The sequence below is a fragment of the Antedon bifida genome, chromosome 2 (assembly GCF_963402885.1).
Source record: "Antedon bifida chromosome 2, ecAntBifi1.1, whole genome shotgun sequence".
Classification (NCBI taxonomy): Eukaryota; Metazoa; Echinodermata; class Crinoidea; order Comatulida; family Antedonidae; genus Antedon; species Antedon bifida.
The window spans coordinates 24,097,073-24,169,161 of record NC_136227.1 but is presented as its reverse complement, the minus strand read 5'-3'; the positions used below and the strand labels follow the sequence as shown (position 1 = coordinate 24,169,161).

The 72,089-nt window shown below is 35.2% G+C and overlaps 6 protein-coding genes and 2 long non-coding RNA genes across 9 annotated transcripts; 4 read left to right on the top strand and 4 right to left on the bottom strand.

Annotated features, from left to right (window-relative positions):
* Window positions 1-4,931: 4,931 nt before the first annotated feature.
* Window positions 4,932-5,411, bottom strand: LOC144835530 (uncharacterized). Its single transcript, XM_078690611.1, has one exon. It carries the CDS (start codon window positions 5,409-5,411, stop codon window positions 4,932-4,934), a length of 480 nt encoding a protein of 159 aa, XP_078546737.1.
* Window positions 5,412-15,099: 9,688 nt separating this feature from the next.
* LOC144835529 (uncharacterized) lies at window positions 15,100-15,807 on the top strand. The gene has a single exon (XM_078690610.1). The coding sequence runs from the start codon at window positions 15,100-15,102 to the stop codon at window positions 15,805-15,807; it is 708 nt and encodes a 235-aa protein (XP_078546736.1).
* Window positions 15,808-21,238: 5,431 nt separating this feature from the next.
* Window positions 21,239-23,525, top strand: LOC144834527 (uncharacterized). Its single transcript, XM_078689363.1, has 3 exons — window positions 21,239-21,293; window positions 22,198-22,554; window positions 22,873-23,525. The coding sequence occupies exons 1-3, from the start codon at window positions 21,239-21,241 to the stop codon at window positions 23,373-23,375; spliced, it is 915 nt and encodes a 304-aa protein (XP_078545489.1). The 3' UTR covers window positions 23,376-23,525.
* A 1,886-nt stretch (window positions 23,526-25,411) lies between these two features.
* Window positions 25,412-39,143, bottom strand: LOC144858800 (uncharacterized). Its single transcript, XR_013616664.1, has 3 exons — window positions 39,020-39,143; window positions 38,797-38,905; window positions 25,412-25,456 (listed from the first exon to the last, which is right to left on the bottom strand). It is a non-coding gene; the product is annotated as an uncharacterized LOC144858800 (long non-coding RNA).
* LOC144858799 (uncharacterized) lies at window positions 27,714-29,207 on the bottom strand. Its single transcript, XR_013616663.1, has 2 exons — window positions 28,858-29,207; window positions 27,714-27,971 (listed from the first exon to the last, which is right to left on the bottom strand). It is a non-coding gene; the product is annotated as an uncharacterized LOC144858799 (long non-coding RNA).
* On the top strand, window positions 29,244-33,048 carry LOC144834524 (uncharacterized). Its single transcript, XM_078689360.1, has 9 exons — window positions 29,244-29,760; window positions 30,045-30,108; window positions 30,525-30,687; window positions 30,852-31,107; window positions 31,388-31,543; window positions 31,777-32,082; window positions 32,254-32,386; window positions 32,599-32,735; window positions 32,977-33,048. The coding sequence occupies exons 1-9, from the start codon at window positions 29,482-29,484 to the stop codon at window positions 33,046-33,048; spliced, it is 1,566 nt and encodes a 521-aa protein (XP_078545486.1). The 5' UTR covers window positions 29,244-29,481.
* LOC144858796 (uncharacterized) lies at window positions 33,050-34,497 on the top strand. Its single transcript, XM_078714916.1, has 2 exons — window positions 33,050-33,162; window positions 33,734-34,497. The coding sequence occupies exons 1-2, from the start codon at window positions 33,054-33,056 to the stop codon at window positions 33,991-33,993; spliced, it is 369 nt and encodes a 122-aa protein (XP_078571042.1). The 5' UTR covers window positions 33,050-33,053; the 3' UTR covers window positions 33,994-34,497.
* Window positions 33,858-37,809, bottom strand: LOC144858783 (uncharacterized). Of its 2 annotated transcripts, XM_078714897.1 has the most exons (6): window positions 37,265-37,719; window positions 36,445-36,612; window positions 35,991-36,183; window positions 35,285-35,824; window positions 34,792-35,001; window positions 33,858-33,995 (listed from the first exon to the last, which is right to left on the bottom strand). In XM_078714897.1, exons 1-4 carry the CDS (start codon window positions 37,584-37,586, stop codon window positions 35,656-35,658), a joined length of 852 nt encoding a protein of 283 aa, XP_078571023.1. In that variant the 5' UTR covers window positions 37,587-37,719; the 3' UTR covers window positions 33,858-33,995; window positions 34,792-35,001; window positions 35,285-35,655. The 2 variants fall into 2 exon arrangements, with proteins under 2 accessions (XP_078571023.1, XP_078571022.1); XM_078714896.1 differs by lacking the exon at window positions 33,858-33,995 and having other exon boundaries at window positions 34,403-35,001; window positions 37,265-37,809.
* Window positions 39,144-72,089: the final 32,946 nt, after the last annotated feature.

Genomic DNA, 72,089 nt, shown 5'->3' with positions numbered 1-72,089 from the left:
TACCGATGATGTTGAAAAAAAGTTAACTATAGAGCCGACTAAACGTGATGAACAGCATTACTCGCACATATGCTCGCCCTGAATTTTAAAATAATGTCAATATAATGTAACGTATAATAATGGTGGCATGACAATTCAAAATAATAATGTAGCCCTGTTTCATAAGTCACATCATTTAAAAAGCACAATTGTGTCATTCATTGTTTCATACTTAAACAATGGTTGTGTTTTTTAAAATAATTGTAAATATTATACTGTAACTGGTAAATTAATACCAATATTATTGTGGTTGATTCAATTCAAAATGTATGTAGCATAAGCAGCTTCAATACCGTACTATAGTACTAAATCATGCAAAATACAATATTCCACTTGAAACTGTGAAATGTAATATTTTATTGCATAGTTTAGTATCTCCAAAATAAATGAATTTAATGCATCATGTCGTATATCATTAATGATTACATTTTTTTACAGTTTTATTTAAATCTAAAACAATATGTCAACGTAAGTTACAATCAGCATAATGGAATGTTAATATTACAAGTTCACAGTTCAAATCAAGAAATTATTCGTTTTAAAATAAATTATGTTATGTACAAACTTGGTCTTAAAAATAAAGACTGATTTTGAATAAAACATTTGCGTTTCTTTGGATATTTGAATACCCGGACAGACATTGTTGTTTTATGCATTTGTTTTGAATGTCGATGGTCGTTTATAAAACATCATTTGTGTCGTCAGTAAATTCATTTTAGCATATTAAAAGTGACAGTCACAAATACAAGGTAGTTCCGGGAGACCTATCTCGTTTACTAACATTTTAATTAATAACATTAACAGAACGTTTTTTTACATTATAGATTAATATAACAAAGATGAATGTACAGTACATTAAACATTCTGTAGGAATGATGTTCAAACACATGTTTGGTAAAATAAGTTAAGACCAAATTAATAATGTCAGAATTACAAATGCGTTGATGGTATTCATTTTAACAACAATATTATTTCATCATAATTAGATAACCCACTTCCATCAGTATTTACTCTGCATTTTGTCAAATGTTTTTAAAAATGATTAATATTATTATTATAATAATTGACTGTTTTCATTATTCGATATTAGCCACAACCTTAATAATATTGCCATTATCATCATCATCATCGTCGACGACGACAACATCGACAGCAAAAACAACGCATTTATGTATATCATTGCTAACTGACTGCATGTCAAATACTGTATTATTAAAATCATCGACAGTCATTCCGTTGTTATAATCACCATTATCGAGTATTGCTGTACATGCAGTAAACATTTTAGATTATCCACAAAGATGACGTAGATCCACCGTACATCATAAAGAGATGTTTATACTTATTCTGGAAACCAATATCCCATTAATCGCCAAGAATGGAGTATTCTTTCTTAGATATGGTGTTTAATAGACACTTAACAAAGACTGTGGTAATAACGGTAAACGCCTGCGGTAATATATGACTTTTACCACGCTTCATCATTACGATAACTGCTTGTTATCCTTAAAAAAAAATTCTTTTAACGGTTTCTTCTATCGTTTAACCATTGTTCCGACTCAAAATATTTCTCCTTTATTAAGATAATTTATAACAAAAATGCGTTGCATGTTTTTAAACATTAAAATGAGGTTAGAGTGGAGTTGCTATCATTATTCTATATAATTACTCTATCTGGAACAAATTCCCCAAATGTTAAAAAAAACATTAATTGTATTTTAGGCTCCATTGGTCTCTTACCGAACTGAATAGAGCAAATGTTTTATAAAATCTATAAACCGTAATCGAGAGCTTGAAACTAAAGATGACATGTTAAACATGTTCAATCCTTAAGATTAATAATTGATTTTACTACTATAATATTTATTGACATACACCTTATTTACATCACTGACACCTAATACCAAGAAAGGTGCGTTTAAACATGAGGATATTAGCATGATACAAATAATACATTTCTACCAATGTGTACAATATTTTTTTTTAACAGTTCTCTTTCATTAAAGGCGCAGGCAAAACATTTCTTAAATACCCAATTAGACCTACTGACAAATCTGACCAATTCACGTTTTATCCGGGGTGATTTCTGTTGCACATTTTTAATTGTAGGCTACATTATAAAGGCTACAAAATAATATTTTGCAAACTTTATGTCTGAGCTTGAAGTAGTATGGGGTGTGTTTGCTTGATTTTTAGTCGTGGAAACGTATGGCTCGGTGTACCGTTGGATATTTACGCCTGCTACACCTGTTTAGTAAATTGAAATGCACTTTAGCTAACATTTCTATTTTACATTTATTTATTCATGAATTACTGTATCGCCGAATTCAGCCGATGCAAATCAAACAAATAAAATACATCTAATATGCAAAGGCTTATATGAAAATAAACCACATAACTTCGAGGACAAAAATATCAGGGCAACAAAACTAACAGACGAATTATAGGTGGCAACGCGCACATTTTTAATTTATTCACATTAAAACATTATGTAAACGAATGTTTCCTTTATACAACCGCAAGCAACATCTGAGACCGAACGTTACTTACACATAAAGCCTATTACTTAATGATCATGGATGATGGGCAGATCAAACTATTACCAATGAGAAATAGTACAGTGAAATATATTATCTCCAATTATACGAAAAACCTGTTTTAAATCATGTTCGTGTTCATCGGTGCGGAAAAAAACATCTTCATAGATAGCTTGTTTATATTCCAAGAGCATACTGCATAAATTCAAAAGCTAATTTACTGATGTTTATGCATCCTAAACAACCCATACTCAGTTTGTGAATAAAATTCGATAAACATTTAGTATGAGAGATAGTTTACAAACGTAAGCGTTTCTACAAATTTGTAGAAATGAACAGTCTGAACTTTTGGTAGTTCTGAAAGGTGACAAAAGTGCTGTTCGTCCGATCTGATTCATTTGCGCTATAAAAGAGATCGTGCGAACTAAAAGAAAAATGGCACATTTGTTTCCCATGAGAAAGCACGCATGTCAAAAACACTTAACAGAACTCACTTTAACATTTATATTGTTCATTCTTTGCACATGGATGACCGTATAAGATGTATTAGTATTTATACATGGTGTGCACAAGAAACAATATGCTAACATAATGTTTATATCACGAACTTGTGTAAAAACAATCAATTTGATTGAACGAGTTGTGCTGTATACACCGGTCTCGTGAATAAATAAAGTTTATATGTATAAATAATACAATAGACACTCGAACTTAAAAATGTGCGTATTGCCTTCATCTACGAAGTTATGTTTGTATATTTGTTTAATAGTGAATATCCCAGAGACGACACTTTTTATAAGAATCTTGTCAAACTTTGCCATCTATGGTAGTTGAATTTTGAAGAGACAAGGTCAAAAGTAAAAACGAATTATTTTAGAAAAAAAAGTTACATTCACTTGTTATACAGTTAAGCCTAATCTAAACCTACAAAGCATTAAAAACATTTTCCGGGAGAGTATTGTGTAGGAAATGTAATCAAACCGTAGGTGGAGTTATGCACTATCAGAGTGTCCTCTATTATTAGATGTACGGTATTCATTTGTATGTGTTGGTTTATTCGGTTGAACGACCAGAGGACAATACTTGTGATTGACTTTCACGAACATTTATTTATAAAATAAGTTAACGCACACGTAATAACCATTGAAGGACTTCCGATGCGAAAATCGAATCATAAATTAATAGTATCTGTCTTAGATACCCCACGTTTAACAGAATGAATAAGTGTTGTCACAAAGACAATCATTATTTTAGACACATCGATAATCGGCTAGTGCGGCCTCCCTCGTTTTCAAGTAGCCTTTGACAATGGATGATGGAAGTGGTGGACTAAAATATTAAATATATTAATGGAATATTCAATCTTTCAACTTTCAACTATTATCCATTTATGAAATTTAGTATTTTATATTTATTTGTATAATGATATTGTATACATTGGTGCCTTAAATCCTGACATAAAATCGTAAAGAACGATATACACGGCACAACCCTAATTGATGAAATCAAATAAAACGTAGTACATACGGCGTGTTTAGGAAGATTGTATGAGTAATGTTCAAATGACATTTTGAATATAACCCATAACAATGGATTAGTATTCATGCGCGAGTTCATTCGTAGAAATTACGTAGGCCTTTTTCAAATAACCCATGTTATATTATGTACTTAAGTTACATTAATCTTAAATATTGGTTGTGAGTATATTCAAAATATTACATCGAAAAGACGTAAATGATGGAATCACAGATAGAGTCATGGACACGATTCATAGGCGTATATGAAATGTGTTAGATAATAACATCGACCTTTTCATATAGAAAAAAAAGGCCTAAATGTGTTTTTAAAAATAATATAAACTAATTCTGTCAAAAACATTTATAATTCTTACCAAAGGCACATACTTGAATAAGAACAGTTGTTTTAGTATTGTATTGGAGCGTCATTAAGTCATGGCAGAGTGAAAAATGTTATACCTAAAAAAAGAGAAACATCATCCAAATACTGTACTATAATACAAACCACGAGATAGATATATACAAGGAACATACACAATGTCACAAAAAATAATTACGTGATTGTTATATGGAGATTCGAGAACTCTATCGGAAAAGTTACAATAATAAGGGTTAATAATAAAATAATAATAATAATATATGTTATTCTCAATCTCAGATCAAATTAAAAAAGTATACATACAAATTAAAGAACTATAATTAATATAAATGTAGGCCTATACAGTGGACATAACATTGGTGAAAACATTGTGAATAGCACTAAGCAGTAAGTTTAGTTTAGTTTAGTTTAGTTATAATGGGAAAGTTTAGGCGATGTTCCTTTTTAATCCCATATCAACTACATTGTGTCGATGCGATTCTTGAAGGTGTTAGTGATCTCAGAATTGACAACGTCGGCTGGTAAACTGTTCCAATGGTTTATTACTCGTTGCGATAAGGCATGTCTTCTACAGTTCAATCCTTTATGGAAAATAGGCTTGAAAAATCTCAGGTGATGTCCTCGAGTAATTCTGCTAATGTTACTTCTCATTTGGAAAAAGTCATCCTTGGCTACACCCTCGAAATCTTTAACAATTTTATATGCTTCAATCAGGTCACCTCGAATTCTTCTGTCATACAAGGTTGTTAGGCCAAGAAGCTTTAAACGATCTTCATATGAATATGAACGGATACATGGAACTAATTTAGTCGCATGACGTTGTACTCTTTCAATTACATTTATGTCCTTTTGAAGATACGGATTCCATACTTGAACACAAAATTCGAGATGTGGGCGTACATAATGCTTGTAGATGACGTTAAAATAATCCTTATCCATATATACGAAAGTCCTTCTGATGCTTCTTAAGCAAGAGATTCAGACGCAAAACCCCTTTAAATAATAATTAAAAAAATTAAATATAAATAAATGAATAATACAATTTTTCATTATTCTAATAACAATAAGGTTAAATGCAACTCATTGTACGGAAAAATAACCTATATTTCGTAATTAGCTGAAATTAATTTGAAAAACTTATTTCAATTCCAAATTCATCAATTGTCAGCGTAATTTCATGGATATTGAAGTAAAGCGGTTTACATTTTATTCATAACTTATATTAGTATTTGGGTTAACATTCCAAATCCTTGTGTTTTTCCGTTATTCGTGTTTGTGTAATAACAGTAAACTTTTGGCAAAACTGTCAGCTGGACTCGAGTACTGTGTTATTAGTTTTTAGTTATAATATTAATTATAATTGTGCGGACCCCATTGCTCATATTTTCAAAGCAGATTGACTGTGGTACTTCTCAATAATGAATTCAATAAAGCGTATTATTTTTAATATCTATTCACGATGTAAACATAATTTGTATCAAAATATACATGGAAGTGCATTACAGTTATCTGTAAATCTGTCTGCAAGAGCAAATAATGAACGATGATGGTGGTAACGAACAAGACTAATACCATATTAAAGTGCGGATTCCTCAATTGGTATTCATAGAATTGGTCGCAATCACTCCCCAAACACAGTCTATAATCTTCTTGTTGTTAGCTGATGGCTATATAAGATTATTCTTTTATTCTCGAGTGGGAGAATATAACACTTAAAACCTGATTAGAAATGAGCATAACGACAATAAATTCCATGCGTTGTAATGCATTTTTTTAATTACACGCGCATGCTCTGTCTATTACACACACTAAGCTCAGTATTGAAATATTTTTTATTTTTTGTAATGAAGTTTATTAACATACAGACTGTAAAACTCTAAAACATCGTGTATATTGTAGGATGAATTTAATCAATCAATTGTTCATGATACTGTAATCAAAATGCAACTTATTCTAATTTTAGTTCAAATTAATCTAGTCTTAAGCATTCTCATTTTATATAATGTATTTGCATATCAGGTATCATACAAAAAAATGTACGTTGACGAAATTAAATTGGTTCATGCTATGAAACACATTGCAGAAGAAAATACTCTGAATATTATTTATAATACAATGCTTATTGACTTCAACAAAGAGGCCTCGGGTCATCTAACAAGTAAAACATAATTACACATTTTGGGAGTGTTTCCAAATGTCTATAATTATAATACATGTTATATACTTCCATCTAAAAGATAAATTATATTAGAATTAAAATCTTTGGATGATAAACGAAATTGAAAAAAAAATTGAAACATAATTTAGTATTATTTAAATTTCCATGTTGATACAGGTGCACTTTTAACTTGTTATGCAAACAGAATGTTATGTTGGCGTAACAGACCGAGCACAAAAATAGGCTAGGTTAGTAGGAATGTATTACAATGCTATTAAGTATTGTGTAGGCCACGTATGCCAAAATAAGGCATAAAAGTACGATGTTAATTGTTAATGAAGTCTATGTTACGTGTCACCCCAAACAACAACTGAATATGTCCGGATTCATGTTATTAACGGTTTTTCTTTCAGTTGTTTTGCTTACTTGAAAACATAGTGCTGTTTGAATATCCAAATTTAATTAAACCTCATTTCAAAAGCTAAGAGGAATAGAAATATGCTTTAGCATCACATTTACTGCACACTTATTGCCATTGTTGAAACGGTTTAGGCTTAATAAGTGCAAAGTAAACATTCAAGGTGCCATCTTATATTAAGAAAACATATTAGGTTATCCATATTTGTTTTTGGAACTGCGTATTATTATCCTAATTTGACGCATGTCTTTGTATCGAATACAATGTCAACATTGCTTCGTGAAGGAATACTCTTTAGGCATATAGTATGATTTATGTCATTATTAAACGGGCATTGAAGGTAACCTTTTCTAATAACTACAGTATTCCGTTACACCTACACGATACAAAACAAATCTGTTTATTTTGTAGTTTTGTTTGCTTATTTTTGGCAAAGCCACATTGTTTATACAATATATTATGGAAAAATAATTATTTTTCGAATTTTATTTCCCCTGTATCAATCGGTTGGCTGGTACATATGGCTATCCTGACACTTTTTCAGACGGAACTTACGGCGCCGTTCACTCATTTATTAGATTTCCATTAAGCTTCCATTTAATCGTGATTCCCTCTAGAGACGCAACGAAAGGACGTAGACGCAACGCAGGCGATTTGACCAATGGCAATCGACAGTTCCAAAATCAACTCCCTTGTGATTGGTCAAATTACTTACGTTGCGCTAATACGTCAATGCGTTGTGTAATAAAACGGCGACATTTCCGTTCCTTGAAACGGAACAGGCGTGAACGTATCTGAACGTGGGCTTTTTAAATGTAAACTGGCGAGTCTGATTCCACAATGTTGCTTTCACTTGTATCAACACAACTCGCGTCAAAATTCCTTTAGAATATTTGGTCATTTCGCTTATATGCTTGTAATCATTCTCGGTACTGTATCCAGATTACTCCAGTACGGAATATTTGATAATAGAGTATCGTATCACATGTGTTTCACATGTATCGCCTGTATCATAGACCAGCACATAACCGTTAGATAATACAGACACCACCGTGAGGATACAAATGAGATACTGTATTATTACTAAATATTGCTTTATCAATACATTTAGCAAGGTATACCGGGCAATGAACTGCCTTATGATAAAGTTTCTTTCACTTGTGTTTTTAGTTGATTGTCAACCTTTTCCTCAAGTAACTCCTAGCATGATTAACTTTGTTATCACTGTTTAATTGTACTACTAATGATGATCGACTATACATTAATCGAGTTACTCGCTAAAGTTGTGAATAGGATGACGGACTCTGATTATTGCCGGGTTTTGTTCACAATGAAAACAATAAGCAAAATAATAATAAAAAAAGAACGTATAATAAAAGGAAAAACACATATTTGCTATCACATTTCAAAACGCTTTTGACGTGATATGTACGTGGCCGGCGCCGTTGTAATAGTATTCACTCTTTTCTAACAAACCATGAGCTGTCTTTTACAATACTAGTTATTGTTGCAAATAATTGGCAGCGCTACCATTTATTTATTTTCCATATAAAGACCAAATAACAAAAAATGTTTTGCCTATAATTAATTATAATAACTGATTAATTCCGAGAGACAAAAACATAAGAAGTATTGTGTTAGAGGTATTGAGTTAGGCATGTTTACAGAAAACAAGAGGAGAAAGACAGAGATGTTTTGTTTAACAATTAAAGCTGAATGAAGAAGAGCTGTTTTTGGGGTTTGTTTGTAGATGCTTTGGAATTCCACCAAAAGAATTTGATGATCTTTTGAGTTCGATTGCTCCTCCATACGAATCAAGAAGAGCCCACTAAAGGAAAATCCAGCGGTGAAGACTAAGAGTTTGCTTTGTCACAATCGCAAAAACAGTCAATCATCCATCCATCGATAAAAGATGAGTGAAATGGTTATGTAAAAAGAATCATGGTGCTGGGGCTATATACAGACAGCACATAGTCACAGCACGAACCTAATAATTCTGGCTCAAGCCATCATGATTAATATTACTAGAAAATGTGGAAAACAGGTTTAAGGCCAATTTACACAGAAGAGGGGTAACGGTAAGCGGTATATGTAAGCGGAAACCGCGCATCTTGTCCCATTTGCACAGCGCGTGGAATTCTCGAGCGGTGTGGTGGAAAGTGGGTTATTGCAGGCTTCGAGGCTACTGCATGTTGCAAGAACTGCTGGCCTGAACTAGACTGACTGTCAGTAGGCCTACCACACACAGGCCTAGGTTTTAGACGGACTTGTTGCCTAATAAATTTATATATTCTTTACACTATCCTTAATCAGGGACACGTCGTAGTTGTTTGTATTTCTGAATAATAAGAAGTTCCAAAACTAGGATAGGCCTACTACAGAACTCGTTTTTATTGTCTCACGCAACAAAGTGGGTAATAGATGACGTCAAGTCAATCATGTCGTTGACTGGCCAGAATATACAATTACCGCGCGGTATTTTCACAAAATCGAATTATTAGGCCTATATGTTTCTATACTGAGCGGATTTCAGCTCAACCGCTCCGCGTACCATTACCGCTCGTCTGTGTAAATTGGCCTATAAGAAGAACAATTTATGAAAATGTATCCTCTATTTTATGGTGTCGCCATGTATGACAATCATACACTGGTTAAATAAGGTACATTACTTTCCTTCTTCCAGCACATACAAGGTGTCCCTTTTCTGTAGATCACATTTTTACTTTCACGGAACGGCATACACATCAAGTAGGCCTAAAAGTCATAACTGCGTTAAAAGTATTATATATGATAAGTATTATGTTATAACTGCTTTTGCAGTAACACACGGGGAGTGAGTTGAGATACAGAAATACATTTTCTTAATCCAATAATACACTTAAATAAAGAGATGGAAAATGGATGTATCAATGTATGTATTACTTGGGGAAACTTACGTAGCAATATTTTGAAAAATTCAAAAAGATTATGACACTTATCACTATTTTCGTACTTTCGTTTTATTTATACTCAAAATTAAGATTATCGTAATTTCTTGTGAACTTGTAACTTTGTAGTTACATTTTGTTTTATTTATTACCTTCTATAAAAGCTTCTCTGTTACATTATTTTATGATATTAGCATATTACTAAGCGGATTAGATATGTTGGCTTTGCATTATAATTGTCTTCCAAGATGCAATAATTTTTAGTACTGTACAACGAGAGAACTTATTCTTCTCATGTTTCTACAACCCGTCTGTCACTTTCCAAGATAAATTTCACAAAGTACTTATGAGTTAATATCCCAAGGCATTGGAGTTATAACATAATACCCACATGTCATAACGTCATACTAAGTGCTCTAGGCTTTATTTGACATCTCACAAAATATTGCTATTATCTTGGGGAAACAAGCGGAAAAATAACCCATGTATCTTGTTTAGGTAATTATTGCCTTCTACTCAATGGCTAGGCTTGCCAATTTTATACGTTTTTATGTGCTTTTAAAATGTGTAGTAGATATTTTGTCCTTTTGCATTCACTATGTTTAATATATTTTTTCTCACAGAAATGTGTTGAGAGTTGGAGCAGTTTGGAGTTATTGCTAATGGAATATTTTAAGTTTTTGTATTTAATCTTTAATAATTCTCACATCATTTTATATGAATTACGGTACTAGGGTATAATAATATAGGCCTACATAAATTATCTTTTTCTTCTTCCATTTGGGAGCAAACCTCATTGTTGAAGGTTACTGCTCCACTGGTTCTTGCCTTACAATTCCCATGCATGTGAGTGTGTGGTGAATACACAGTTTCATAATATTGTCAACTAGTATTATTATTTGTAATAAAAACAATAATAATAGAAACGGAGCCTCTGAGTGAAAAAAAAAACAACGGAAAACCATTTCGCCTATTTTCTGAGAAATCCTCTTCCGCATCCATCAGATCCTGAACAACTTACCCCCCCCCCCCCCCCACCCCCACTTTATTCCCGTTAAGGCATTACCTCATTCATTACTTACTCGCGCATAACTAAGTGTAACTAGGGCCATCACAAATTGATTAGAGTATTATTACGGACGCCTTGCATTGTATCTAACCTTAATCAGGATTGAAATGCACATGATCCTGTGTAAAACTGTTATTTTATTTTAACATTTTAACGATTCTATCTAGTGAAATGAATATGTTTTATATTTATATCTTAACATAAGTATCATTTTATTTTATTGGGACAGGGTCAAGGAAATAATAAAAAGCTTAATTGCATTTTCGTTTTAAAATTGATCAAAACTATCAGACAATGTAGGCGCAAGTATTTACAGAGATATAAGCTTTTCTCCCCATTGCCCTGGGTACACATATTGTCTCGACTCGTATTTCTGATTATATTCCAGATCCACATACAGTCGCAAATTGATAGCTTGCGTCAACAGAAGATTCGATTTGCTTTCTTTAATCCGGGATTCAAAAAGATATTTTCATAATTGAACGAACGAACGGCCAATCTCTATAATTGTATGATTACCCGAATGATAGAATTAATGATGTCTAAAATCCTGGCAAAGTATTAACGACCAATCAGCTTAAAAGCATAGCAAGTGACCGGGTACAAGTGGGCTTAAAGATTATTGTAACATAAGATTTATTTATATCAGGCAAAAATAATTATTTCTAAATAATAATATTCATCCCATACTATCCATATTACGGTATCTTACAGAAACATTGACTGTATTACGGTATTTATTATTATAGGCATAGCACCCAATTCCCTGTGCTGCTGTATCTGCATACGACAATATTTACCCAGTGTTATAGGAAAGTTTAATAATAAAGCATCTCAAGTGCATCACGTGTGGTGCATGCATCATCATACTAGATGTACATGTGATGCAAGTATTACGGAATTTGTCTATGATACTGGATGCATCTAGATAGAGTAGGTACCGAAAACCGCATGCTGTATACAACAAAATAAATAATAAATACAAAATTAAAACTAGTGTAAAAAGTAGTGCATTGTGCATGCGGTATCTGAATTATATTCCGTACCGTATCGATATATTAAAACACAAAGTGGTCTTCAGATCTATATGTTGAAATCTGTCTACACTATCAAACTTTATTATGACAAAAATATAAAATGTGATGTGCCCCAATATGGCCATGATAACGTCATATCACTACCATATTTGGGCACATCTCACTTTTTTTCGTCAAACTAGTTTGATACCGTACGTCTATACAGAGTCTTATATTGTAAATAAAATTAACTTCTTGATTTTTTTAAGCAAATGTATGATCAAGTGAATGTAATAATGCTATATTATGTCTGCTCAGCAACCCAGTAAAACAGTAGACATTGATTGTTGGTGACACCGTTGTGGTGCCGCCGACTTCATATGCAATAATATAACAACAAAAAGTAATCATTGACTTTTGCTATGACGTGAAGTTTCATTACGATGCCGACATAATGGCTGGTTATTATCGACTCGGATAGAACCATTGCTATTGTTTGTTTATTAATAATAATGTTCTTGTTACGGTATGTGCCTTTACATTACTTGGCACAACTAATACACGCTCATATTACTTTTGGGTACAGTGTGTGCGTATTGTGTCATGTTTAATAGTACATAGCATTATTCGTAGAGGGCGCAGAGCAGAATCCCCATTACATGATATTCTATACAATATCCGGGAAAATCCAGCGTTGGAAGAACTGGCAGTCTGAGATAGACTGCTTCCTTTATTGGCTGGCATCCGTAGGGTGCTTCAATACTCTCCAAATAGGCGCGGTGCATGTCTCGTTGACTATGTGGCTATGTGGTTCTCTAAAGTTACCATTGACATCAGATGTAGAACCCTTTATTGGAGGAAAATAGTATTTCAGTTTATAAAAAATATCATGCTGTAACAATTAAACATTTTAGATGATCAAGACAAAACATAATATACAACAATCTGAGCAAGTTAGCGTTTAAACCAAGTCACCAACACCAGTAAATACTATTCAATACCAGACCATCTGCCACAACATGCAGCCAATCTAAAACCAAGAAAAAACATTACGTAGGTATGTATTATATATATCTTGTCATTACGTGTTGATTAAACCCATCAAGGTACATATCATTCATTTTTTTAAAGCAAAACAGAACCTTTTTTTTTAAAATAAATGTTAACTTTTTTGTTAAATCAGTTGTCAAGTACTTACTTCTACGTTTCGGCTATTTTCAGTAGCCTTGGTCACGCAAATGACGTTGACATGATGTTCTGTCATTCGTCATGGTTCGGTGAATTGCGCCATCTCTCGTCATCCCAACCAAGATTCATCATATGAACAATGACGGCTGCCACCTGCGTATTATGTCTCAACCTTCGCTGAAAAAGTCGACGAGCATAAACCGCACGTCATTCTTGCAACAGAAACATGGTTGACTCCTGATATCAACAACAGTGAATGCATTCCACCAAAAAAAAACCACCTTTAGGAAAGACCGTGAACAAACCAACCGCAATAAAAACCCACGAGGAGGAGTTTTTATATCTGTGCGAAATGATTTGATAGCGACACATGCTTCAGAACTGAACAGTGACACAGAATTGTTATGGATCAACATTCAGATGGTAAAAGCCAAGCAATTTTCGTAGGTGTTTTCTACCGCCAGCCCAAACTTGGTGCGGAACCACTCAAGAAACTCCACGAATCGCTATCCATGATTGACATTACTAAGAACCCAACTATTTGGCTAGGAGGGGATTTTAACGTTCCTGATGTGGATTGGTCTGTTCCCACCAGGAAACCCCCCAGTGCTTGCGTCTACAGTCCAGAAGTTACATCAAATTTGCTTGACCTCATCGGTGATTTTTCCTTGCATCAGCTGGCTAAAGAAAAAAATCATGTCCATGAAACCAGAGTCCATTCAGTTGCAAATATATTGCAACTAATCCTGGTTACCAATACCGGAGACTGAGGAAGGGTGCACAGAAACAACTAAGGAAAGCTGAAAACGATTACCTTTCTTCTACAGTTTTTGATTCACTCTGCTCAGACTCTAAGAAATTCTGGTCTTTTATTAAACAAAGACGACGAGACTCATCGGGTATTGCTACTTTATGGAATGGCCACAAATGTGTGAATTCAGCTCCAGATAAAGCAGAAGCCCTAAACAAACAGTACAAATCCGTCTTCACTAGAGAAGGACGTGGTCGACTACCTAACTGCAGCGGAAAAAACTTACTCAAGTCCCTGATTTAGAAGTACAGTGTGAAGGAGTAGCTAAACTCCTGCATAACCTATCCCCACATAAAGCTCCGGGACCGGATGGAATCCACCCATTTGTCCTGAAGGAATGTGCCAGTTCTTACCAACATTTACAACCAAAGCATAAATGAAGGTATCTTACCTACAGCATGGACTAAAGCTAATATCACTGCAATCTACAAGAAAGGAACTCGTACGGATCCCGCTAACTACCGACCTGTATCGCTGACCGCTATATGTTGTAAAATAATTGAACACATCATTTATACTGTAGTCACGTTATGAAACATCTTGATCATCACCATGCCCTTAGTGACTCCCAACATGGTTTCAGAGCCAGACGATCATGTGAAACACAGTTGCTAACAACCGTCCACAATATATGGAAAGCCAACGAGACAACTAAACAAGTGGATGCTATCGTTTTGGATTTCGCTAAGGCGTTTGACACAGTACAACACAATAGACTCCTGCATAAACTTAATCACTTCGGCATCAATGGATGCCTCCACTCATGGATCCAATCATTCCTCGTTGGTAGACAACAAGTCGTCAACATTCAAGGTGAATCATCCAAGCCAGTCACAGTTTTATCAGGAGTGCCCCAGGGCACCGTCCTCGGACCGCTGTTGTTCCTGATATATATCAATGACCTTCCAGATGGTATCAAGTCTAAAGTTTGCTTGTTCGCCGACGACTGTGTCATCTATAACCCTATTACATCCCTGTCCGACTGCGAAACAATCCAGAATGACTTGAATCATCTCGAGACGTAGGAAAAGAAGTGGCTTATGTCTTTTAAGCCTGATAAATGTAGTATATTACGTTTTAGCACACGGAAAAATGTCTTGGAATACTCCTACCGGTTATCTGGGCACACTCTACAGGCTCTTCATCAACATAAACATCTAGGAGTTACCTTATCTACTGACATGAAGTGGAACCCTCATGTAGACAGGGCAGTTAACAAAGCCAATGCTATGCTGGGCTTTGTCCGTCGAAATCTGGACAATGCCCCACGGAATGTCAAGATCCAAGCATACAAAAGCCTTGTCCGTCCTTATGTTGAATATTGTAGCTCAGTGTGGGACCCTCACACAAATTGCAACATCAAAAAAGTCGAAGCTGTCCAAAGACGTGCAGCCAGATTTATCACAAACAATTACAGTAGAGAATCTTCTGTTTCTGCTATGCTAAACGAAATCAACCTTCAACCACTTCAGCGCAGACGACAAGTAAATAGACTTATGATGCTGCACAAAATTGTCCATCAAAAGATTGACCTGAAGCTTGAAGATCATATAGAATACAGTAAACGACCAAACTCAGCAAGATGTACAAGGAACCACAATCCACTTACAATTAAAGTTCCTGTGGCTAAGACCAACCGATTCCAGAGCTCTTTCTTCCCTAACACAGTTAGAGACTGGAATGCTCTCCCATTCTCTACAACTTCGACCACTATCACTAAAACCTTCTCCAAACTAATTCATGACTAGCTTTCCCCTCCTCAACCTCTACTCACACATTGAGTGATACTCCAGTTGGAGTTTATCAATTATTTAATCAAGATCAAGATAGATTATCGGGTAGCCTAGTAGAGTGGCGCCTGCGGCCTAGCTGTGTATTTTTCAGTAACATACCGCTACTTTTTAAAATAATGTTTGTTTACAAGTTAATTTTGTTAATGTTTGTAATCGATGTTAGTGATGATTACATAGGCCTAAGGTTGAAATTAAACTAGGCACAGTTTGTTATGGGTTTAGTTAGTTGCTAGATTTATATTGAAATTATATTGTTAAAGATGATGATACATGTGTGCGAGTTGATAGTCGCCGGTGGTCGTTCCGCTTGAGCGAGTTTGGGTATATAGACGATGCGTTCCATTTACGTACACGGAAATAGTCTGTGATGTTATGGTGTTGTGTTAACAAACACGGTGAACGGTATATTAAGTTAATTATGGATGTTATTTTGTTCTTATGTGACAGGGATACAGTATATCTGATATTCTATCTCGAGATTAAGATGTCTATGAGTTCTGTGAGGGCAGATGTCCACTAGTCTGTAAGTTGGCTGTCTGCTGAGGAATATTGTTACTTTATTGTATGATTTATCAGACTTAAAATTATAATGCCTTGGATTATTTATGCACTGAAATGTATGACGTCATATTGATAATATGCATTGAGTTTGATATGATTGATGTTAATGAAGTATAATAGTTGTTTTTTCTCTTGTTATGATTTGCAGTTTCACTCGTTGGTATGGTAATTGGAATAATAAATTGCTGTAGACGTATAGTTCGTTTGTTGTCCATTTGTTTGCCTGCCACGAGTTTACCTAACTGGATAGAGGGCGCCGTTTGTACCCTTGAGACCAGTACAGCACTCATCAGAAAACAGGCTTCCGCCGCAACAAAACGGGCAAATAAAAGACTAAGAGTACATCCCCGCATGAATAAGAAAACGGAAAAGTGGTGAACATAACGGCAGATACTTTGTCTAATAAAAAAACCGTGAACAAGTCTCTTTTCCAAAAAGAAAACCCCCTTAACAAATATTATATAATTTTAACGCAGGAAAACAGAATTGAACAACTACTGGAAAACTATGGACTTTCCGTACGCCTTAATCAGACGGGAGATGGTAATTGCCAGTTTAGTGCCGTATCTGATCAATTGATAAAAATGGGAATCTATCGATCCCATATTACTCTAAGACAGGAAGTTGTTCATTACCTAGAAAACAACTCACACCTTGCGAACGAGAGGGAATGGTTGGTATTTATTACAGAAATGCCAGAAGATTATCTTAACCGCATTTCAATAAATGGAACAAATAACCCTACAGGCAATTGCCGATATTTTTCACATTCAGATATTGGTCATAGGTTCTTTAAGTGGAGGAACAACGTTGATTTCACCGGATGATTTTTCACGTTCAATTTGCCATATATTGTGCTAGGACATCTACCAGAAGTAGAATACCTTTTGCACATTTAACGTCAAAACTGATCGTTTTTACATTTAACGGCGTGATGTTTGCACATTAGTGGGTTATGAATTTTGACAGATTAGCACATTTGAAGGCATATGCCTAATGTTTGCACAAATGTGGTTGTTTGCACATTTGAAGGCATAATGTTTGCACAAATGTGGTTGTTTGCACAAATGTGACTTTTTGCACATTTCACGGCTCAACAGACCTCCAACTCTATTTTTCTAAATTTTCTTAACTCCATCCCAACCACTGTTTTCTGGTTCTGTAGACTTGTAATTTCGTTTCATAGTATCAATTTTATGTATAATTGCAACTTCCGTGGACCTAGCAGCTCTATTTTTCACAATTTTCTTACAGATCAGCCGAAGGCGCGCATTTACAATTTTTGCAACCCCCAGACAGCAACCAGCCTACGCCTCTGCGATAAACAATATACCTCTTGGCCTGTGGGTACATTTTACGTTCGCACATATTTGCTGCAACACAATGCTACAATTTACCCGATATAGGCATATTTTGAACTTTAAAGGTCACTTCATTTGAAAAAATTGAAACAAAAATGGATTGAAACAGTCATCGCGCATCGTTATATTTTGCTCGCATAGCCACCTCGTCGGGGAATGAAGCCCCCGCGTCGGAAAGATCCTGGCGCCACCGCTGGTCGTACAACCGCGCCGTTTGTAGGCGAACCACCATCACCGTTTTAGGGTGATAGGCCTCTGGCTTAGGCTAGGTCGTACAGTAAGAATAACAAATATGTCATCAAAAATGCCCAAGATGGATTGGGATGCAAGAGACCTGGCAGAGCGTCTCCGTGCGTTTAAAGCACGCATGAATTTATATTTTGAAGACCACAATTTAACACGGATAAAAAAAATGCAACGAAGATTAAACTTGCTTTTGGTGATGAAGGTATGTGGAGCCGTGAAATGTGCAAAAAGTCACATTTGTGCAAACAACCACATTTGTGCAAACATTTTACCTTCAAATGTGCAAACAACCACATTTGTGCAAACATTTTACCTTCAAATCTGCAAATCTGTAAAAATTCATTACCCGCAAATGTGCAAACATCTCGCCGTTAAATGTAAAAACAGTCAGTTTTGACGTTAAATGTGCAAAAGGTATTCTACAAATGTGCAAATCATTTTTTCAGTCAAATTCCTATTACATTTTATATTTTTGGTTCGTAGGTCTTTCAGAGTAGAAATAACAATAGGAAAAAGAGTCTAATAAATCTAAAATGTTCAATATCATAATAACTAATTATACTGTTGTATTTTATTATGATCAAAGGCTTTAACCCGTCTCAGCCAAATTCAAGTCGACCCCAAGTCAACTCGCCCCCAAGTCAACTCGCCCTGAAGTCAACTCGGCCTCACGTCAACTATGCCACGTTAAAGTATGAAACGTAAAAAGTGCAAATAAATGGGACAAAATAAGTCTAATGAACAGAAGAAAAATAATAAAAACGAAGTACGCATGTTATAGGGATGAGTATTAGAATGAATGTGAATGTTAGTTGACCGATACGTTTTTGGCCGAGTTGACGTGAGGCCGAGTTGACGTGAGGCCGAGTTGACTTGAGGCCGAGTTGACTTCAGGGTGAGTTGACTTGGGGCCAACTTGAATTTAGACGAGGCGGTTTAGAGCCTTTGATCATAATAAAATACAACAGTATAATTAGTTTTTATAATATTGAACTTTTTAAATTTATTATACTCTTTTTCCTATTGTTATTTCTACTCTGAAAGACCTACGAACCAAAAATATAAAATGGAATAGGAGTTTGATTGAAGAAATGCTTTGCACATTTGTAGAATACCTTTTGCACATTTAACGTCAAAACTGATCGTTTTTACATTTAACGGCGTGATGTTTGCACATTTGCGGGTAATGAATTTTTACAGATTTGCACATTTGAAGGTAAAATGTTTGCACAAATGTGGTTGTTTGCACATTTGAAGGTAAAATGTTTGCACAAATGTGGTTGTTTGCACAAATGTGACTTTTTGCACATTTCACGGCTCCACAAGGTATGAAAAGAATGTTATCATCTGCAAACCAAAATGTACCCAAAGAAATATGGACCTTGTTCGAGCAGCAACTAGACGCGTCTGTCAAGATAAACTTTATAGTTCATAGGTTAGAGTTTTCAACCTATAGGCAAACGACAGATGAGCCCATCAGTGAATATGTTCCGCGTCTACGTGAAAAAGCATTTTAAAAAGGATGAACTAAATGAGCGATTGATCGAAATGGTAGTGTTGTCCACACCATTTGAAGATGTTCGTAAGGAACTGCTTACAAAACCGGAGAAATATTCTGTTTCGCAAGTTATTGAGCGTGGTCGTGAATATGTCAGTGCATCTAATTGTACTAAATAATAAATAATAATAATAAAGAGGATGCAGGATCAACAACAACCATCGACAGTAATTGCTCATGCAGTGAAAAAAGACGTATGAACGAAAATGTCGAAACTGCGACCGAAGTCATGAACCACGAAAATGTCCGGCGTGGGGAGACACTTGTAGAAATTGTGGAAAAATGAATCATTGGAAAGTATGCTGTAAATCGCAATCCACATTTAAATCGCAACAATCCACAGATAAATTTCATAATCGTTCTCGACACAACAACTTTCAAAATCAAAAACGAAAGTTTTGCATGAAGTTTTTACAAACGTGCACGTACATCATGATGACATACTTTCACAGGGACTGATACACTTAAAAGTCGACAGTGAAGCCAGTGGAAATACATTACCACTGAGAATATTTAAGAAAATGTTTCAAGAACAATCAAAAACGAAAGATGCATGCTGTAGATCAACATGAACATCATGATGTAGGCAGTTTAACATTATACGATAGTGTTTTTCTCGACGCTCAAATACAAAAAAAAAAAAAAGTTTTTACAAACGTGCACGTACATCATGATGACATACTTTCACAGGGACTGATACACTTAAAAGTCGACAGTGAAGCCAGTGGAAATACATTACCACTGAGAATATTTAAGAAAATGTTTCAAGAACAATCAGTTGACATTAGGCAAGATTATACTGATCTGTATTCATACAGTAGACATAAAATTAGGTATCTTGGTTCGATAAATCTGGGACTACAACGAACAGATAGCGAAGGTTTGGCGGTATTGAAACAAATGTATTGTTTCTTATTTTCATGAATATGCATTTGTTCAAAATTTGCGAGACCAGAACAACCACGACATCGGATAACTCAAACTTAATTATATGACTGCATAGCGGCTTGGTGCTGTATGCCATAAGGTCTGGATGATTGGTATCGGTAACGTTGATTGTTGAGCCCTGTCGTTGATATTTTTGAATGATGCAATGTGTTGATGACGATGTTGTGATGAACAGTAGAATTTTACCCGGAAATTCAAAGTTGGCGACATCCTTAAATATCACACAACTATTGGCTCTCGTTTTGCTCCTTTCATTGTCTCTGCACGTATAGATGATATTGCCTTTCTGGTATCGGTAGCACTTCCCTTTAGAGCTTGTATGCCGTGATTTTCTATTTCATTTCTGGTCAGGGGAAATACTTTCCTGACTACTTTCGCTTTGTCTTGCTCGTTTTCTCTACAATTAAATTAACAATGTATTTAATAAAGCTACATTGTAATGAATGTTCCATGCGTAGTAAAGGAATCGAACTTACCGCATGTATGTCACTGTTAGTTTATTGAACAGTTGCTCCAATTTCTGTGGCGAGTGCACCCTTATTCTTTGAATTAACGCAGGCAAGGCCTTTGTCATTCCGACAGCAAATGTGATCTTTAAAAACATAAAAACATGCTGATTGAATTCATGATAAAACGAACGCTTATGAGAAAGTTATCAATAATAAGTAATATAAGACGTACCTGCTCATTGACGAAACTCGAGCCATGAACCATGTTCTTAACAAAAGAATTCATGGACTCGAAACCAAAACATGAAAATGCGAAAAGTGGGCCGAAGAGCCTACACGCACTGACCAAGTGTCTGAGTTGGTGGATGTTAATCGTCTGTTTTCTGTGACCTTAACAAAAGTACAGCGTAATTATTTTATTTTTATTAGCCTACGTTTGAATCCTGACTCCAGGATAATAAAGATACATCTCTATTAAAGTATATCTTTGATTGATCTTTGCTCTAAATAAACATATTTTAAAAGTAAGCTTACCATAAATTGTCGGAAAAATCCTACAAAAATCAGTTAATAAATGGTCAGCATACTCCAGGTCTGCTCGAGTAATTTCTTCTTTTGCAAGGAGACTAATTGCTGAAACTAATAGGCAGTAGTGTACATATGCTTCTTGGTTTAAAATACCACTCAGGACAGGCACCGAAAAATGAATGGGCCATTCACGGCATTCCGAAGCTTTAATTAACAAGGACAAACAAATATTATATTACTGAAATTACTGAAAAAATGACAATGCTGTGGGTATCAGTGGCTGGATCTCAATGGAGATACAAAAAAAGCGAAAAGCTAAAAAAATCGTTAAGCCTATTTTCCACTAGGCGAATTTTTTCGCGCGAATCGAAAGCGTCATGCTATGCGCATGCGTATTCGAGTTTCTGTCTGTCATACTCCCTTCTTCGACGAATTCTAGTTCCTTTGATTTTTCGCTTCAGCGAAATTTACTAGTTCGAATTGTTTCTACTTTTTGCGAAGCGAAAACTTCTCAACCAATCACAGAGCTGCTCGAGAAATGAGTTGTCAAATCGTCCGGCGGCCCGGATTTCTCAAATTGTTCATACGACCTCGCGCTTTTTTTTTTATTACAGTATACTATCCGATCCGATTCAAGTGATAGGCCTATTTTTTGAGTCATATTAATATGGAGTGTAGCGAAATTCAATTGAAGATGGTGCTGTGAAAGATCTAGAAGAGACAGAATTAGGCCTAGGAGGCCAAATACTAATAGGCCAAGGCTATTACGAGTGTGATGAGCAGCAGACTAGGCCTAGACCTACCGGCACTGGAGTAACAGAAGCAGGCGTCGTAGTCGTCGCGACAGGACCCCAGCCACAGGAGGCATGCAGTCCACCACCAGCAGAGGAGGAAAGCTTAGGCCTAAGCCTAGGTCTGTTTAACAAAGAACTCTTCATAGAAGAAGTCAGAAAACACAAATGTATGTGGGATGTTAACTCTGAAAAGTATAAAAACCGTGCAATTAAAGTTAACGCCTGGAAAACAATAGGAGAAATTTTCAATAGAGAAGGTAAAAACAAACTCTAAAGTAAGCCTAGGCCTAGGCCTACTAGCTAGGCTATAGGACTAGGTTAGACTAGGCCTACTACTTGCTAGGCTAGCTAGGCCTCTATATCTTAATATTAAATTAGTAGGCCTAGCCTCTAGGAGGAGGTCTAATCTACTAGCTAGGCCTAGGTTACACTACCTAGCAAGCCTACTGGCAGGCAGGCCTATTCGAACAGTCCATTTTCAATTTTGGATAAATTACTCGCGTGTAGGCCTAGGCTAGGCCTACAAAAATTAAAGTTAAAGTATTAATTTGGTATAATTTGTTATATTTTTTTAGTTGAATTCCTTCAGCGACAACTCAAAAATTTGAAAGACACACTAAAGAAGTGCCTAAACAAGAGAAATTCAATGATACGGTCTGGGGCAGCCGCTACGTCTTTACCGCAATGCAAGTATTTTGAACAGATGAGATTTCTGCATGAAAAAACAGCCAACAAGCCAACTGTCAGCAACTGTCAAGCTACAAGTAGTGGTATTACTACTACAAGGCATGCTTCTAATGAAGAGAATATTGATCCCTGTGTGTCGACGATTATACCACAAGTACCGATAAAACGGAAAAAGCAACATGACGAACTTGATACAATGATAATAAACCAACTGGAAACGACATCGGAAGCCATTAATTCTTTGATATCGGGTTCGAATCAACAGGAAGATGAAGTCGCTCTATATTTCAGGAGCCTTATTCCAATTGTTTCAGCATTTGACCGCCGAAGACAACGACTCGCTATGGTTAAAATAAGCCAATTGCTTTTTGATATAGAATTCGAGGAGTAAAACAGACATATTTAACATAAGAACTGTTAATGTTACCATTTACTAATAACATTTAATGCGTCTTTGCAAATAATTATATACTGTATATATATATAAGAAAACTGTTATTTACATTTCAATTGAATCGGATCGGATAGTATACTGTAATTAAAACAAATAATTATTTTTTTTAGTGTTATTTATATAGTACAAATAAGTACTATGCTGTAATACGTCTACAAAACCGTTAATTATATTTCAATTAAATGAGATTGGATAGTATACTGTAATTAAAACAAATAATTATTTTTTTAGTGTTATTTATAGAGTGCAAATAAGTATTATACTGTATACGTCTACAAAAACCGTTATTTACATTTTAATTAGGCTAAATCGGATCGGATAGTATACTGTAATTAAAACAAATAATTATTTGTTTAGTGTTATTTATAGGCCCCTTAGTGCAAATAAGTATTATACTGTATACGTCTACAAAAACCGTTATTTACATTTTAATTAAATCGGATTGATGTAACAGTATTGATTTCCTTCATATTAAATATTTTCATTTACTTATTTTTAAATTTCGTTATACTGTAAACCGACTGTATTTCTTTAAGTTCGGTTAACTAATCCCCATTGCCATTGTACAGCGCCTTCATTGTAAAAATAATCTTTATAACCATTTCTGACGGCAGCAGCATCCTTGGAATAGTTGTTCGAACCTATCCGACGTATCGATTGTAGACCACCGTGCAAATTAATATCGGTATCTTGCCTCCATTCACCTGGCGTTACCCCTGTTGGCCCATCATTGTCAACAAATTGTAATGGGCAATATTTAATACCATTTGATGCATTTTGTTTCATTAGGAAATTGTGAAGAACGACAATAGACTGCGTTATGAGCACAACCTTCCGTACTTTGGCAATAATTGGCCTCCTCAGAATGCGAAATCTGCTTGCAGCTATACCAAAGGTGTTTTCGATGACTCTTCGTGCTCTCGACAGCCTATAGTTAAACACTCGTTGATCAGTTTCTAAATGTGAAGAAGGATAGGGTTTCATCATATGCTTCTTTAATCCAAAAGCATCGTCTCCAACAAACACATAGGGCAATGTTTTGTCTGAATTTGGGAGCATCTCTCGAGCTGGAATGTTGAGCAAGTTATTCTCTATAGCATGTCCCAAATAACTACATCCATATACACTACCATCACTCTGACGTCCACTGTCTCCAATGTCTACTAATGTAAATTTATAGTTCGCATCACAAACCGCCATAAGTACAATACTAAAGGTTTTCTTGTAATTAAAATATGATGAGCCTGAATTATTAGGTGCTTGCATCACTACATGCTTCCCGTCTATAGACCCAACACAGTTGGGAAAATTCCATGACTCGAAAAATTCATTAGAAATACCTTTCCACTCTTCCTCTGTTGATGGATGTTTGATGAAGCCTTTCTCTTTTAGGACTGTCCATATAGCACCACACGTCTCATCAATTATTCTTCCAACTACCGATGGGCTCATACGGTAGCTTGCAGCAATTGTGACTTGTGCATCGCCTGTTACTAAGTATCTTAAGCAAACACTTAATCTCTCACTGGGACCGATGGATTTCCTTAATTTAGTATCTTGTTTCGTTATAAATGGTGCAATCAAACTCAAAAGTTCCTCAAACGTTGTTGGTGACATTCGAAAGCATCTAAAAAAGTACTCTGCATACAGCTTCAATTCTTTAACTAACAGGTGGTATTCTCCTTTTTGTTCTCTTTCACTGTAAATCGGTCTAACCCAAAACCTCTTTCTGTATTTTATTCTTCGTTGTTTCTGTCTTCGAATTAATAAAAGCCTTAACAACTTAATTTTGATTAAAAGAAGGTTTCTTAAATTAACAGCCGGCATCGTGTAATGTTAATCACCATAGGCCTACAGTCAAAATCGCAAAGTCATTCGCTCTCGCGTGGAAAATAAGTAAAAGGTAGCGCGAATTTTTTCGCCGCGAAAATATATTATTCGCGCGAACAAATTCGCCTAGTGGAAAATAGGCTTAAAGTAAAAAAAAAAATAAAAATATATATATTGAATCCTTTGACCTACTATGGAAAGCCAAACCCGCCAAAAATACATAATACATACCATCCACCAATAATTAATTCGTACAAAATTCAAACCATCCAATATTATCTCATGCAGTTCAATGAAAACTTAAACCATTCACCTTGTATCTACACCATCCAATACAATGTGTGACCATCTACCACTAGCCCAAACGACAATACGCCGAAGCAACAGGCAGCAATAATTGAATTAATCTAACGTTAATACAAGTATATATTAGCCAACTCATTTATCAACATTTCATGTAGTTCATGAACATTTCAAACAAAGCATCTTAATTTTAGTTCATCGAATTATAATTCTAATTCATTGCCTGTTTTATACACCGTTCGTCTGTTCAACAGTTGAAACAACTGTTTTGCACACGATACGCCCGTTCGTGAGTTCAAACCATGATATTTGAAGCATCGACTTTCCAAACAGCGATTTTTCGCACCGAACGTATTTTCTTGAGTTAAAGTGGTTGCATTTCAATCACTTACTTTTGATTGGCCAGTATTACACACCGTTCGCTTGTTCGTGATTTCAAACCATGATATTTGAAGCATCGACTTTCCAAACAGCGATTTTTCGCACCGAACTTATTTTCTTGAGTTAAAGTGGTTGCATTTCAATCACTTACTTTTGATTGGCCAGTATTACACACCGTTCGCTTGTTCGTGATTTCAAACCATGATATTTGAAGCATCGACTTTCCAAATGGCGATTTTTCGCACCGAACGTATTTACTTGAGTTAAAGTGGTTGCATTTCAATCACCTACTTTCGATTGGCCAGTATTACACACCGTTCGCTTGTTCGTGATTTCATGTGGTAACATTTCATTCGACAACTTTTCAAACGTTAGTTTTTGACTCTGCTTACGTAGGCCTATATGTCAGTTGATATACTATTTTTTAATTTTCATACTTTCCATCCTAGTCAGTTTTGTACATCATTCGCATTTACGCATGTAAAGTGTAGATATTCCACTCGACAAGTTTTAAACGGTAGTTGTTCGCACATTTATTGTTTTATTGTTAAATTGTAACTGTTGGCGCCGATTTAATATTGAGGGGCGGGGGGTGAATGTCAACTTTACGACTGTATGACACTTACTTAGGCCTAGGCCTACGTTACACACACAGGGAGATGTAAACTAATTTATAAATTTATTTTACATCTCCCTGGTTACACACATTATCACAAACTTACATAATGAAAAAAAAACCAGAATGAAATAATATAATTTAGCTTGTGGGCCTGTTACAATTTTACGCCCCACAACTAGGCCCGGGGTAACACCCACCTCACCCGCCGGTGGGGGAGAGACAGGGGTGGGGGAGGGGGGGGGGGAGAGCTGGTATCGTGCTTCTCTCTCCCCCTGTGCGGCGGCTGCTAGATGAGGCCGGCCTAGAGCCATTTTCTGCTCTGTGTTCTCTATGATGCATAAATTAACTGTTGTTGAGACGCTTCCATTTGTTTACGGGGTAGGCCTATTTATTTGAAATAATGACATTCATTATGTTTTATAGACTTTAGTGGAGACGTAATTAATAAATATCCGAATAAACATATTTTACGAATATTTATCATGGATTAAATAAAAACATGTGTATTGTTATTAAATCATAATTATTTTGTTATTCATCATGCATTAAATAACCCAACGCTGTTATGGGGGCTATTCAACTGCGTAGTTCGTCATTTTTCACACATTGATGCTGATTGAATTGATTCAGCTCAGGAAGACCAAAAAAGGTACGTACCGTACGTATACTGATGATAGGTAGATAAATAAATATAATAATGTTTAATAGTGTTTTCCTGTTTTATTATTATTATTATTATTATTTTAAATTCTGTGTTTTATCGATTTTGTAGGTGAAATTGATGATGGTTTAAGTTATTGTTATACTTTTCTGTATAGTATAGGCCTAGGACTATGGACTTAATTTACACTACAAATATTACTACTAGTAGCTTTAGTAGCCTAGGCCCTAATAATTATTAATATTGGAATTATTATCATTATTTTATAAAAAGCTACAATTAGTGCCATGAGTGGTGACCAGGATTGGAACCTGGATTTTGTAGCTGAAATTACTAATTATAGGAATTATCCAGCTATAATATAATATTATTACACATCATAGGGCCTAGGCCTAGCCTAGGCCTACATTTGTAACCCGAGTTTCTAGCAAGAAACTAAAATTTCCAAGAAGTATTAAATAATCAAATCAAGGAAAACGCCTTATAAATTAAAAATGTAGATTTATTCCTTTGACATCAACTTGTCGGAATTTACATAAAACCAATATTATTTGTTCTCAAGATAAAACATTAAAGTGTCCACAAAACTAAAAGTTTATATTAAAATTGAGTCTTCAGTTGAAACAATTCCGACTTGAAAGGTTCCACAGTAGAGTAAATGTTATCAACGAAATGTTCCGACCAATGGTGTAATAATTTCAATAATGATTCGTAAATTTCAAAAGTAGTGTTTTCTCATCTAAGAAAAGAGAAAATATATACATATACTATATAACTATAAAACAATTTAAATCAAATATCATTTGGTACATAATTACAATACCACAATGTTTGCAAAATAACCTAGGCTATGATAGACAATTAAACAAAATAAAATATAATCCGTCAATACCATCAGGTTCGATTAACACTGATTGGTATATGATTATTCACACTACTCATTAAAACAATAGTTACATTATATAGTTAGAGGTACTTCGTTTGGTAAGTATGCTAATACTTGATACCAATATAACTACATTGCAACGCAATGGATAATAGCAATAGCTATTCAACAAACGTGTGTCTATCAACATATTAACCTGACTATTATAAACTCAGGATGGTTAATGCATCCATTCAATAAACTAAATTATAAACTAAAAGGTAATTAAATGTATAAAAATAAATGTCGCATATAAAGCGGAAATCAAAAAATAAGTGTATAATACAATAGTATCAATTCTACAATCACACTCCAATTGTCTCTAGGTCAATCAATACCAAGAGTGTACTGCCATCTAGTAAATGACCCACATTTACCAGAATCGTCCTGATACACTCATAAAATTAAAAGTATTAGCAAAAGCAAGTTAATCACTTCAAGACCCTTTAACTTAAAACGGGAGAGAACAATGTGTGATTGCAGAACCTTACTTTACAGTAACATAAATTACCAAGCGCAATTGCAAATGGTATCACAAAAGTTATAAAATATAATCAAAGTTAAGTATCACATAACTAATCTAAAGCATTGAGCCAATGCAAACATAATGCATAAACCTAATCTTCATAAGCTTAAATCTCAAATTAAGTTATATTAACACATTTGTTAAACATAAAATAATATAATTGATAGTTCTTACCTAAGAAAAGAGCCAAAATATGAAAAAGTGACTTCCTTTAAAGTTGTTAAAAATGTATAGATGTTTCTTGTGAGCAGGCACAAGTGGAAGTGATGTATAATCATCAGAAATGAGGTATAATCACCTTAGTTGCCTAGCAACTTGGCAAAACACATTCCTTACTTCCCAAACAGTGGTCACTTTGACCCACTTGGGGTAACCTTTGTTGCAATTAAGCTGCATTCTTTTCTACTGACCTATAAACTATATTTATATACATTGTAAAAACAGATACATTCAAATGAATAAAATCAAACAGAAAGATATAAGAAAGATATAAATGGTAAAATATATTCATAAAAATCATAGGGTTACACTTATATTAAATTATATATAAACCTCCGATTGTGCGTAGACCGATATTTTAATCAATGGTTGTATTTATTAATAATAAATAGTACAGAAGCCTACCACTGAACAATTATTTTTTATTTTGCCAAATAGCTCTAAACCATATAGGCCTAGGCTCTAGGAATAATATTGATTTTCTAGTATATAAACTTAAAATGTGATAAATTAACGTGAAATTGTGAAAAAGTGTAAATACAAGTTGTATGGACTCATTCGTTTCAGGTATCATCCAGTATGTCAGATGATTTACGTAGTGTTTTGCAGGTGCTGCAGGGGTTAGCAAATTCTATCACAAACACTCCTTCGCCTGCTACCATTTCCAATAGTAGTAGTGAGCTTAGTACTACTAGTAGCACTACTACAACCACTAGTCATGCTGCTAGTACTAGTAGGCCTAGTAGTAGCAGAAGTAGTAGTAGATCTACGTTGAGTTCCAGTGCTAGCACCAGCAGTACGCCTAGCATAGACCAAAGTATTGCGAGTGAACACAGACGACTGTTCAATCGAAATTATGTAAGTTGCATCATGTTACTAAACCCCCTTCTTCTTGGCACCCGAATCGTTTACTATTGTACCGATAGATAGCTTATTAAGTGGCTCCAAGCCTGTACCAATCCAGTTTAAATAATTTTCAATACAATGGTGCCACATTTTAACATGTTGTCCATCACATTTTTATTAATTTTGTTGGAGACTTACCTGGCCGTTCAGTAAAACATCATATATTTTTTGTATTACAAGTAAAATTAACATTTTGAACGAGTTTTTATCACTGTGTACATATAATATTATTTCAGAGACAAACCCCATATAACAGGGGTCATAGCAACAACAGTACCAGTAGTAAAGCATCTGGAAAAGGTACGATGGTAATTGTTTTATCGCATCAATTTTAATTGTATTTTCACAATGAGAGTTTAGAAGCTGTCGTGTGTAATGTATTTAGGTCGGTACAGTTATTACGTCATGTTATAGTTGAGTTCGGATAATACTGCCAATCAGGTTTATTGGTGTATATTTTTTTATATAAAGTTGAAATGTTAACAGTTTTATTAAACATATAATAAAAAGAATAACGATGTTATGTAATTCCTAACATATCTGTATATTTGATAACCTCCAACAATTAGCCCATGTAACAAAATTTGCTATTTAACCAAAAATAATCAAAAACATGCCTAATAATAATACAAGGAGGTCTTATCTTCTTAATTGACCGAAATGATTATTAATATTAATAAAAGATGGTTTTTATAAGATGTTTTATCCTTTGTTAGGAAGAACATTGACAAGATTTTTAGTATGCCTCATGGAACACAAAATGGAAACTGTTCCTACTGTAGCCCAACGTCGAAAACTGAAAGATAACGACTATGGCGAGAAGAAAATTGTGTTTCCAGCGGAAGGCAATCAAGACGATTTTTGCAACCTGGTATTTAAGTAAGATAATTTTTCTAATGTTTTCACATCGAAATGTTTTCTGTGGTGATTTTGCCAAAATACTGTTTGTTAAAGAGAAAATAATCAACTATGATGATGATGCTTATGACATTTTGCAAATGAGAACAAAATTCTACATATTTATTTTTAATTTGTTTTTGTAGAACATTTCCGTTGCTTGCAAATTGCGGAGGGTTTGAGATAACAACAGGTGATCGCAAAAAACTGATTGTTGTCCATTACGGGCCATGTAAAGTTCAAGACCTTAGAACATTTGGTTCTGGAAAATTATACATTCGCCCATTGCAGCGGGATATACCGGAGGCAGAAATACCATTAGTGGAAGCCCGAGAAAAATGTTTAAATTGTAGGGCCGACATTTCCATGAAGAACATGAAAGTGCACATCAAATATTGCATGGTAATTACCTGTGAAAGAGAAGAAAGTAGTATTGGTAATCAGTTTCAGTTTTCAGAAACGAGAATTGAAAATCAATTTTCCCGATACGGACTTGCCGGTAATTACCGGTTTTCAGATATTATCAATATTCTCCTTTTTTTATTTGATTTGTATAATACATTTTTAACATTAACAACAATATGCTTAATTTGAATATTTCTATCATAATTTAGGCTAACAACTTTTTTTTCACTCGACCACGCAATATTACTGTACATTATCTTCTCTTATTGAACCCCAGAACGAAGATTCAAGTTCAGACAGTGACCTGGAACCGGGACTACATGAAGTACCGGCCACCGAAACAATACCGGCCACCGAACCAATACCGGCCTCCGAGAACTTAGAACAGAACAGAACAGAACAGAACTTAGACTTAGAAATTGTTGAAAACATTGTACGTAGGCACTACTCATTCAATGTCTGTGAAGCTAGTTCCTAGTTCATTATTTAAATATAATTATATAAACAACTTTTAGAACTAAAAAACTAAACATAGTGCGATTTCAGTGAAAAAGATAAGCTACCTAGCTATGTTATAATAGAAGTTATGTATTATTGCAAGAGTATGTACTATAGCTTTCGGTTTTGATGAGTATCATCATTTACAAAAATAATTGTTATTTTTAGTTTGTTAACGAACCAGAACGTAACGAACGAGAACCTGCTCTTACTACTATTGAAACAATTGTCAAAGATACCGTGAATTACTGCAATACCCACAACATTAATGGGAATCCTGTAGAAGTGCTACGTTATTACCAAAAAGCTATTGTTTCAGGAAGACCACTAGAGATAGAAGATGAAGCAGAGGTAATCGAAGGGGAAACAAATTTTATTATGATTAATAGAGAAGATGTGCTTGCAACTGCTTTTTCGGAAATTAGGGATATGGCCGACTACCGCAAAACACTGGAAGTGCAATTCTATGATGAGGTATATTAAATAAATTTTTATTGTAATAAATAAAATCAACCTTTTGAAATACAATGATAATAAAAAAAAACAATTGAATTTGTAAAAACTAATCGAATATATTCAAAGCATTTTAGTTAAAATGAGATGTTAACCGTGTTGCTATACAGTAATTTCATATCTTACACACAGAGAGCAGCCGATTATGGCGGCCCGAGGAAAGAATTTTTTGTGTTGGCTTTAAGAGCAATAAAAGATGGTTATTTTGATAACGGTATGAAAGAACACGTTCCCGAGGAATATTACTACATCGGCATAATAATGGGTAGGTTTTCAATGTCTACTTACAATAAAATCACGCGATTCACGGTGCTATTTGAGGTTCCTTGACGTGTGACGTGGCGTGTAAATGCAACAATTGTTTTCACCAAATTGGTTCCTAATAGCCTTATACCGTATGTTTTATTTTGTTTCTTTTTACTAGTACGGTACTGTTATAATGATTTAATGTATTTAAAAATGGTTATCTTTTAACAGCTATGAGTATCGTCCAGAATGGCAAATTGCCACAATTCATGCACAGTGACCTTATCGACGAACTCGTCAACAGCAGTGCTCCTTCTGAGTGCATAACCAATTTAAGAAAGGGACTCGCAAAGTTGGGGATATATCAGGTATGTCGTACAGTACTGCTACAATATACATATACAGAGCGCAAAACCAGTTACTGCCAGTTTAAGCTTCTGATCCATATCTTTAAATAAGTAACTAAAACACAATGATATGCATACGTCAGATCCAATCACTATAATGCTTCATCTCTGCTCGAAACAATAATGTAATGCGTTCAATGATCAACTGAAAATTGTAAATTCAATTCACTTGTCTACCATTTTATCTAATTATTTTCTATAGCTTTGTTGTCACATACCAACATTTGTTCATCTTTTTCGACCCAGCCCTGCAGCACTATTACAGTATCTGTAAAAAAGATGAAAGAATTGTTGAAGCCATCTTTTAAAGGCAGCGATGGCTCAAACACTAAGATATTTGAAAGTTCTGTATATGCCCAATTTCTGGACTACGTCAGAGAGGTTGCTAGTAAGTTATAAGTTATAGAAAAACACAGACTGTCTGTTCGTATATTTTCCTTTTTCTGCCCTACTGTAGCATAATGCAATCCATTATTTGTTTAAACCCTTATTTTAACCGGTGGCCATGCCCTAAAGTTCTCAAGCTTATTTTGGCTTCCACACACTTACCCTTTTTTATTTATGTGTATTTCTGAAGTCACTTTTCGTTTAGTACAATTTAACTTTAAGTTTATTATGTGTGGAAAACAATAAACAAACAATAAAGGAATATTGCATTGAGCACACTTGTAGTGGATGTGTCCGCTATACAAGTGAAGTATTTGTTGTTGCCGTCGCAAACCATATAATAACAGTGTCTAAAATGGCAAAAAAGAGCAATAACCGTAACATACCAAAATAAATTCGCTTTACTCCGACATTTTTCAAATTTTCTTAAACCTCATTACTTTTAATTCATATCAGAACATGCAGTGTTAAAACTATTCAAAGCATTTAAGCCAAGTCACTTACTGATGCGATGGCTAAAAGGGTTTTGTTATGACTTGATTTGTTTTGACTTTTACCTCTCTTTTTCATAGGTGGTAGAAGAGGTCACCTGACGCTTGGTCATCTGTTGCAGTTTGTGACCGGAACGGATGAAGAACCAGTGTTGGGTTTTGTTCTCCATCCACAAATAGTATTTACAGAAACAGCAGGTTCTTTTCTCCCGTCTGCCAACACGTGTATTAACAGTATGCAACTTCCACGGCCAGGTTTAACATGCAGTCTGCCGCCAAAAGACACACTGTTCAATATGTATGATTTGGCATTTTCTCAACAGTTTTTTGGTAATGTGTAGACCTAAGTGGGTCAGAACAAAGCAAGTGACATACTTTAAATAAAGTTTTCTACTGTAGATATGGGTTGGTTCAATCACAGAGCAAAATCCATAATGCTTCAATTTAGGACATGGAGAGTGGATAGAGGAGGTGACCGTTGAGAAAGAGTGGTGGTAATTTGTATTTACATAACGGAAAGATATATGACAGAAGAAGATGAGCGATGGTTGAAAGGGTTGTTATGAGCTAATACGTTTTCATATTATTTCCGTTTTAAACATTAGGCATACCAGTTCTTAAACCCCCTGTACAGGGTAGATCTAAATAAATGAAATATAATATTTGATTCTAAACATTTTAGTGTCGGCAGTTCTTGAAACATTAAGTACAACATTATTTTCAACAAACATATTTAGTTTACACATCAGTAGAAAAAATGTTAAAGCAAATCATATGTTGACTACGGTATTGATTTTAGGACATATAATAACCTTTTCAATTTAATGGCAATAAACGTTTTTCTTTAACAATTAAAGAAACTTGTTGTTAATTAACAATTAAGGCAGTCATTAAATACACCAATCAGTAAAATTGTGCAACATGCTCTCTCTCTCTATCCCCAATCTACACAGCTATTTTTAGGCCTATATAATTAACTAATAAAAACATTAACATTCATTTGAGAATAAGTTGTTTTTCAAAACAATCGATATTCACACAGCCTGATTTCCAATACTAAAGTGTAAATGCCAACCAAATTATTAATATATGCATTATGATAATTTTCTATTTTAAACATTCACAATAGTCATTATTACTCATCAAAATTCAGAAACAATATCTAAGCCTCGTAAATAAGGAGTTGCATCCCAAATATCAACTGCATTATTTAGCGCATTGTCTATTTCATCCTTAAATAAAGAGAGTTGTTCATCATTCATTGGACAGGCAGTGTCAGGGACAACTATACCATCATTTTCTTCTGGAAGGGGTGAGTTTGGATCTATACCATACTGCTGAACACTTTCCTACAATAAGCCAAAATAATGAAAGAAGATTAGGTAGATCATACAAGACACGGTAAAATTAAAATGTGTACGGTAACAGCTAACTATACAAGTAGTTTCTCACGTATAATGTGTGTGTCGGGGAGACTATTTTTAAAACAGTTTTTGTTACAGGTTTATAATAACGTAGTTGTTACGACAAACAAATTATACGAACATCCGTTCGCCTTACATTCTAAATCCAAGAATACCGTATAAAATGAAGGTTTTATTTATTACTTTAATTTATACAACTCCACGTTACCTCTGGTATGGCTTCAAAGTACTCAGACGCTATGATGCTTGCATCGGATGCAATATTTTGTATACCCATTATGAACAATTGATTTGGGGTTTTGTTGTGCTCGGTCCGCAGTTTGTGGTTGTTCCACATCAGTTGGAAATCCATCAACATACTATTAATAATGGGTACATAAATGAAATGTAAAATAAAAATATGCGCCTCGTTATCTGGGTCCAAACAACCCATGGTTTCCAAACTGCTAAAGAATGTGCGCCAGGAACATATAACAGCCTCAAATACATCTCTCCACAATCTTTCAATCCTGCTGTTATGAACACTTTTTCCAGTAATAAAACTACCTCTGCCTGGTCCTCTAGAAGGGTGGTTCAACATTAAGCGAGCCACATCAACATTTTCGATCCCCTTGTCCGCTCTCCCCATTTTCTGACAGCTTCCTGGAAACAAGTTAGAACCGTGCATGCCCTGTTATTTGTACTGAGTTTTAGGTACACTATCGCTCTACTATAACCATCAATACCTCCATGAATCACACACCTCCATCTGTAGAATCAAACATACGACAATTATAAAGGAAACTGAAAATACTTTTATGTTATTGTATCATAAAATGTAAATTTCTTACATTTACATTATCATTTTTCATATCTGCGTCGGGTTGCCTACGAATCTGTTTTGATCATAACATATCGTAAACGTGTAGACCTACTTTATTAGTTTATGATTCCCGTCTATGTGCCACAGAGCCAATGGAGATGGCACTGAATAAACTCGTCTGCGTATGCAACGCAGAGACCGCAAATGACGCCCAACGGGATCAACCCTTTTGACAGAATCTCGCAATGCTTCTCTTCGTACTCGTATGCCGTCTTTCATCAAATGAGCCTCAATTGACTTAAGTCCTAGTGTTAAGATGAAATGATGAATAAAGAAAAACAAATAAGCAAACTATGCAAATAGCTACCGCTACAAACAGTGGTACTACTCTCTATCATTTAGAAAGAATCCCATCCCATCAATAAATGATGCGATCATCGTATCTAACCCAACCTTTCAAAAAATAATCCTTATTTTGTATGCTTATCATGTCGAAGGAGTACTTCTTCTATTCTAAAGTCCGTCGCGTAACAAAACAAGCCATTCTGTATATTTTAAATACCTACCTGATCTTGGAAAATTCATGGTTATCATGCCAATACGCGCGTCTAGAAACTCGGAAGAAATATCTGTGTAGTTTCTTGTTGTCATGTTGTATTCTTGTAGCCTCCTTTCTATCGTTCTTTTACTTACAGAAAACATTTTACTCATGTCCTGAACAGTAAAGTTGTTGTCTACGAAGTAAATGAAAATAACTGACTATGGAGAGAAGACTGAACGGAAAGTAAAATATTAGGTTTACAAAAACACCAAATTTTGTTCATTATTAATACTAAATTGTTATATGGGAATTGGATAATATATTGGCTAGAAAATTCTAAGAAATAATTCAAAGTACTGTACTGTAAGGTAATATTTTCGAGAGAAAAAAGACTCTACATGCTTATTATTGCAAGAGCCTCATAATAATTTTTAAAAAAATAATACAGTAGGCCTACCTATCATGCAACCTACCTACCTTTTGTCATGCAATATATTAATATTTAAATTACAAAATTTGTTTCACATAAAAGTAAAGGTCGTTAGGCCTACTTTAAATTTGTATTAAACACACTATGTTCGTGCTACTATCTTACAAAGATGATAAACAACCATGATCAGCCGAGCGTAAAAAACAAAAAATAATTGTTTTTAAGGCTCGGCTGGTTACGACTGTTTGCCACTCTCTTCAAGAAGAAGATGGCTTCCGTAACACGAATTTAATTTAATGAATGAATTACTTACTTCGATGGTAGCCACTTTACCAAAGACAAGAAATAATTAAAGTAGATAATGATACATAGGCCTATAGGCCCAAAACCTAGGAGGCCTAAAAATAATACGCACCCACAAAGAACTGCAGCTGACTACGCCCGATCACAAATCTTGCCCGTCCTGGTCTGCCAGTGTGAATCATGGCAGAGTCCGTAGTGGGATGTTCGTCTCCTACCTGGCCTGGGCCAATGACTTCTTCTATCGCTCTTTTACTCGCTACAAGATTATCGATTACCTCTAACCGGATATTTTCATGCCCGATTATCGTTTCGATAATAACCTCCAGTCGCATTGGGAGTGGCATTAATAGATTTCTATCAATGTTACCATTCACATACTGTTCAAGTGTTTGACAGATTTCTTGCAAAGCAATAGCAATAGGAACATACGCCATGTTAAAGACTTTTGGGAATATGAGAGGGGACTATACATTTTATTCTAGCTGGAATATTTTTAATGAGTACAATTTCAGGGCATAACATGTCCATTGTTCCTAAAATGTTCTCATCTTACGGTTGTGGTTGTGGTTGATTTAATATTACACACTACGAAAAAAAAAACCCTTTTTTGAGAGAGTGTAATTTCCGGACATGTAGAGGTACCATATTTAAAAATGTGTACTGTTCACATTCAGTACCGAACACCTCCCCCCCCCCCACCCCAATATAAAATCGGCGCCAACAGTTACAATTAAACAATAAAACAAAAACTACCGTTTTAAAACTTGTCGAGTGGAATAAATACACTTTACATGCGTAAATGCGAATGATGTACAAAACTGATGTATGGAAAGTATGAAAATTAAAAAATAGTATATCAACTGATATATACGTAAGCGGAGCCAAAAGCTAACGTTTGAAAAGTTGTCGAATGAAATGTTATCACATTAAATCACGAACAAGCGAACGGTGTGTAATACTGGCCAATCGAAAGTAGGTGATTGAAATGCAACCACTTTAACTCAAGAAAATACGTTCGGTGCGAAAAATCGCCGTTTGGAAAGTCGATGCTTCAAATATCATGGTTTGAAATCACGAACAAGCGAACGGTGTGTAATACTGGCCAATCAAAAGTAAGTGATTGAAATGCAACCACTTTAACTCAAGAAAATACGTTCGGTGCGAAAAATCGCTGTTTGGAAAGTCGATGCTTCAAATATCATGGTTTGAACTCACGAACGTATCGTGTGCAAAACAGTTGTTTCAACTGTTGAACAGACGAACGGTGTATAAAACAGGCAATGTATTAGAATTAGAATTCGATGAACTATAATTAAGATGCTTTGTTTGAAATGTTCATGAACTACATGAAATGTTGATAAATGAGTTGACTAATATATACTTGTATTAACGTTAGATTAATTCAATTATTGCTGCCTGGGCTCAACATTCTTTAGATGGTTTGTGTTATGGGTAGTTTGTTCGGCGTATTGTCGTTTGGGCTAGTGATAGATGGTCACACATTATATTGGATGGTGTAGATACTAGGTGAATGGTTTTCATTGAACTGCATGAGATAATATTGGATGGTTTGAATTTTGTACGAATTAATTATTGGTGGACGGTATGTATTATGTATTTTTGGCGGGTTTGGCTTTCCATAACCTACCTTTCCAATGCTGGCCTTCATTTATACCACGCTGGCGACGAACAACAAATTCTAATTTTAATTCTAAGTTCTAATATTTAGCAACCGAGAGTTGAGAAGTTCAATCTATAACATCAATAATGTTAATATAATAACGTAATCATAGTGTGCGCATAAACGTCATATTTACGTTGACGTACGACTATTAATGATACTTATTGGTATATATACGGGCCTTACCCTTTGACCAATAAAATATTCTTTTCCTCTAGAATCTTTACCGACCCAAACATTTAGTTGCTTTGTTATTCCCAGCAACACGCAGTACATCCAGTCTATGGGAAATATGGTTGCCATGTCAACGTACGGTAGGGCCATGAGTGCCGATGCACCTTTGATGCCTCTTACCTATCTGGAGTTCAAGCAAAATTAAATATTCGATATCGGTAAACTACTAATAGTGTTATATACACTTATGTCTATTACGGCTCTATCGTTTACTAATGCATTTAAAATAAAAAAATAATCGCACCTGCCGCGGGCTATTTTTCTCTGAGCATCCCTGTAACGCCAAATGAAGTGACATTGCCAAATGAGGTGCGCGTGGTCTGTATCGCACAAGGCTAGGTCACTTAATTTGGCAGCACGTTTCTGGCGAGCTAATCGTGTTATTAAATATTGATATTATTTATTTCCAAATAAACACAAAATGAAAATTATTAACCTGAGTATTTCTAACCTAATAATCTTTATTCATTGTATGAAATTAAACCATTATAACTGAAACATACGACGAAAATTTACGATTTTAGTGTAAAAAACGAAAGGTACTGCCATCGAAAAATATAGAAAACTCGACATGCATGATGGGAAGCTACCGACCCCTTTCTAAGCAGCTGGAAAAGAAGACTACTCGTTTTAGTGCCAAAAAAGGGAAGTGTCTGAAGTCACGTCTGCATGTTATGCGGACATGGTCTGGGACAATTTGATTTAGCGCTAAAACGTTGATTGTTTGAGTTATGGGACGCCATTTCTGCATTATTTCCTAGTAATACTTTGATTTGACGTTCCTTTCGTCGGTACATTATTCCCGTTACTATTTTGTTCGTTTTTATGAATTTCTATGTTTATGTTTTCAAATTAAAATGATTATTCGTTGAATATGAATGTATCCCGTTATTCTATTGATTATATTGTATATATTTTTTTGTTTAACATTGCTTCTATACAGTTTCCTAACCTTTTAGTTTCATTTTTAATCAATTCCGTTTTTTTTAAATGTATAATGTTATTTATGTTTTTTATTTATAAGTTCTTTAAGAATATGAGTTACATGATCACATTTATTTCACTTATTATACCTACAGTATAACACTATATTTACTTTGATGTCTGAAACATTAATTCGGAATAATGGCGAACCTAAGTCGCAAATTGTTAGATATTTGTTATAATTTCATCATCTCATTTGTTACACGTGTGTGTGTGTGACCTATAATAAATAAATAAGGGATGGCAGGCTACAGGTAGGCCTACTTCGAGGGGAAATTCATCAAATTGTTTCATCAAAACAATAACTCATAAGGTCGGAAACATTTAGAACATAAATAGATAATGAAACCAAATTTTGAGATATTGCGTTGTTCTCTTTTGTTATCAATCTTTTCATGTCACGTACCGTAATAGAAGGTAACAGTTGAACATGCATATCACAATAAATAAATAATGGTAATTAACTAATTAATTCACCAATCCTAATGGCATTTTCATCAAGTTTTAACAATCTTTGGTGTCGGAAACATTCCCAATAATAGAGACTAATTTTGCAATATGTTAGATATTTTATTCAGCTGGTACTTTTTACCTTGATATCGGGAACATTTGAACATAAATTCGCAATAATGGATCATAATTGTGCAATGAAGTCGTGTCATCTTGTTCATATGATGTGGGAAAAAACTTTGGATGAGATATGGGGTGAGCGAAATTCTAAGCAAGCTAAATACATGATACTTATTTTGAGGTTGGAAAAAAGCACGTGAATTCGCAAATAATTGAACCCAATTTTGCAATGAAGTCGTCATCTCATTTGTTCATATCGATGTGAGAAAATGTTTGGACGGGAATGTGGTGAGCGAAATTCTAAGCAAGCTAAATACATGAGTTATTTTAAGGTTGGGAACACAACGTGAATTCGCAAACAATTGAACGTAATTTTGCAATAAAGTCGTTTGTTCAGATCATATTACAATGTGGGAAAAAAGTTTGGATGGGAATGGGGCGTTGAGCGAAATTCTAAGCAAGTATTACTTCGAAGTCGGGGGAACAACCTTAAATTCGCAATAATGCAATGGAACCTAATTTTGCAATGAAGTCGGTCACCTTGTTTGATACGATGTTGGAAACACGTTTGGAGGGGTGGACGAAATTCTAGGAAGCTAAATACAGTTAGTTATAACACTAATTATTTTGAGGTCGGGAATATTAGAATTTATACTTAAATGGAACTTAATTTTGCAATGGAGATTGCATGCGTTATTTTCATCTCGGTTGTTCGTTCCATCAATAATACGTCGTACATAATGTGGAACATGCATGCACTGTTATACTTTGTGGGGTGATGAGAGTGGGATGCTACTGTAATCAAGTTAATATATTATTTATTGACATACAGTAATTTAATTAGCTATATTGATGGAATAGTAGATTAGGCCTATATTTACACATTTGCAGCCTTCACTATTTATAGAATAAATCAGCATTAAATAAGCCAGTGGGTAAATTTTTATGGAATTCATTTAAAAGCAATATGCTATATAACATTGAATGTGAAACATATAACAATAAAGAAACAAGTATAGAAAAATGGGTAGCTTTAAGAAATACTATTATGCTAATATAATTTCTAATTTGCTACGATTATCAGAAAAGGAATTCACTGTGATACGAGTTACAGGTGGTACTGATCTGATTTTATTTCGTTTCATCTTGTATATAAATTACATTGTATAATCCGGGTTGTAAAATGAAAACAAACAAATGAAAATCTCACAAATTCTTTATGTGTAAAATATTTTAAAACGAGATATAGATGATAATGATGATCATTGTCAAGTGTATAGAAAAATATGAACATTAATGAAATAGGAGGTAATACGGAATTGATAAATGTAAAAATGTTACTGATGAATTGTAACGACATTGGGAATTAACAAATGTGTTAAATAATATGTTTGCGCCACAAAAGAGAGAAAAAAGGCTGAATGGTGGGTACGAAATCCATGATAATTTAGCTACTTAGCTGAAATAAATTCGACGGGAACCTGATTTCACAAGAGGACCTCTTATATGAGTTTGTGAGGACTCCGTTTATAGAGGACATCTTAATATCTGTTCTAAGAACTCCTTAATATCAGTTCCAGAATTAACCTTAATATCAGTTCTTTTCTAATGAAGAATCTGGGCAATTTACAATCAAGCAACAACACCACATAATTCTACGTGAATTCTACTGTACGTGAACTAGCCTTAATACCGCCTGATTACGGTATATAGGCCTACAGTATTAGCTTCAGAATAAATGACGACGCATTCTACAGATATTTAAAAAAATGAAAATATTAAATTGGCTTCGTCGAAATGTTGTACCTTGATAGACAGACCCCCAAGCACAGGTAAATCCTCAGATTCTGCTTGATCACAGACAATCTGCACTGCAGCACAACTAAAAAGCAGTAAAAAGATTTTGGCACACAAGGCGTATCATATAATTTGCGGACCATGACCGAAGCACTTCCGCTTCGATCTATTCGACGAAAATCAAAAAAGGATAACTATTTTCTGCTTTATATTTAATTTAATGTAATGGTGATCTAATAACAGGCGTAACAACACATAATACATATTGTAGTTTAATACTGGCTTAAATATGATTGTTTTATATAAACTGTATTTTAAAAAATGACAATAGAACTTCATTTTGCAATAGTACCTAATTTGGCGCCTTAGACGCCAAATTAAGTGCGGTACCTCATTTGGCAGCGGTACCTCGTTTGGCGTGACAACCCCTGTTGTGCTTACTTAGAATTGGAAAATTATTGCTATATAACTTATATTTGCTTATGACTTTTATGTGCAGTTTTACATGGGTGAATGTTCATTTACTAATTAAACTATTTAAGCCAGAACTTATGTTGTATGCGTCTTTATTTATTATTCTATGAGTTTGTTAATTGCCGCAGTCTCCGAGTAGCAAAAAAATAATTTGTGCATGTCTACCGCTGTTCGAGCATCCTGTACAAATGATGCGTTCGTTCTCAGTTCTATCTCAGTCGTAAACGGGTAGAATCTGTGCAGAGGCGTGTCAGTCTGCCCTTCAGAGTGGCAAATGTTACACCGAGATTTGCCATTATATTGCTTCATATTCGAAACAATAGCTCTGGCGGGGAGGTCGACGCAAACAGCTAATAAGCGCCCCTTGATCAACCGTTTTCCATAATAAGGTTGTAATCACAACACCTGTACAATCAAAATATTTTTATTACGATTTATACAATACTCTTAACTAGCGTACGTATTTCGCAAACTTATACACTGCCCATTTTTAAGGTCTCCTTAAAAGCTTAAGTTCGTTAATCATAATTACGTACGCGCATCATATCCCAAAGGGTCTTTCAAATATAAAACAAAATATTCGTGCAAAAATTACCATCATTCAAGCCGAGAAAACTCTCAATTAGTTTTGCTAAATACATTTGCATGTTCGGTTTTTCCATTTGACAATATATACTGCACGGCAATGGATATTTCCGGGAAAATCTAGCAAGTAAGAAGTAATTGACAAAATTAAATAATAATATGAATTTTGAAACATAATAAGATATACTTAATGCATAATACGCTTTACCGTACTAAATATTGAAAATTATTATTAATTAAAATAGCATGAATACCGTCCGTAGTGAAGCACGCATAGGAGTATATAATTGTAGTCGATTAACATAGATATGTATATGAAAAATATTTATTGCACGCATCTACCTGAGCTGGACTGGAAGTTCGTTTATAGACACGTATACAGACCACAGGGTTTTCCTTGATGAGGTAAATATTGACACACCATCTACGAAGAATTTAAATTTTTAAAAGTAAAACCGATCATGTCGGTATTTTGAGGTTATGTGTTTAAAAACTATTATCGATAGTTAACAAATTATATCAGTACGTACCGGTATTCAGTGTGAAAGTTATGAATAATTCTTTGTTTGCGTTGATTGAACTTGGTACAATGCGATGGTATTCAGACCCGTCACATATGTCACTGATTGTATCGGTTTCGGTATCATTGTGGTGATGGTTTTGGCTAAAACCATATCACAGAACGTTTAAAAACAATAATAGTTTAAAGATGTATTGTCCCTTGAAACACAAAAAATGAAAAAAAATTGGCCATATCAAAGTAATATTAAAGTTAGCTGAAGATTCTGACTCAGTAGTACTAGTAATACTATCACTGCTAGTAATAGGCACAATGTGACACAGACTCGGAGTGGTGGTATCACTAGAAGTAGAAGAGATGTCAAGAGAAGGATCTGAATCATAGAAAATTTGAGTCCTTATTGTAGTAGATGCGGATGACATTTTTGCCATCTTTCGTGCAGCATATCGAGCCCTATGTGGATTGAAACCGTAGTGTCTTGAATGTCTTTTCCGTCGTTTCACTGGTGTACGGAGTCCGACGTCACTACTGGGGAGTGAACTCTCTGTGGTATCGGACATTCCTAAATCAAAGTACAATCACAAAATTTCGACACTTGCTTAAAACAGAATATTTAATATACTTGTTGTATAAAGACTGAATTGTCTAAGAAATAAATTATTATATTATTACATTGTTTATTGGTAAAATAGTTGCTCTTCACATTCTGTATAAACATCGTAATGATTTTAAGAATTTCTCTTAGGTGTGGCCTAAATTGCAACAAACCGCAAAATCTATAGTCATTTTACATTACATTTTAAATCAATATTTTGTTGCGCCGGCATCATCATCCGGGGAACAATTAATTAATTTCTGATTATAAGTATTCCTCCGCGAGTCGACGACTCGACAACAACCACCAGTAGTACAGTTTGAATTATAACCGCGAATATTAATTCATTCAAAATGACTGGAAAAGTAATCCTAATTATTTGGTATAACGACGTCCCTGTTACGGGAAATGTTTTAAAGCAAAAAGCAATAGTTGAACCTAAATGTAATAATTATTAAGTTGGACAAAAGGTGACAGCAAATCATTGGACGAATCGAAGGTAGGCCTATGCCCTACGCCTCCCATCCGTTTTTTTACAAGAACTTGTAGGCCCCTTAGTTTAGGCCTATATTAGACCTCTGGGCCTCTAGGCCTATGCTACATGCTGACAAACTAGCCTATTATATGCCTCACTTCATCATCTCTTTAGAAATGAAAAAAATATAAGAAAATACATATTATCAATGCTATAAACAACAATTATGTATAAAAACAATAAAACGTATAGGCTACTTACCTGAAAAACTGTATAAATAAAAAAATATGCATACATTAATCAATAAAGATGGGAGAGACCCATAAAAGATAAAAAAAAAATAGCCTATTTTATTATCAAATGTAGGCCCGCCTACCTAAAAGGGGCCTATTTTATTTTCAAATATAGGCTAGGCCTAGGCCTATCTATATTTTAAACTTATTTTCAAATGTAGCCCCAGCCTACCTAATTAAAGGTTAATGAGGGGCCTATAGGCCTAGCCTAGGCTATTTTATTTTTTTTTAGGGGAGTAGATAAAATATTAACCTAGATTAGGCCCTATGAGGTCAGCTGCCTATAAGCCTAGTACAGGTAGGCTAGGTAGGCCTACTACTTGTAGATAAAGCATTTTTATAAATTATTTGTCTGACTAGGCCTAGGAAGAAAGAAAAGAAGAAAGAAAATCTAAAATTAGACATGTTTGGGTATGGTTGGTTGGTATATTAAGGCCTATATATAATACCACAGATCTAGGTCTATAGGATATAGGCCTAGGGCTTATAGTTTAATGATTTTTAATTTAGATGAATCAATGAAGACCGAACTGGAAGAAATTTTGGCCGGCAAGGAGTTCAGAAGGCTTGTCCGATCTGTTTTGGTGGAAGAAAATTGGAAGAAGGTACGTTTTGTACTTTAAAAAGGGTCTATCATTAAGCGCAGTTATACTACTAATACTGATTGAATGATTGAATTTATTTGATGCTCAACATTAAAATTACATACAGACATCACCTACACACGCAAAGCTAACGGTCACCTTCGTATCTGCCTCGACCCCAAAGACTTGAATAAAGCGATCCAACGTACGCGATCCAACTTCGCACAAATTAACAGGTTCCAAACATTTTTCTAAGCTCGACGCGAAAAATGGCTATTGGGCAGTCAAACTGCACCCAGACTCGCAACCGCTTACCACATTTAACTCGCCTTTTGGCAGATTTTGCTTCCAGCGACTACCATTCGGGCTGAAAATGAGCCAGGGCGTGTTCCAAGCTAAAATAGACCAGATTCTTGAACGCTGCCCAGGTACTGCTGGCATAGCAGATGACATCGGTGTACACGGCGACTCAGAGGCGAGTCATGTCGCAAACCTGCGCAATCTTATGAAAGTCGCTGCAGAGGAAGGCCTCACATTTAACTCAGGAAAGTGCGCGATAAAACAGAAACAAATCAGCTTCTTCGGCCAAATCTACAGCGACACTGGTGTCAGACCAGACCCCAAGAAACGATTACGAACTTATCCGATCCGACTAACGTATCTGAACTCCGCTCTATACTAGGCATCGTCACGTACATGGGATCATTCGTCCCAAGGTTAGCCAACCTAACCCACTCAGAGACCTACTTAAATCGGAGGCGATATTCGAGTGACGGCAAAGTCATAGTCAAGCGATGCAACGCATAAAGGACGCAATCACAGCTTCATACGAACTGCACTACTTTGACAAAACCAAAGATAGCGTTATTCAGGTAGACGCCTCTTCATACGGTCTAGGCGCCTGCCTACTACAAGATGGCAAACCAGTCGCGGTCGCCTCAAAATGCCTAACGCCAACTGAGCGACGCTACGCGAATATTGAACGAGAGATGCTAGCATGCGTCTTCGGATGTGAGCGATTTCATACATACGTATTCGGAAAGCCATTCATCATTGAATCCGAACATTCCCAAAGCAGTTCTCAATTCAGAGATGTTGTTTGGAATTTTTGCCTCGATTATGGCTTTTACATGGTCATTATCAGGTTGAAGTCCTGAAGCCGAAATTGTATTACCTAAGTATGAAATTTGTTTCACTCTAAATTTGCATTTATCAAGGTTTAGTGTTAACCCTGCCTTTTGTATTTTCCATATTAATAGCATGTTCATGTTCATCTTTACCAAAGACAACAATATCGTCAAGATAGCAACGTACACCCTTTTCATTCATTAGGATTTAACTCATTGTTTTCTAAAATGCAGTAATGCGGACGCAAGACCAAAACATACTCTCTTATACCGGTAAAGGCCTTGATGCGTAATAAAAGCAGTTAAATCCCTACTTTCTTTATGTAATGTTAATTGATAGTACGCAGATCTACTAAGACATAACGTAGAAAATAAAGTAGCAACATGCAATGAATTGAATAATTCTGAAATATCAGGTAAAAGAAATTGGTCTACTATAAGTTCTTTGTTAACTTCTCTTAAATCTATACAAATACGTACATCACCGGATTTTTTACCTACTACAACAATAGGACTTACCCAAGGACTTGCATTAAGTTTCTCTATAATTCCTTGGCTTTCTAACCTATCAAGTTCTTTAACAACTTTGTCTCTTACCGTAAATGGTACCGTAAGCTTCGTAATTTCTGTATTTTAGGTGTACAGTGTTCGCGGACCATAACTTTATGTACGAAATCCTTCGCGAGTCCCACATTCCCACTGAACAATCTCGGATAGTTCTTTTTCAGTTCTTGTTTGTATTCAGCATCATCAATTGTAGTAGTATCTGTAGCGACTTGGACGCAAGCAATTTGTCCTTTCACAATGTTAATATTTAGGTTGCTAATCAAGTCCATCCCGAGTATAGGCGATCCTTTTTCTACGATGTAAATCTTCGCGTGTACTTTTACTTTTCCGATTCGATTTCGGAAATATTTTCTTCCAATAATCCCGATCGGGAACGGGATTTCGGCCCGGATCCCGTCAGGAATGTTGTCAATAATCACGATCGGCCGGGATCCCACCGGGAATCCCGACCAATAATCCGAATCCCGATTGGGATCCCGATCAAAATTTCGATTGGGATTTCCTTCCAATAATCCCGATCGGGAACGGGATTTCGGCCGGGATCCCGTCAGGAATTGTCCAAACAATCCCGATCGAAATCGGGATTTCGGCCGGGAAAACAAAAGAAAAGCACTGAGAAGTGAGGACTATATATTTAAATAACTTTTTAAATATAACTATAGGTTGTATAATTTATGTAAACAAAACAATTGAGCTGAACAAAACACAATTTTAAGTGTGACGAAACAACATGTTTACCAACTTCCTTTTCTATAAAACATATAAAATAGTACAGTGAAATTTATCAGACCTTAGTTTTGTTTCTTTTATTAAGTTAAGTTGATTGTATCTAATTAAAAACATTGTTTTAAATCAATTTTAATTTTAATTTTCAGGTCATCTCTTCGCTTGCTTTACCATCGAAGAAACAAAAAAACAAAACGTATGGGAATCAAATTGTAAAGAAATTGAATGATAAAATCCGAGCAATAAGAAACAACACATACAAAATAAATCAAATGACAACAAAATGACATTAAAAAAACAATGAAACATGCAAAACAATGAAATGAATTAATAATTAAATCGTTGAAGTTAAATTGATTTGACTTACTTGTTTTTTTTTCTTAAGTCAGGTTTTTGTTACCTCTATGCTGTACCGTTTCCGTACGAGAGAAAATCTGTGACATCACCTGCTATCCTGCCGCTGACAACCCGATAGAATTTTAAACAAGTGATCTGTTAATCGACCAGGATCAATAGGGTTACAGTTGGACACATCCGTCCGACAGAAACCATCGAAATCCCACCATCCACTACCACCATTTCGATTGGGCAGCCGGCATTTTAGCCGACTAATAACCCCGATTTCAGCAGAGAATCACAATATAATTATATTGTGATATCCAGTTATTTTTATAATTTCGGGATTTTGACCGGATCCTGCCGATCTCGATCGAGATTTCGATCGGGAATAACCGGATCCCGCCAGGAATCCCGACAATTATTCCTGATCCCGATCAAGATTTCGATTGGGTTGACCTGATTCCGCCAGGAATTCCTCCTAATCCCGATCGGGATTTCTGTCGGGATCCCAACGGGAAAGGCTCCTAGTAATCCCGATCGGGATTTCGGCCGGGATTCCACCGGGAATCACGACCAATAATCCCGATCGGGATCCCGATCAAGATTTCGATTGGGTTTGACCGGATCCCGCGGGGAATTTCCTCCCAATCCCGATCAGGATTTCTGCCGGGATCCCGCCGGGAAAGCTTCCCACTGGGAATCCCGACCAATAATCCCGATCAAAATTTCGATTGGGATTTCCTTCCAATAATCCCGATCGGGAACGGGATTTCGACCGGGATCCCGTCGGAAATTTTCCCAATAATCCCGATCGAAATCGGGATTTCGGCCGCCGACCAATAATCCCGACGGGATTCCGTCAGGATCCAGACGATTTTTTTTTGTGGGGTATCTATTTTTAAACAATGGAACTTAACCTGGTCTGCAAAATAAATTATGCTGGACTTCTGTGCTGAAGAGCATGATGCTTTGGAAACGGTTTTTCCAGGTAAGATTATTTGTTTTTTATCATTGTAACTAATGTATAGCACAAACTAAGTAAGTTTCTCATTTTATCTAGAGACTTTTTAAATTTATGTAATCTGGTTATATGGCAAATCGGTCCAGTTATGTTGTCTCTGCATACAGAGAAATGGCTTCGAAGGCTAAGGAACGGTCTTTTGAAGAAGTTGCGATCAATAATATGGGTAATGGTCGGTTTTTCGTAAAGTTTTGTAATGGCAAAAAAACACAGTTTTTTTGGAGACGAAACAACACTACTGTCATGTTCAAATTGCTTTCCGTGGAAGAGAAAACAATTACCTTGTGAGCATTTTCATATTATATTTAGAAATCTACCTAAATGGGGTTGGTGCAAACTGTCACCCAAATACAGAGAACACCAACTATTAACTTTAGACTTAAATGCTATTGAAGGACGTATTGAATGCAATGAAGATGATACAAAGGATGCTATATCCAACCTTCCATGTGATGATAATATGGAACCACTCATCCAACCACCATCACAATTATTAACAGATTAAAAAACAACAAACCTTCCTTTAAGGAAAAAAACACGTTTGCGTTTAATTAAATCAAAATGCATGTCTGAACTAAAAGAGGGAAGAGACATGCTGTTTTTAACAAAAAGTGAAGATACTTGTCAAATTGTTTCCACCATATTGCAGACTGCATCGACAAAACTAAAAGCAACCATTCAATCAGCAGAGGGTATTTCATTACACAACAAAATCCCCAATGATGAAGTTCTGCAGAGGACAGACCAGAGGCAACTCAGCACCATTGTGATGGAACGCCGTCTGAAGTTGTTAGGTCACACCCTAAGAATGGAAGATGGCAGACATCCAAAGACTTCTCTTGATCGGATACCAAACGGTGGTAAGCGGAAACCAAGAAGACCAGCTACTACATGGAAGAGAACAATGGCAAAAGATCTGGAGAAAATGTGCCTCAATTGGGAGGATGCCAAGACACAAGCGCTAAACCGAGTGAAATGGAGATCAGATGTTGCTGCCCAATGTTCTTTAGAGAACAGGAGGAATTAAGTCTAAGTAAGTAAGTCCAAAAAAAAATAAAGTCAAAAAAGAAAAAAAAATTATTGTCGTCTTCCCAAAGCCAAAACACCTTGCCATCAAGATTTATACATGGTCGAGTACGCCATCCATTCACAAACAGATCAGGTAAATATGCAGACATGATGAAAACACTTTTTAAAACAAACATCAAGTTATCAGATACAGATGCAACATCAACTAGTTCTACTCGACAGCACCAGGATCTATGGGAACAACAAAAATGGTTTATGTAAATAACATATAGCTACAATAACAGCAAAAGGACATACAGACACAACAACAGGCACAGATACAACAACAGAACATATAGATACAACAACAGCAAAAGGACATACAGACCCAACAACAGGCACAGATACAACAACAGAACATATAGATACAACAACAGGCACAGATACAACAACAGAACATAGAGATACAACAACAGGCACAGATACAGCAAGAGAACATAGAGATACAACAACAGGCACAGATACAACAACAGGCACAGATACAACAACAGCAAAAGGACATAGAGATACAACAACAGCAAAAGGACATAGAGATACAACAACAGGCACAGATACAACAACTGAACATAGAGATACAACAACAGGCACAGATACAACAACTGAACATATAGATACAACAACAGCAAAAGGACATAGAGATACAACAACAGGCACAGATACAACAACTGAACATATAGATACAACAACAGCAAAAGGACATAGAGATACAACAACAGGCACAGATACAACAACTGAACATATAGATACAACAACAGGCACAGATACAACAACTGAACATATAGATACAACAACAGGCACAGATACAACAACTTAACATATAGATACAACAACAGCAAAAGGACATAGAGATACAACAACATGACATATGCCTACAGAAAGTGCAAAAAAACATCCAATTGACATCTGCAACACCAAGTGGGTTCAAAATCGTCAAAAAGTATCATTACTGAAACATCATGAGAATGAAATTCTGACTATTATGACTCTTAATCTAAAAAGTGTCCCAACTAGCCCCGCTCTCCCCTATCAGGCCAAAAGAGATGCCCTCAAGGTAGAGGAGGAAATCCTGATAGCTGAAGCACGATTTTCCGTATGGAGCTATATGGAAAAACAGTTAATTGAAAATGAGTCCATGCCAAAGCTACCATCAGAAGACTTTCGGTCAAGAACCGCAGCATATGTCGACAACCTACTGGATGAAGAAATGGAAGAAGTACAGCAAACTGGATTAAACGATTTAGAAAGAGTTGAAAAGGAGACTTCCCCACGAAATCCTACCCCACCTGTGGCACAAAAACATGCGATAAGGAATCCTGCACAGGTAATCAAAGAAGAATTTGATGTGAAATCTACTCCACCTTATAGAAGCGAAATCTGTATCGCCTGAGAAGAAGTTAACTCACTTGGTGAACCACTTGGCTGATGAACCAAAGGACCTTGTCAGAGGTTACTGTACCTTGTGCTTCAAACCAGTGAAGCATATATTGAAGCTAAACGTGAGCTAATAGAGAGGTATGGAAATAAAACCGTCATCGCCAACGCCTTTAGACAAAAGTTAAAGTCATTTCCAGAATGTGGTAGAGATCCAATTGCACTGAGACGATTTTCCGATGCTCTTAATGAAACCCTTGTTGCAAAGAACACAATAAAGGAATTTTTCTGAAGAAAACAAAAGGTTATGGCAGAAGCTACCTTATGGACTACAGGACAAATGAAAAGGTGAATTTCAAAGGTCCAAAGACTTTCCAAAGTTTGAATGCTTCGCAGATTTTGTAAAAGGAAGGCAGAAATAGCAAACAACCCTACATTTATGCCAGATCCAACGGAGCCTAGACAAAAGAAACGTGTGAGTTTCAGGACTACTAGCGAAGAGGTCAAAGCATGCGTTTATTGCAACGACTAACACGAGATTCACATTTGCACCCAATTTATGAAATTGCCTAGGCATAAACTAAGGGAACTGATGAACATCAAATAAAATATTGCTTGCTAAAGAAGCCATGCAGAACATGTAAGGAAAAGGATCATTTGACATGTTTTCATTTTGAAAGGAAAAATATTGACAAAAACGAACATTCTGCAGATAACAAGTGCACGACTGTCTGCGGCAACAGTAGGAGACACAATGACAACTCGATGATCGTTCCAGTTTGGATAACATCATCTACTGACCGCAGCACTGAAATGTTGGTCTACTGCATTCTTGATCCTCAGAGCAACACAAGTTTCATAAGTGATGCAGTAGCGGAGAACTTGAACTTGAAGGGACAAGCAACCAGAATGAAGCTATCAACAATGCATGGGGCCACGGAAATAGATTGCCAACGATTTGTTGATTTACCCTTGCAGGCATTGAGTTGGATGTATACTGGATACTGGAGCTATGACGTCCTTGATTCCAGCTTCAGTATACGAGACTAAACTAAAACCAAGATTTGGCAATTTGGCACCTGAAATGACATATATACAGATAACTGGCGTCAATGGAGAACCTGTAGATATTCAATGCTATGTGGAGCTTCGGATGAAATATGGTGAGAACGAACTCAGTGCGAGTTACTTAGTGTTAGTAAGAGGAGTCAAGATCATCCTATCCTACTCGGCTGTAGTATATCCTGAAGAAATTTCCTGTTATTAAAGTTCCGTAAAAGGACAACTTTGCCTGGAGGTTTGTCAGAAGTTTAATGTTAGAGAAGAGTGACAGCAAGGTTGAGACACCTGTGCTGTATGATGTAGCCGAGCTGAGATTGTCTGAAGATTTTACCGTCCCGGCATGCAATGTCAGAAGCATCTGTTGTCAAGTTAGCAATCTTAAGGGTAATGTGTTGGCAAGTCCAGTTCAGGGAAACCAGCATGTAAAATTAGTAGAAAGTTGGGGGCAATCAAGAATGGGCTTCTTGGGGTGATGTTGGCCAACTCTGAAATTATTATTCGAGAGCCATTTCGGCGAATACACCCGCACAAAGTTTCAGAAATCAAGATGATGATTCAAGAGATGGTAGACCAACAAATTATTCGACCGCCGAAAAGTGCCTACGCTAGCCCTGTGGTGATAGTGACAAATAAAGATGGGTTCCTACAGCTGTGTATTGACTATCGGAAGCTGAATGCCATGACTGTCAAGGACTTCTTCCCACTACCGCGCATAGACGAGGTATTGGACATTCTAGTGGGAGCTAAGTATTTCACCACGCTCGACATAGCCCATGGGTACTATCAGGTTACAAGGGACGAATCATCGATAGACCAGACAGCTTTCAGAGTTCCTTGGGTTCTTTATGGCATAGCAACATCAACCATCTCCCAAGATCTATTCAATGTTAGTTTTTGTTATTTTATTCGCTTTCGGGACATAAAGCGGAAAAAGCTGGGGAAGATGTCAGAGACTGGATGTATTTGATTGTCCAGACCTACTTTACTGAGGGAGGGATATTTTATTTTAACGTTATGCCTAGTATGTTTTACAGTTTCTTTGTTTATTTGACTAGTGTCATAGTAATTAGACTAGCGCATTCCTTTTACCAAGCGGGATATTGAGACCCTGCCTTGAGAGAGACAAGACGTGTCTGGCAGAGATGGATGAGAACCTTGATTATTGACTATTTTATGAGCGTGTAACTTGATGTAATTCGAGCACTGATAAGAACAAATACAACTGTGTGGAGACTACCAGAGTGGAGCTGACTCTTGATTGTTTGGCTACTTGTATGAGGGCATTGCAGGTTCGATTTTTTGTTGCTTAATTATGTTATCGATCTGGTATTAATAGTTAAAGAGTATTTAGGATGCTTGAGTTTTATATGAGATAAGTGCTATGGAAATACATGCAATTACGCCTATGGATTATATATGTATTGATAATTTGTGGTAAGCTATGTTTAAACGGATCGTTAATGAGTACGGGGTGTATTAAAAGAGATTGAGGCCTCGCATCAACACAAATGTCAACTGTGAAAACCATTATGGAAAAAAGCATTGCTATAACAGATCGTCTTGCGCTAGAGCATGTTGTTCTAGTTTGGCAAAGCAATATATGCCAAGTATTCGACAAAGCAATATATGCCAAGGTGCAAGAAATAAGATGGAAGAATGATGTATATATGCAGCGCAAAGCAATATATGCCAAGTATTCGACAAAGCAATATATGCCAAGGTGCAAGAAATAAGATGGAAGAATGATGTATATATGCAGCGTATTGTTGTTCGATTATGAGAATTACACACCTGCATGTCATTTATGGGGGTGATTGGCAGAAGATTTAAAGATACAGGACTACAAGATTTACTTATAGAGGCTGAAGTTATTGCACCAGGCTCAATTAATGGTGTGCTCAATTAATGGTGTGCTAAGTGGCCACCATTACAATAGAGGAGTAAGATCACACAAGCTTGTGTATGAAGCCCTTCAGCGGATAAGGTTAACCATGTTTCTTGAATCTTTGCCCACTAATGAAAGAGATTCTCTTCAGATTCATTAAATGATATTTTATGTTCTGAAGAGCTAACTGTATTCCAGACAGAATATGACAACTTCATCACCAAGCAAGGAGAATTAAATGCTACTTTTTCACTATGGAACTCGTATATTGATATGGTTCAATTGCTTTTGACATTTATCAGGGCAACTGGAGAGTCAAACTGGATGCTACATTTATCTGCTATTCGCTGTATGATACCATGGTTCTTTCCATACGATAGAATAAACTATTCCCGATACCTTCCAGCTTATTGGTTGGAAATGCTAAATTTGCCCACAACACACCCAGAGTGCCACAAAGAATTAATAACAGCTGGAGAATGGACAGTGCAGCGGCAAGATCGACACCCATTTGCATCCATTGCTTGTGATCAAACAATTGAACAAACCTGTAACCGCGATTCAAAAATGAGAGGTGGAATAAGCACTTACACACTCAATCGTGGTGCTGTTCACAGGTGGATCCTGTCAACCGCAGCGTGCCGCTATTACAAGACAGTGTGAAGATATTGTAGGACTGCATGCTGTTGATAGAACTTCAAAAGAGTTAGATGAATCAAAGACAAAGAGAGATAACAAAACTGTGATGGCAATCATGAGTACCCTTGACAGTATGGTCAATCCATTTGACTGTTGCTCAAATGAAGAGTTAGTCTGCATAAGTTCATGAGTTGTGGCCACTGATACAGTGAGGAATGATCTTAGCAGTGCCCTAGATCAAGGCGAAAAGGCAGCTGATACCTATTTTAGTCAACGACTGATTGACAATGAAGTTGATATACACTCACCCATTAAAAGTTTAAAACTGAAGACGTTTACAGAGAATGCAAACGTTAAAACAAATAAAAGTGGAAAAGAAAGCTCTCAAAATGCCAGAAAATTATTTGCTCGCCTATTAATTGCTGAACAAACAAAGTTTGTATGGTGGAGACCTAAGCTGTCCCTACCAGCACTAAGGAAAGAAAACCGGACAAATTTGAGACTTTGAAAACAGAGATCCATGAATTATTACATGCCGGCCTATTAAAGATTGAAGAAAGTAGCAGACGAGACAGAGGCCCATCAGAAGCTAACGCCAGACAACCACGAAAGAGAGGCTGCCAACAGTGTGCAGATGAAAATAAGGGTGATCATTGTTTCAAATGCGGGAGCAATGAGCACTTTGCCCGCGGATGCCGGAAGGCGAGAAACGGGAAAAGGTTACTGCCGATGGACAAGCAGTAACCCAGCATACCACCAGTAAGTCCCCGAGACCACACAACCAACTTACTATTCAAGCAATTACATCAAAGAGGCAAGGGAAAGTATCAAAATTGGTTGGAAATCGATGTTTAATCAACTGTACCTTAAATGGAATAAAAATACAGGCTCTATGGGACACGGGTTCTCAGGTGTCAGTGGTGACAGAAGAATGGTGGCAGAATAATTTACCGCAAGAAAAATTGAGTGTGGTGAATCTGCTCGACTACCAAATGGACCTAAAACTGGCAAATGGTGAGCATTTACCTTACTCAGGATTGATAGGTGTGCGGTTGAAAATCCAGTCATATGAGTCAAGAAAGGCCCACCACGTCTGCACCGAAACACCTGATTGCCAAGATATTTCAACGATTTTGTTATGAACATTACACCTTTTTAAGTTCAAAATATTTACCTGTTTTTAACTGTAACTTGCATATATAAAAGTGTATTTACCAATATTATAACTGCCAGCATTTCCTTTTCAATTTGGGCATACAGGCATTCCGTTTCAGTGAGAGTTCTGCTTGCAAAAGCCACAGGTCTCCCTTCTTGTAGCAATGCTATGCCATATTCACTGGCGTTGTTTTCCAATTCTAAGTTTTTTGTAGGATCATAGAATGCAAGTAGATTTGATTCTTGTATCATGTTTCTTATTTTGTGGAATGCTTGTTGCTGGCATTCTGTCCATAGCCACTTTACATTCTTCTGTAGGGCTTCATTACGTCATGTAGTTTGGGCAAGAATTTTGATAGATAGTTTACCATGCCCATGTATCGGCGTAATTCACTTACATCTTTTGGTTCCTGCATGTCTGTTATGGCTTTGATTTTCTTAGGGTCATCACAAGAAAAACAAAGACGTTGACAATGTGGAACAACACAAAAGTAGAATCAACGATACGCAACCCTGCCAATAGGAAAAAGTACTCAGTCGAATTTGTAGTCACAGACATTAACTTCACCCCACTATTAGGACACAGAGCAGCGCATCAAATAAAACTGATAAAGGTCAACACTAACATGATGGATAGAGTAGCAGTAGCCCGACAAGATACTCAAGGCCACAAAGTTTATTTATCGAACACAAAAAATAAAACAGGTGATAAAATAAGAAGCATTGTGAACGAAAGGAAGACCAATAAGAGCATAGCTCGTAACAGATGGTCACCTAAGAAAAAAAAAATATAAATAAAAAGTAAAAAATAAATAAGACAAAAATATAATATGTTAAAAAAAAAAAAATATATATAAAAACTGAATAAATATGAATCCACATATGTACATTAATGTCTAGGTCAATCAACTATCTTTTGCACAAGTTAAAAATATTTTAATTTTTATGACGTCATGTCTAAAAATGTAAATAACGTGGGTCACTTATTTTCATCTTTACAGTAAATGTCAATCTGTTATAGCTCGTCAGAATAAAAAGTGATAAACATGATTAAAACGTTTTCTGGAAGCTATTGGATTATAGATACAAATTCATGTGAACATTTTGCCAATCAGAGGTTGTTGTTATTTATTGTATTTGAGTTATGCTGCCCTCTATGGCAAGTGTTAATAAAGGTTACACAAAATGGCCCCCTGTGTGAGTTGCATGTCTGTCTCACGTGTTGAGGTAAAACATAACATGGTGTGGGGCATTCCACAGTATTTTTTTGTTACGGACGGGACATTTTTGAGAATATAACTAGACATTACTTAGAAATAAAAAAGAATACAAAATTCAAAGTAGAATAAATGTATACATATATGGCCAATGTTTATTATGAAAGTCAAAAAAAGAAAAAAGACTGTACAAAAAAAATTTTATTATGAAAATTGTATGCGTCGCGGATGGGACGGCAAATGGACATGACTTTTGAGAAGGTTTACGTATTGTAATATTTCTCCTCATTTAAAAGAGATTTTAAAATTTGTTTTGTATTATTATGTTGCCAGATAGTTGTTTTAGATAACTGAATGTTAATTATAAAAATTGAACTGAAAATTTATTAATAAATATGATTTATATGTCGTTACGGACGGGACATTTCTAACGTCGCGGACAGGACAACTTTGTCCACGTTAAAAAATTGTATAATTTTGCTATTAAAAAAATTTAAAAATAAGTTTTTTACATCAATGTAATCTTTTATTTACAAATCAAAATATAATTCAACCTTTGAAACACTGTTTAAAAGTTTATGTCAAGTGAAAATATTAAAATTCATAAATATGAAATATTATTTATAAAATTAATTATTCGAAGAGTTATAACGAGAAGCAATATTGTAAAATGTTATCAAAATATTTATTTACACTAATATAAAAGTTATGCTTGGCATATTAAACAAGACTTCAAGATATTAACACATTTAAGGCGAATCTTTAAAAATTGGCGTTGGCGTTTGATGTCTGAATTTGTTAGTGGATCCAAGTTGCATCTGAAATTTCCTTCTATCCTTGCTTGGATTTAATAACTGTAGGCCTACTTCTATTAAAATTCAATCTTAATTATTTAGTATCTGATTTATTTATAAAAGGTTCTTGGTTGCAAATTCACCAAAGAATGAAATCTACAAAGCGATGACCGCACCCAATACTCCCATTCATACTGGTCATGTTGTTTTGGATTTAGGTATTGTTCTTTTGTGGATTGTTATTTTAAATACAGACCACAATGTTTTGTGATTAATAAACAGTTAACACCTTTGTACAGTACTTTTCAGCCTACAGTACAAAAACACTTTTTAATTCTTACAATATTGTCATCACATCCATAAAAAAAATGTCCCATCCGTAACATTCAATAAATTTTGATGGTAATGTTTTTTAAATAAAAAAATACAAGTTTTAAAAAACTTTTAAAAAAAAAACGTTTAAATCTATTGCAATTTAATATCCTTAGGAGTTGAAAATTAAGATTTAAAATTAGGAATTAAATAACAATTTTAAAGCCATTACTTCAATAAACACAAGTGAGGAAAAAACCCCAATCGAAATGTCTCAGAAGTAACAATTATGAATTTTGAAATGCAAGTATGAAATTAATAAACAATTTTAATAAAATACTTTATTATGAATAATTGGAGCTTACTTTTAAAAAAAGTAACTGCAGTATATTTATGGGCAACAATGTTAACAAGATGCATGTTTCAAAATATGGCAAAAGTAAAGGTTGTTGGTAAAGTTCATGTAAAATTGAGAAATCCAAAGAACAAATGTAAATATCAGGTAGAGTTCAAAGTTGTAGACCAACCTGATCTACAACCAATACTTGGTTGTAAAGCATGTGAACACATGAAATTGATAACTATCAATGACCACGAGTTCAAAAAGGTCACCCAGATAGGGAAAGTAAATGTTGAGTGTAAATATGATGACGTATTTAATGGGGAGTTAGGGGGGGGTTACCTGGAGAAACGACCCTATACATTGATGAAAATGTTGAACCTACGGTACTTCCAGCGAGGAGAATTCCCCACTCAATTAAACAAAGAGTAAAAGACAAACTAACTAAAATGGAACAAAGAGGGGTAATCAAGAAAGTAGCACCCAACCACCCCACACAATGGGTAAGTCAGATGGTTGTCGCTACTAAAGCCAACAACAAACTAAGAATATGTGTTGACCCCCGACCCTTAAATAAAGCCTTAAAACGAGCTCATTATGAGTTACCAGAGCTCTGTGAAGTCATTATTAGATTACATATAATGCAGATGCTGTGCTGCACCCAGATCTCACTCAAGATATAAGTGCAGTACTGTACACTATTAAAGCTAGAAATGCTTAGTCCTGTGAGTGGCCCGGATCTCGGCGAATTAGATTTGGTTTTGAAAGGGGGGTGGCACATATTTCTAAAATTGGGTAGTGCAATAACATTGATTTTTTAATAAAATGAAACATAATATATTATTTATTTTGCTGTTGCAGCTACAGTGAAGGAATTTCACAAAGAGGAGGAGATAAAAGTAAAGAGGGGGAAAGAGTTCATTAATACTACCATCAAAATGGAAGCCGGAAAACAGTTAGAGGTGTTTCTTTCCAATGCTTCAAGCCGCATTAAAAGAAAATCAGGCCCACCAACTCCAAGCAACATAGAATAATACCTTTTTCAGCTTCATTTTTAATTTTATTAGACTTTTATTTACTTAACTTACTTTTTTTTGTTTTAGCTTTTTAGCTTGTAATAATAAAATGTTACTTGCCTATTAACATTACTTGTATTTGGTTTATTTATGACTCTCGCGGTATAGGGAGGATCATGTTTTGAGAATGTAACATCTAGTCCGCAAGAATAGGCACTAAATCAAAGATATTTCTATGGTATATTTATTATTGTTAAGCTTACTGCAGCGATCTCACCATGATCTCCTATGATTATTTATTATAATTATCTCATGGCGACCTCACCAGGATCTCATTATTATCTCATTGTGATCTTTCCATGATCTCATTAGTATCTCATGGTGATCTCACTATGATCTCATTATTATCTCATGGCGATCTCACCATGATCTCATTATATGATATATTTATCAGCAATATCTCATGGTGATCTCACCAGGATCTCATGGTGATCTTACCATGACCTCATTAGTATCTCATGACAATCTCACTATGATCTCATTATTATCTCATGGCGATCTCACCATGATCTCATTATTATCTTCATGGCGACCTCACTCATTCTATGATATCAATTTCTGATATCACTTTGGTATCTATTTGTGATTTCAATATGATATCATAATTGATCTCTTAAATATCTCAGAGGCCGACGTCAATGTTGAGATCGCCATGAGATCATTCTATGATATTAATTGCTGATATCACTCTGGTATCTATTTGTGATTTCAATATGATATCATAAGTGATCTCTAAAATATCTCAGAGGCTGACATCAATGTTGAGATCGCCATGAGACCATTCTATGATATCAATTGCTGATATCACTCTGGTATCTATTTGTTATTTCAATATGATATCATAAGTGATCTCTAAAATATCTCAGAGGCTGACATCAATGTTGAGATCGCCATGAGATCATCCTATGATATCAATTGCTGATATCACTCTGGTATCTATTTGTGATTTCAATATGATATCATAAGTGATCTCTCAAATATCTCAGAGGCTGACATCAATGTTGAGATCGCCATGAGATCATTCTATGATATCAATTGCTGATATCACTCTGGTATCTATATGTGATTTCAATAAGATATCATAAGTGATCTCTCAAATATCTCAGAGGCTGACATCAATGTTGAGATCAACGTGAGATCACTATGAGATCAAATTCTTACCTGGGTCTGCATCATATTGAAGTAAATCATTTATTTATCTAGTTTTTCATGCATTGTTTACATTTTTGCTATGCCTTTAAATTATGAAATAAATACAAATTCTATATAAAATATACTGAACATATACAGTACGCCATCACACTCGCACGCCCTCGTGTGTTGTTGTTGCAGTGCGCCACCTTGCGCCCTATCAAGCGACCTCGTGGTCGCCATATACATATATATATATTATGGGTTAGTTGGTCCTAGTAGGCTTAGTGTCGATTTATATTATTTTGGTTTATTAAAAGTGTTCATATCTACGTGAAAGTGATTAGTCTTTATTGCCGTGGTGGCAGCGCATTACCCACTACCGCGAAATCGCTTCAACAAAAAGAAGACAGAGACTTTTCATACCTTTACAAATCACTGAACATTTTTCTAGGCTCCCGGACTCGATCCCGAAGTCTAGCTCGCATAGGCTAGATAATCCGATAAATCGATCGCACTCTGTCCTTAGCCGACACGTGAGTAAAGCCTAGCCTTGTTACGTTACCGTCATCTGCTCACAACATGGCTACTGCGAAAGCCCCAGAACAATGGCAACTTACCAAAAATGAAACAGTTAACTCCTTTGAAAACTGGCGACAGAATTTATTATATATTTTTTCTCTTGACGCTAATCTTTCACCATTCCTTGCTGACGCATTCACTTGGAAAATGAAAACCGCAGGAAACCCCACAAGGGGAATACTTGACGATGAGAACACTGTCTCAGCCACATCGAGAAAAACCTCGCACCAAAAAAATATTCAACTGGAATATATGTTGAGCAAAATCGCCTACTTTTGCCCAGTTATATCCAGGAATACTATTATTAAGCGATCGACATCTCTTTCTGACATCTGGCAAAAAATTTGCCAGCATTTTGGTTTCCAGTCTTTGGGAGCGCACAACTTGGATCTCCTAAACATCACTACGCTACCAGCCAAAAAACCTCAGGCCGACTCCAAAGCATGTCCCACAGCTATTGTCAACAAAGCACACTGGCCACAGTATAACAATTTCTCCAAACAAATGCCTCCTAACCAAGCATTTTGTAAATCGTGCATTATGTGCCAATCTTCTCAACGACCACACACTTCACACTCAACAAGTCAGGGCAGATTTCTTCCAGCAGCTGATAGAAATAGTCTCGGCAATTCACATTCCGTACTCGCAGGGAACGACTATATCACACTCCCTGACGACGCAGAGAACGACTATACTGCACTCCCTGATGAAGAACTTTGTCCACAACATGATCTGCCCACCGGCCTAATCGACAAACCAGCTTCAACCAGCCAAGTCAATGTTATTCAAGCACCATCTTTGAACACATCTTTTCATCATTTCCCAGTGAAGGCGACACTTGACATTGATGCCACTACCAATTTCATTCAAGCATCATTTAGTTTTTTTGATTTGCCTATGACACTAGCTACTCAGATTGCCCAATTCTGTATACCATTGGACTTTTATTTCTGTATTCCAGTTACTTGTTCATATTCTTTTATTTTGCTTTTATTGTGTTTTTTATTTTTTCAATTTTTGAAAGAAAGGTGGAAGGAAGTGGCGGTTGCGCCATCACACTCGCACGCCCTCGTGTGTTGTTGTTGCAGTGCGCCACCTTGCGCCCTATCAAGCGACCTCGTGGTCGCCATATACATATATATATTATGGGTTAGTTGGTCCTAGTAGGCTTAGTGTCGATTGATATTATTTTGGTTTATTAAAAGTGTTCATATCCACGTGAAAGTGATTAGTCTTTATTGCCGGTACGAGTAAAACAAAATCTTCAATATTTAAGTTGTTTATTTATATTGCATGTATTTTATTTTAATTGCAAAAGACAATGCCTTGTAAATGCTGTGTTGAAATTTGTTTTTGTTGATTGATTTTGATTTTTGTTTTGGTCTAATATAGGATGATCATACACTAGAGTCCATACTCAAGTCTTCAAATAAAGGTGAACGTTTTATTGCTATTGTGGGCAATATCTTTAAGCCGAAATGTTACATCATTGCTGAGAAGGTAAATTTGATGGAAACAGATTCTGTGATCAATGCCATGAGTTCAGCGATAGGTATTTACTACTGTATGCTTGTAATTTGCAATTTCAAAAACGAGCTATGGAAACCTTGGTATTCTTTCAGAAATTCCTATAAGAAATTACAGACAAGATAAAAGTTCCATGAAGGGTTCTTTCACTTACTGAAAAACTTAAGAAGTAAACTAATGATGAAACATTTTTGTACCTTAAAAATAGTGTATATTATTTAATATAAAACAAATGTTGCAGACTTCAAAGCAGGGATTTTGTCATATTTAATTTAAAAATTACATTTTTTTACCAATTGGAATTAGCTTGATAGTTTGTTTAAAAAAAAACAATGAACAGTGATAGGTATTTACTAACTATGCTTGTAATTTTATTTTGTGTTTTAAAGTCATGCTACATAAAAACATACCTTGCCAAATTCTGCAACATTAGTTTTATTCAAAATGTTAATTGAAAATGTAATTTGTATTTGTAATTACTGAGCTTTTTATTTAATTTTCAATAATGTTGCAGACTTTTAGTTGTGTTCTCGTGCATAATTATACATGAAGAATATTATTTAGTTACTGTACATTGTTTTTAAAATTTAGTTTTTATTAAACAGCTTGGTTGAATGTTGAATACATCTGATATCTTGAATCCATTTGTACGTTGGAAACAATTAGATTTCAGTATATTTTAAATTTTTATTCGATTATATATCAATTATTATATATAATTTTCCAAGCTTATTCTGAATTTTGGAAACAATTCTTTCTGACATCTACTGCAGGTGAAAGTGAAAGAGTGTTTGTTTCCCGATTATGGCAATGCAGAATGGGAAGCAGTGGGGAGAATTTTGTTGAAGGGATTAAAGACACAGTAGCTTTGGTTGAAGTATAGGCTCTCATCTAATTTTAATAAGTATGTTTATATGATCCATTAAGTTGTCAGTGATACCAGTCTTGAAGTCTGGGAACCAGTCAATAATTATACCCTAGTGGAGGTCAGTTGTCAAGTTATACTAAACACATCTGATTTAGCACCTTTATTAATGACAGATGTATAAGTACCTGATGTACTATGGCTATGTTCAGACCCATGGCATTAGACCATTTTAGCGTAGACCGTTTTAGCGTACAACGTTACTAACAAGGTCACATTGCAAACCGCAGAGAAAAAAATTAGGTGTTCAGACCCATAGCGTACAATTATCCTTACAACGGAAGTGCGTCATTCAGGTTGGTTCTAGTTGCATATTCATGTGCTCTTACCCACGTGTTTTCATCATTATTTCCACTGTATATATAGGCCTAGATCTCAGCCCTACAATTGTGACAAACTTGCCGTAAATAAAACATACCTCAGCATTTATTTAAGAAAAATATAGTAAAGCCAAATTTCTGTTTCTATTGTTTTATTTTGTAGTAAAAAACATTTTCCCCAGGCTCTGGTGTTACGAAAATAAAGCAGGCCTTCTAATGATGAAGATGGAGATTGTGTTAACCACATGGGTGGAAAAAATTGATTGTCATTACCAGTCAGTTAAAAAAAAACCCTTAACTTGCTAATAAAAATGACACAGCTCCCCTTGTTTGTTTACTGAATTTTTTTGGAGTTAGGGGGTTTTCAGCATTAAACTTGTCCAGTCTAGTCTGCCTTGTATGAATGAGTGACTTGATGTCCCTACCCACCACGCTAGTTTTTAGCTTGAATGAAATGTCACACAAAGTCACAAAGTCACAAATCAGTTTATTTGATCCAAAAGAAAAAAAAAAAATACAAAGCAAAAAATATACAAAAGGACCAGGGAGACTTCCATTAAGGCCAAAAGCCGCATGCATGGAAGCCACCCGAACATTTTAAATAATATATAATTCTCATGTATATAATATAATTAAAAAATTAACAAATCATAACATTAACAAAAATCGTATCAGAACAGTTACAACCCATCTCTATTACATATATAACAATTTTGGATATAACATACATCATCATATTCTGAAATAAAATTATTTTTTAAATATGTAGAAAAACCTTTCAAAGAATGTGTATTTACCTTTTCAGTAATCAAATTTACAGTATTGTTAATTAATAAAGGTAGGCTATACCTAATACACTTCTTTGCAAACTCATGATTGACCCTCACAACATGAATGTTGTCTTTAATACGTGTGTTATACGAATGTAAAGCTGAATTTAGTTCTAAAGAAAACCTTTGAAAATAATCAGGTAACATATTATTTGAATATTTATAGTAAAATTTTAATTGGCATAGTTTATGAATATCACATACATTTAGAAATCTGAATTTTTTAAAAAGAGGTTCTGAATGGGCATTGTATTTACTTTGAGTAATAATACGTAAGGCTTTTTTCTGCAATATTGTTACTCTTTTACAAACATAACCCCAAAGCAGTATACCATAATTTATGTGTGAAACAACTAAAGAGTTATATAAAATATATATATATATATATATATATATGGCTATTCCAATTTAGATGTTCATTAATTATTATACCAAGGAAGTTGAAATTATGAACCCGCTGAATCTTAACATTGTCAATTTCTATATCCAACGTATCAACACGACGTTTACTCATATGAAATATCATATACTTCGACTTCAATACATTTAAAGATAATTTGTTTAATTTAAGCCATTCACTAACTTTATCAAGTTCAATGTTGAGAATGTTGTTAATTGGATTACATGTCCTGAGGGTGCTTAAAAGTGTTGTATCGTCTGCATATATTATAGTTTTAAAAATAGTGCTAACGTTTGCGATATCGTTTATGTATATGATAAACAAAAGCGGACCCAGTATTGATCCTTGTGGAACACCTGTAGTTATCTGTAAAATATCAGATTGAGTTCCATTAATGTCCACATATTGTTTACGATTCGTTAAATAATCCTTCATAAGATTAAGTGAATTCGAATGAAGGCCATAATGATTCAATTTATGCAACATTATTTTGTGATCCAATGTATCAAATGCTTTTGATAGGTCCAAATATATGTTAATTGGTATTTCATAATTGTCCATGTCTTGAATAACTTTATCTACAAGCTCAAGTGCAGCTAATTCCGTAGAATGGCCTGACCGAAAACCATATTGGCTGCTGTAAAATAATTTATTTATTTGAAAGTGCAAATATAATTGGTTGTAAATTACTTTTTCGAAAATTTTGGATATTGCAGGGAGCAACGAAATTGGACGATAATTTGTAAAACAGGAGTTATCACCATTTTTAAACAAAGGTATAACTCTGGCTATTTTCAGTTTATCAGGAAAAATCCCTGTGTTTATCATTTGATTTATAATTATTGTGAGTGGTTTGATTATAATTGATTTAATTGATTTAATTAATTTCGTTGATAAACCATCCCAACCACAACTTGACTTTGATTTTAAATTATCTATAATTTCCAAAACTGTATCTTCATTTACATTTTCAAAATTAAAGTTATTTGTTTTATTTGAAAGAAAATGTTCAAAAGATTTGTTACAGCTGTCAGTATTGATTTTATTTGCAAGGTTTGGGCCAATATTTGTGAAATATAAATTAAATTGATTTGCTATTTCTAATTGATTTGTTATTGATCGATCATCATCTTTAAATAATTCAGGAAACTGTCTACAATTTTTTGTTTTATTTAGAACATCATTTATGGTTGACCATGTTTTACGAACGTCATCTTTACATTTGGAAAAGCATGATTCATAATACATTTTTTTAGCTGTCCTAATATTACATTTAAGAATGTTGTTATATGTTTTAAGATTTATTTTTAATGTATCATGCTCATTTGATGTTATTGGTGTTCTTTTTAATTGTAGGTGTAATTTATCCCTAAACTTGATAGATTTGATTATTCCACTAGTAATCCAATTTGATTTTTTGTGTTTATGTTTATTAAATTTTACAATTTTATAAGGCATACATTTATTTTTAGCAGTCGTTATAAGATTATTCATGATATTATAATTTCTGTTGGGGTTTGTAGCAGGGTCATGATCTAATTTTAAAAGTATGTCAGAGTTTTCTATTTCATTAACAAATTGGATGATGTCACTATGATTATAACTTTTAACATGGTGAACAGGATTTGCTTTTTTAAGATATGTATTTAGTATATCAAGACATAGAAAATAAGGTTGATGGTCACTGAATTTCTTAATCATAATACAATGCGTTGTACGCTAATCCCCAACTGTTCAGACACACATTCTTTTAGCGTCGTACGCTAAAACGGTCTAACGCCATGGGTCTGAACAGGGCCTATGATAGGTGGAATGCCCCACCTCTTTTCTGGTTATTAACTGACCAATCACATTTCATTGTACTGTACATATATTATAATATAAGTTCTGAATAAACTGTAGTTCAAGTTCTCATGTAACACTGTTGAGTTATATCTTATTTTTATCCGTTGTTGTTTGCTTCCAAGTCGAGATTATGGCTACCCATAATCTAACAGCTTTCACATGCACTAATATTTGACGAGTCTGACATTTCTTTGAGCGTTCTCATCGAATCCCTTCGAATGTATCTATGTGAAATCGATAGACAGATAGTCGATAAAGCCCACAATGGAAAAACACTAAATGAAGAAGACCAAGAAGATTTCATTGATCTACTATCAAGGGTAAATTGTCACCACATTCCTAAAGAAGATGAGGTAAAGCCAATAATTCTAAGCATTGCTCACAAAGAGTTAATTCAACAACCAAAATACGCGCTTGACGCAATGAGTAAGTATAATGTATTGAACTTGATTAATATAACTTGCTACCAATTATTTATACTTCCTTCACCTGTTTACCAATATATTATGTTAAACCCACCTTTATATAACCTTTGGCTACTTAATGGTCACTAATGGCTAAAGTAGACCCTCTGCTGAGACCACTAAACATTCCACCTTGTACAGATTAATTACCCATTATGGATTGTTATTATATATAGTAGATGTAGAATAAAGAATGAACACTTCAGTGCTAGCTTTCAACTATAACAGAACTTGTTAAGAAAAACCTGCATATCAAGCAAACTGTTCTGGTTTCGAATTTCGATTTTGGCGACTTTTCCATCTTTATCATTTTGAATTTTTCTGTGCCTGTGATGAGTATATGTATAATAAGTATATATATTTAATTGAATAGATATACAAATATTTTAATATTGATGTATAAAGTTATTTTAAGTCTTTTTATTAGTATAGATATATATATATAAAAGTTTAACATCCGGGTATGAAGTGTCTCACATACACACAGAGCCAAAATACTATTTTAGACTTTTTGCACAGTGTATGGACTCTAACCTTACGGTTTTCATTATATATATCATTCCATGCTATCCATTCTAAATACTGTACCTTATTTTTCAAACTTTTGCATTCTTCTTACTCATCTCATTCATTTGTGAAAAGGGAGGGTATTTTATATTCCTCCCCTGAGTTTATAGCCTCTCTACCCGAACACGAACACGAGCTTTATAGAATAATGACAACTGTCAAAAGTACGTTTTTATTCAATTTTTATCATCTTTTATTAGGCATTTTGTTAATTATTTTATAATATTTAAATTAATTTTTTTAAATGTAAAATAACGAATGCAATGTTTTTATTACAATTACTTTTAACATTGTAAGATATAAACGAGAGGAAAAAATATGTTTAAGAAATATAATATTTATAACAGAGTATGATAATAAAAGTGGGACGAACCCACACAAGACAAAAAAAATAACAGAACTTGTCTCTCTCTTATTTGTATAGTAAATCGGTACATTACACTGGCGACCAGGATCGCCCTTATTGGCAAAATTGAAGAATTTTTTGAAGGAAGGGAAGATTGGTCACAGTATGTTAAGCATTTAGACTTGTATTTCAAGACAAACGAAATTACTACAGAGGAGAAGCAACAAGCAACAACAGTTATGAATGGGCATCACAGTCCCGTGCCTTGTGAAATTGTACAGCGATACAAATTCAACTCACGATTTCGACGTGATAATGAAACGGTGCCTGAATTTATGGTATCACTTCGATCGCTGGCAGAATTCTGTAACTTTGGAGCCTCGCTCAATACAATGTTACGAGATCGTCTAGTTTGTGGCGTCCATAATGACGGAATTCAAAGAAGTCTTTTGGCAGAAAAAGCACGGACACTGGAAAAAGCTGTTGAAATTGCAACTAGCATCGAGACTGCAACAAGAAATGTAAGAGATCTGGCGCAGCTGCAGTTGAAAATGTAAAAAAAATTGCTTACAAAAAGAAGTCAAAATCAAATACAGTTAAGAAGACGAAACAATGTTTTCGCTGTGGAAAGAATAACCATTTTCCAGACAAATGTTATTTTAAGCAAACAACTTGCCATTATTGTAACAAGGTAGGACACATTCAATAATATTATTTCGTTCCCTCGAAATAATATATATATTTTTTCAACTAATGTCCCTTTACGGGCTCCGTGCAACTAAGCATATTATTTATCAGAGTCTCGAATATGGCCCAATTTGGACGGTACATGTCCAGAGAATGGATCTTCGTAACATCTCCCATTGATGATTCAACTGTAACTGCGGATTAACATTGTGAGGATCCTTCTAACGATGCGGCGGATCCATCTATTGATGCTGACAACCCGGTAAATCCTGCTGTAGTAGCTGAAAACGTCGTCAATCAAGCCAATGCCAATGGTGAAGATGATGTGGATTGTGCTAATGACGCAGTGGATGATCAGCAAGAGCAGCCTGTAGTCTCAAATCCTAGCAATGCTGTCAATGATGCAGCAGATCAAGTCGTCAAAGTTGAAAACGCAGCAGACGAATCCACTGCCACTGATGACTTGACGTCAGTGAAAACCTCTAACCGATTGCATGTTACAACCACCAAGCTGACTCATACACAGTCCGACACTACATTATCACCTGACAACATGAAATCATTAGAAGCTGTTCAAACACCATCCTTTAAACGCGTTTTGAGTGCTCTAATGACAAGTGAATCAGCTGACACAAGCAGTAGCAATACGATACCAAACATTATTAACATAGTAGCGGAGCTATACAATCTTTGGTTGTAATAAGCCTAGTTTGGAGAGGGCGCTGCTCCATGCTGTGAAATAGACTTGCCCCAAGTCTGTATTCATATGTTGTCTTTTTTTTACTTATTTGTTTTTATTTCGATTTATGTCTGAAAATACAGACTTGTGAAACACGTATAGAAATCGATTTGCAGACCGCAAACATCTGATAAGAATGACATAGGTTATCATACAGTATTTGGCTATATGGGGCGGGCACTTACTATTTTCAGGTGCCTAATTTAAGATTAGTAATAGTAACCCACTACTCTAATAGTAACCCCCCTTCTAATAGTAACCCACCATAAAAAACAATCAGAGAATAATAACCCAGGGTTACAATTAGAAGAATTACGGTCCCACCACCACCGGCAAACAACAGAGCTACACCACACATTACAGGGTCTGGACTGGGTGGGAATTAAATCAAATTATCTCTGCATAATAAATAATCCATTCAATGTTTGATTTGCGGAGTTTTCATGTTCTTCGAAAAATCCCATCAAATGTTACCAGACTACTAGATTGTGATTACAAGAAGACTGTTGCTCAGGGCTCATTTGGAGAAGCAAATTATAAGGGAGGCTCAAATACACCAACAACTCGCACACAAGAATATTGTACAGTTCATCGGCATTTGCCTGGAGCATATTTTATGTCTATCATTACTGAATTTATCTATGGGCAAAACATGGAGGAAACGAAATCTACAATACGGAGGATCAACACTTTATAGACTGGGAGAGGAAAGTGGCAGTTGCAACTGATGTTGTAGAGTGTCATATTTACACAAGCATACACTGTAAAAAATATGGGTAAAATATACTGGGTAAATTTACTATCCTCTTTTGTTGGTAAATTTTTGCCCAGAATCTGTATATTATTTCAAGTTGGTTAAATGATATTAATGCCCAACTTTGGTACACCGATGTGTCATTTAAGTTGGGTAAAATCTACCCATTTATTATGTTCTTTGCTTACAATTTCGTAAGACTCACTATATGTTGGGTAAATACACAAATCGCCCAAACATTGAGTTTTTGTCGAATACATGAAGGAATAAACCTATACTTTGAACCAATGATTGAGTACTGTGATGACGACATTATTGGTACACACGTG

Bases quoted from the DNA above. Each gene is read 5' to 3' on its own strand.
- LOC144835530 (XM_078690611.1), bottom strand. From the start codon at position 5,411: ATGGATAAGGATTATTTTAACGTCATCTACAAGCATTATGTACGCCCA.
- LOC144835529 (XM_078690610.1), top strand. From the start codon at position 15,100: ATGTCTTTTAAGCCTGATAAATGTAGTATATTACGTTTTAGCACACGG.
- LOC144834527 (XM_078689363.1), top strand. From the start codon at position 21,239: ATGTTCTTAACAAAAGAATTCATGGACTCGAAACCAAAACATGAAAAT. The intron at 21,294-22,197 runs GTGGGCCGAAGA...ATTCAATTGAAG, and splicing joins AAAACATGAAAATGCGAAAA to ATGGTGCTGTGAAAGATCTA. The intron at 22,555-22,872 runs GTAAAAACAAAC...ATATTTTTTTAG, and splicing joins AGAAATTTTCAATAGAGAAG to TTGAATTCCTTCAGCGACAA.
- LOC144834524 (XM_078689360.1), top strand. From the start codon at position 29,482: ATGTCAGATGATTTACGTAGTGTTTTGCAGGTGCTGCAGGGGTTAGCA. The intron at 31,544-31,776 runs GTACGTAGGCAC...TGTTATTTTTAG, and splicing joins TAGAAATTGTTGAAAACATT to TTTGTTAACGAACCAGAACG. The intron at 32,387-32,598 runs GTAGGTTTTCAA...ATCTTTTAACAG, and splicing joins CTACATCGGCATAATAATGG to CTATGAGTATCGTCCAGAAT.
- LOC144858796 (XM_078714916.1), top strand. From the start codon at position 33,054: ATGAAAGAATTGTTGAAGCCATCTTTTAAAGGCAGCGATGGCTCAAAC. The intron at 33,163-33,733 runs GTAAGTTATAAG...TCTTTTTCATAG, and splicing joins CTACGTCAGAGAGGTTGCTA to GTGGTAGAAGAGGTCACCTG.
- LOC144858783 (XM_078714896.1), bottom strand. From the start codon at position 37,586: ATGGCGTATGTTCCTATTGCTATTGCTTTGCAAGAAATCTGTCAAACA. The intron at 36,613-37,264 runs GTGCGTATTATT...TTTACTTCGTAG, and splicing joins TCAGCTGCAGTTCTTTGTGG to ACAACAACTTTACTGTTCAG. The intron at 36,184-36,444 runs GTAGGTATTTAA...TCTTAACACTAG, and splicing joins CATGAATTTTCCAAGATCAG to GACTTAAGTCAATTGAGGCT.